General features: G+C 46.5%; 1 protein-coding gene and 1 non-coding gene across 2 annotated transcripts; one reads left to right on the forward strand and one right to left on the reverse strand.

The window, feature by feature from the left end:
• The first annotated feature begins 8,534 nt into the window (after window positions 1–8,534).
• LOC119924063 (olfactory receptor 14A16-like) lies at window positions 8,535–9,497 on the forward strand. The gene has a single exon (XM_038743137.1). It carries the CDS (start codon window positions 8,535–8,537, stop codon window positions 9,495–9,497), a length of 963 nt encoding a protein of 320 aa, XP_038599065.1.
• A 40,268-nt stretch (window positions 9,498–49,765) lies between these two features.
• Window positions 49,766–49,844, reverse strand: TRNAS-AGA. The gene has a single exon. It is a non-coding gene; the product is annotated as a tRNA-Ser (tRNA).
• Between the last annotated feature and the right edge of the window lie 22,245 nt (window positions 49,845–72,089).

A 72,089-nucleotide genomic window follows, 5' to 3' on the forward strand; every position in this document is an offset into this window, starting at 1 on the left:
ACAGCCTGAGGAACCGGGACATGAAGGCCACCCTGAAATGCCTCTAAAATGGCACAGTAGAACATCCTTCTCCATGAGGTCATGGGTCCTTCTAACCCGAATAATGCTGGGTCCCCCTCTCCCCACCTCCCGCCTTGGTATCTGTCCACGGGAGTCACAGGTGATGAGGGAGTCTCCTGTGGAGAAAGATGGCTGGCCTGGTTACTGAGACCTCAGGATCAAGGTCTTTCATGCCTGAATTGTTACAATGCCAGCTGTCTACAGACAGTGGTGGCTGTGGAGATTGATTATTTGTCTGTAATATTTGTAAAGATGCTTATTACCAATCAATTGTATTTATTGAGCACTTACTGTACTAAGCACTTGGGAGAGTACAGTATAATCATAAACACATGTTCCCTGTCCACAAAACGTTTACTGTCTACAGGTGGGGGCAGACATTAGTATAAATAAACAAAATACGGATATGAACATAAGTGCAGGAGGATGAGAGTGGAGTGAATAATGGGTGCAAATCCAAGTCCAAGGGCAACGAAGAAAGGAGTAGAAGAAGAAGAATGGGGCCTTAATCAGAGAAGGGCTCCTGAGGAAAGGTGCTCTTAATAAATCCCTAAAGGTGGAGAGAGTGAGAGCTCAGAGGAGGGTCGTATAACCAGTCAATTTGCCAGAGTCTTGGTCGTTATCAGAGTGTTTCTACATTATAAATTCATTGTGAGCGGTGACTATGTTTATTGTTGTATTCTACACCCCCAAGCACTTACTACAGTGCTTTTCATGTGCCGAACAAAGACAACTGAGTGAATTTGTTACCATGGACATTCTCGTGGGTGAGGAAGGTAACATTAGTGGGACCGACTGAGCCCTGCTGAACGTCGAGGATAAAATCACCTCTGGGACTCCTGAGTCTTCCAGGTAATGAGTCTCTCAAGTTGAGCCCGGGGCTGGTCCTCCCGGGGGAACCCCCTCCCCCCCATCCAGCCCAGAACAGCCACTGCTGTCTCCGAGGAGCCCGGAGCACTGGTTTTATGCCAGACCCTTTCCCGTCATGGCCAAAAATCCGTATGAGGAGGCGAGAAGAAGTAACTCAGCATCCCCGGACCTCCCCGGTGAGTCAAAGGCAATCTATCAACCCATCCATCGTAGTTATGGAGCACTTACTGGGTGCGGAGCACTGTACTGAGTACTTTGGAGAGCACACTACAACTGAGTTGATAGACAGGATCTGTGTCCACATGGAGCTTACAACTGACTGTGTGCAGAGTGCTGTACTAAGTGCTTGGGAGACTCCAATACAACAGAATGGGTAGACCCAATGTAAAGCCTCAGGAAGCTTGCAGTGTAGTGTGAGAAATAGATATTAAAATGAATTACAGATAGGGGAAGCATCAGAGTATAAGAATATGCCCATGTCTGAGAAGCAGCTGAAAAGTACTGTGGCCTTAGGGAAAGACCACAAGCCTGGAAGCCAGATGACATGGCTCTAATCATTTATTTGCTCCACCACTTATTTGTTTTGTGACCTTGAGCAAGTCACTTCACTTCTCTCTGCCTCAGTTACCTCATCTGTAACATCAGGATTAAGACTGTGACTCTAATGTGGAACATGGACTGTGTCCAACCTGATTAGCTTGTATCTACCCTAGCACTTAGGATAGTGCCTGGTACATAATAACCGCTTAACAAATACCACCAAAAAAAGGGTAGGTGGTGGGGCTGGGATTAGAAAGCAGGTCCCCTGCCTCCCATGCCTTCCATTTAGGTTATGATGCCTCCCAATCACAGACCGGAATGGAAGATATAGAATACAGGTCAAGATTGTAAGAAGGGCCAGATAAAAAGCCAGGAAGGCAGAGAAGACGGAACGGTAAGAATGGGTGTGAGATGAGCGGCGAGATGTGGGATGTGGATGGCAAACCAGTCGCTGTGGAAAAGATACTGACCGCCCGAAAAAGAAAGGTCTCTGCGTTGGGAGGTGTGGATTAATAATACATATGGTATTTCTTACACGCTTAATACGTGCCAAGCACTATTCTAAGCGCTGGGGTAGATGCAAGGTAATCAGATTGTCCCACGTGGGGCTCACAGTCTTAAGCCCCATTTTACAGATGAGGTCACTGATGCCCAGAGAAGTTAAGTGGCTTGCCTAAGGTCACCCAGCAGATAAGTGGCGGAGCCGGGATTAGAACTCACGTCCTCTGACTTCCATGCCCGGGCTCTTTCCACTAAGTCATACTGCTAACCTCTAGTTGAAACAAGTCGAGACCAAGCTGTAAAGATCCCGAGAGGAAGTCAAAGGACAACGAAGCAGAGGCTGGAATAGCCTGGTAACTCGCTGCTGGCAGGGATTGAGTCTACCAACTCTGCTCTATTGTACTCTCCCAAGCGCTTAGTACAGTGCTGTGCACACAGGAACCGCTCAATACTGATCAATTATTCAGCCCACCCTGAATCTCAGAGCACTTATATATATATTTCCATCACTTACTGATTGATATTAATGTCAGTCTCCCACTCTAGATGGATTGGTTCATTGTGGGCAGGAAATGAATCTACCGACTTTGTCCTATTGTACTCTCCCAAATGCTTAGTACCGTGCTTTGCAAACTGTAAGTGCTTAATAAATACCAGTGATTGATTGCCTACTAGACTGCCTTTTAGGCTATGAATAACAGAATCAATTTTCTATGTCTCCATGGGCAATACAGAGATATTCCATGAAAATCCCAGCACCACAATGGTGACGGAATTCCTCCTACTGGGATTCTTGGAGGTCTGGGAATTGCAGCTGGTCCATACTGCATTGTTCCTCCTGTTCTAACTGGCGGCCCTGATGGGGAATCTCCTTATCTTTGCCATCACTGCCCTCGACTGGCACCTCTACACACCCATGCACTTCTTCCTCAGGAACCTGTCCATCCATGACCTCTGCCTCATCTGTGTCAGAATCCCCACCTGTTCTGAAAAGCACGTTGTCACCGATGTCAGTATTGGATGGATGAATGGATAGATTCGGAGAAGCAGCGTGGCTCAGTGGAAAGACCCCGGGCTTTGGAGTCAGAGGTCATGGGTTCGAATCCCGGCTCTGCCACTTGTCAGCTGTGTGACTTTGGGCAAGTCACTTAACTTCTCTGAGCCCCAGTTTCCTCATCTGTAAAATGGGGATGAAGATTGTGAGCCCCCCGTGGGACAGCCTTATCACCTTGTACCCTCCCCAGCGCTTAGAACAGTGCTTTGCACATAGCAGGTGCTTAATAAATGTCATTATTATTATAAGCGCTTAGTGCAGTGCTCTGCACACAGTAAGCGTTCAATAAATACGATTGATTGATAGTAAGCTTTTGGGAGCATACGGCACAACAGTAAACAGACGTATTCACTGATCACAATGAATTTGTAATGTACAGCAATTCCAACAATGAACAAAACTCTGTCCGATTGACTAGTTTATGTGATCCTCCTCTGAGCTCTCACTCTCCCCACCTTCACAGTCTCATGCAAATCTCCTGCAAGAGGCCTTTCCTGACTAAGCCCTCATTTCCTCTTCTCCCACTCCCTTCTGTGTCACTCTTATACTTGGTTTTGCACCGTTTATTCACCCCTTCCTCAGCCCCATAGCACTTATGTCCATATCTATAATTTATTTATATCAACGTCTGTCTCTCCCACTAGATTGTAAGCTCACTGTGGGCAGGGAACGTGTCTACCAACTCTGCTGTATTATACTCTTCCCATTAAGCCACTTTGCTTCTCTAGTGGGTAAACACAATGCCTGCCCTCAAGAAGCTTAGATTCAAGTGTAAATAAGAGACATTAAAATGAATTACAGATAGGAAAAGTAGCAGAATATAAGGATATGTACGTGTGTGAGAAGCAGCGTGGCATAGTGTAAATATCACGAGCCTCAGAGCACCTGGGTTGTAATACCGGCTCTGTCACTTATCAGCTGTGTGACTTTAGGCAAGTCACTTCATTTCTCTCTGCCTCAGTTACCTCATCTGTAAAATGGGGATTAAAACTGTGACCCTCATGTGGAACCTGGACTGTGTCCAACCTTATTTGCTTGTATCTACCCCAGCAGTTATTATAGTACCTGGTACCTAGTAACCTCTTAACAAATATAACCCAAAAAAGTGTACGTGGTGGATCTGGGATTAGAACCCAGGTCCCCTGACTCCCAGACATTCCTCTAGGCCACGTTGCTTCCCAATCCCAGACCAGGATGGAAGATAAAGAATGCAAGGCCGGGTTGTAAAGAGGGGCCAGATAAAAAGCCAGGAATGCAGAGAAGATGGAACCGGAAGGATGGATTTGAGATGAGAGTCCAGGCGTGGGATATGGGTGGAAAAGATATTGACTGCCTGAAGAGGACAGTTAGGGGATAGAAATTAGGAGGCGTGGACTGCAAACATCTAGTTGAAACCAGTTGAGACCAATTAATTAATTAATCAATGATGGCATTTGTTAAGCGCTTACTATGTGCAAAGCACTGTTCTAAGCTCTGGGGAGGTTACAAGGTGATCAGGTTGTCCCACGTAGGGCTCACAGCTTTAATCCCCATTTTACAGATGAGGTAACTGAGGCCCAGAGAAGTGAAGTGACTTGCCCGAAATCACACAGCTGACAAGTGGCGGAGCCAAGATTTGAAACCGTGACCTCTGACTCTAAAGCCCGGGCTCTTTCCACTTGAGCCACGCTGCTTCTCGGACAATGAAGCTGAGACTAGACTAACCTTGAAGATCTCTGTGGACAGGGAACGAGTCTTCCAATTCTATTTTACTGTACTTCCCCCAAGACTTAGTACAGTATTCTGCACCCAGTAAATGCTCAATAAATACCATTGATTTATCGATTGCCTATTGGACTGCCTTTTAATCTATGAATAACATAATCTATCCAGCTCTATTTATTTCTCTCAGTCATTTTTGATTGGGTTGAAGAGAAGCTTACCTGCACAGCACACTTAAAATAAGGAGGGGAACATGTATTCATTTTCATAACATACCTATTTAAATTAATGTCCATCTCCTCCACTAGACTGTAAACTCGCTGTGGGCAGGGAACGTTTCCACTAATTCTGTTCTATTGTACTCTCCCGAGCACTTAGTACAGTGCCCTGCACACAGACAGCGCTCAGGAAACACTATTAATGTTGAAGAAATATTAGGCAATGTAGGTAATTCATTCATTTCTAGTCTGTGAGCTTAGTGTTGGCAGGGATTCTCTCTCTTTGTTGCTGAATTGTACTCTCCAAGTGCTTGAAACAGTGCTCTGCACACAGTAAGCGTTCATGGCTTCAACTAGCATCTCTAAGCTGATGACACCCAAATCTACATCTCCACCCCTGTTCTCTCTCCCTCCCTCCAGGAGAAGGTGTATCTCCTCCTGCCTTCAGGACAACTCCATCTGCATGTCTGCATGTCTATCCGTCCCCCTGTTCTCTCTCCCTCCCCCCAGGAGAAGGCGTATCTCTTTCTGCCTTCAGGAAATCTCCAACTGCATGTTTGCATGTCTCTCCGCCCCCCCTATTTATCCCCACCCCCGCCCAATCAGGCAAAAACTCCTCACTCTCCTCTTCAAGGCTCTCCATCACCTTGCCCCCTCCTACCTCACCTCCCTTCTTTCATTCTACAGCCCAGCCCACACCCTCCTCTCCTCTGCCGCTAACTTCCTCACTGTGCCTCGTTCTCGCCTGTCTCACCGTCGAACCCCGGCCGACCCCCCTGGCCTGGAATGCCTTCCCTCCGCACATCCGCCAAGCTAGCTCTCTTCCTCCCTTCAAAGCCCTACTGACAACTCCCCTCCTCCAGGAGGCCTTCCCACACTGAGCCCCTCCTTCCTCTTCCCCTCCTCCCCCTTCCCCTCCCCACAGCACCTGTATACATGTTTGTACATATTTATTACTCTATTTATTTTATTTTGTTAATATGTTTTGTTTTGTTGCCTGTCTCCCCCTTCTAGACTGTGAGCCCGTTGTTGGGTAGGTACCGTCTCTATATGTTGCCAGTTTGTATTTCCCAAGCGCTTAGTACAGTGCTCTGCACACAGTAAGTGCTCAATAAATACGATGAATGAATGCCTGCCGTCTAAAACTCAATATGTCCAATACTGAGCTCCTTATCTTCCCTCCCAAACCCTGTCTTCTCCCTGACTTTCCTGTCACTCTAGACGGCACTACCATCCTTCGAGTTTCACAAGCCCATAACCTTGGTGTTATCCTTGACTCCGCTCTTTCATTCACCCCACATATCAATCCTTCAGCAAAACCTGCCGGTCTCACCTCCACAACATCGCCAAGATCCGCCCTTTCCTCTCCATCCAAACCACTACCTTGCTGGATCAATCTCTCATCCTATCCTGACTGGATTATTGCATAGGCCTCCTTTCTGATCTCCCATCCACCTGTCACTCCCCGCTTCAGTGTATACTTCACTCTGCTGCCCAGATTATCTTTGTGCAGAAACTCTCTGGACATTTCACTCCCCTCCTCAAAAATCTCCACTAGTTGCCTGTCAACCTTCGAATCAAGCAACAACTCCTCACTCTCGGCTTCAAGACTCTCCATCACCTAGCCCCCTCTTACCTCACCTCCCTTCTCTCCCTCTACAGCCCAGCCCGCACCGTTCGCTCCTCTGCAGCTAACCTCCTCACTGTGCCTCGCTCTTGCCTGTCCTACCATCGACCCCTGGCCCACGCCCTTCCACTGGCCTGAAATGCCCTCCCCCCACGTTTCTGCCAAACTAGCTCTCTTCCTCCCTTCAAAGCCCTACTGAGTGCTCACCTCCACCACAAGGCCTTCCCAGTCTAAGCCCCCCCTTTTCATCTCCTCCTCCTCATCCCCTTCCTACCTCTGCCCTACCCCCTTCCCATCCCCACAGCACTTCTATATATCCGTACATATTTGTTACTCTCGCTCTCTCATTCACCCCTCATATCCAAGCCGTCTCCAAAACCTGCCGGTCTCAGCTCCGCAACGTTGCCAAGATCCGCCCTTTCCTCTCCATCCAAACCGCTACCCTGCTCGTTCAAGCTCTCATCCTATCCCGAGTGGACTACTGCATCAGCCTCCTCTCTGATCTCCCATCCTCGTGTCTCTCCCCACTTCAATCCATACTTCATGCTGCTGCCCGGATTGTCTTTGTCCAGAAACGCTCTGGGCATGTTACCCTCCTCCTCAAAAATCTCCAGTGGCTACCAATCAATCTGCGCATCAGGCAGAAACTCCTCACCCTCGGCTTCAAGGCTCTCCATCACCTCGCCCCCTCCTACCTCACCTCCCTTCTCTCCTTCTACAGTCCAGCCCGCACCCTCCGCTCCTCTGCCGCTAAGCTCCTCACCGTACCTCATTCTCGCCTGTCCCGTCGTCGACCCCGGCCCACGTCATCCCCTGGGCCTGGCATCCTCCGGGCCTGGAATGCCCTCCCTCCCCACATCCGCCAAGCTAGTTCCCTTACTCCCTTAAGGGCCCTACTTTGAGCTCACCTCCTCCAGGAGGCCTTCCCAGAGTGGGCCCCCTACTTCCTCTCCCCCTCGTCCTCCTCTCCATTCCCACCGTCATACCTCCTTCCCTTCCCCACAGCACCTGTATATATGTATATATGTTTGTACATATTTATTACTCTATTTATTTTACTTGTACATATCTATTCTATTTATTTTATTTTGTTAATATGTTTGGTTTTGTTCTCTGTCTCCCCCTTCTAGACTGTGAGCCCACTGTTGGGTAGGGACTGTCTCTATATGTTGCCAATTTGTACTTCCCAAGTGCTTAGTTCAGTGCTCTGCACACAATAAGTGCTCAATAAAAGCGATTGATTGATTGATTGATTTGTACATATTTACTACTCTTTATTTTATTAATGATGTGTATATAACTATAATTCTATTTATTCTGATGATATTGACACCTGTCTACGTGTTTTGTTTTGTTGTCTATCTCCCACTTCTAGACTGTGAGCCCATTGCTGGGTAGGGACTGTCTCTATACGTTGCCGATTTGTACTTCCCAAGCACTTAGTACAGTGCTCTGCACACAGTAAGCGCTCAATAAATACGAATGATTGAATGAATGAATGAATAAATAAAATTGAGTGATAGTATCAGGATGCCATTATGACACACATCAAAAAGGTGTTTGTGGAAATGAGCAATTAATCAGTGGTATTTATTGAGCACTTACTGGGTGCAGAGCACTGAACTATGTGCTTGGGAGAGTGAAATAGAAGAGAACTGGGAGAGTATAGTAGAACAGAGTTGGTAGACAATATGAAAATATCTTTGTAAAGTGTGTGTGTGTGTGTGTGTGTGTGTGTGTGTGTGTGTGAAAGAGAGAAAAGATAGGTGCGTGGGGTATTAGGATCCCAGACCCTTTGTCATTCCTCTAAAGCCATTGTCTTCCCAACCTGGGTCTCCGTGAAAGTGTAAATGCAGATGTAGATGCCAAAACGTAGGGAGCCTCTTAGTTGAAAATAAAAACGGAGATTTTGAGATTCTTTAGCTCCCTCTCCGTGCCTTTATGGAAAATCCACAGATAATCCATGAAAGTGGGAAACACCACCAAGGTGAGAGAATTCCTCTTGTTGGGATTCTCGGAGGTCCGGGAGCTGCAGCTGGTCCATGCTGCACTGTTCCTCCTGGTCTACCTGGCGGCCTTGACGGGGAATCTCCTCATTGTCACTGTCACCGCCCTCGACCGGCACTTCCACACCCCTATGTACTTCTTCCTCAGGAACCTATCCATCCTCGACCTCTGCCTCATCTCCGGCATCGTCCCAAAATCCATCCACAACTCTCTGACAGACCACAGAGAAATCTCTTTCCCGGATTGCATCTCTCAAGTCTTCTTAGTTGTCACCCCTGGGTGTGTCGAAGTGGCCCAGCTCACGGAGATGTCCTACGACCGTTACACTGCCATCTGCCTCCCCCTGCGCTACGAGGTCATCATGGACCGAGGTGCCTGTGGGAAGATAGCCGCTGCTTCGTGGCTCAGTGGGGGCCTGTTCAGGGTGATGTACACAGCCGGGACATTAACACTGATCTTATGTGACTCTAACCTGATCCAGCAATTTTTCTGCGACATCCCTTCCTTACTGAAGATCTCCTGTTCCGAAACGCATGTTGTCATCGATGTCACCGTGGCCACTGCGTTTATCTTGGCTTTCATATACTGCATTTTCATCATCATCTCGTACGTGCGCATCTTCCTGGCCGTGCTGAGGATGCCGGCCACCGAGGGCTTGGCCAAAGCCTTCTCCACCTGCATGCCTCACCTCATCGTTGTCACCATCTTCCTCTCGACTGGAGCCATTGTCTACCTCAAACCCGTGTCAGACTCCCCCTCGACCCTGGACCTGCTTATGTCCGTATTATACACTGTGGTGCACCCCGGCCTTAACCCCCTCATCTACAGCCTGAGGAACCGAGACATGAAGGCGGCCCTAGGGAGGGTCCTGCGGGGGCACCCATTCCTCCAGAATAAAGATCCCCTCTTTTTGACCTGACATTTGCCCTCAGAATGTTTCCAAATCCCCTGGTTATGAACTACAGTGTATTAATTGTTGTTGTTTCTCCTTCCCTGGTGATCGATCAATGGTATTTATTGAGTGCTTACCCTGTGCAGCGCACTGTACTAAGCATTTGGGAGAGTCCAACACAACAGAATTAGCAGACGTTCGTCTCCCACCAGGAGCATACAGTCTTGACCACTCTTCGCTACCATATCTCCCTTCCCTTGACTTTCCAGATTCCAAATCCTTCCCTGGCTAAATTGCTAATTATTCAGAATCATATGACATTCCGTTTACAGCAGATCCATCTCATGTCCACTACAGATCACTCTCCCCAACTTCACAACCTTATTGAAGGGAAATCTCCTCCAAGAGGTCTTTCCTGACCAAGCCCTCATTTCCTCTTTTCCCACTACCTTCCACATCACCCTTGCAGTTGGATTTGCTCCCTTTATTTACCCCTCCCTCAGCCCCACAGCATTTATGTCCATATCCATAATTTATTTATTTAAATTCATTTCTGTCTCCCCAGTAGTCTGTAAACTCACTGTGGGCAGGGAATGTGTATACCGACTCTATTATATTGTACTGTCCCAAGCGCTGTATACAGCGTTCTGCTCATGGTAAGCACTCAATACATACCACTGATTAATTGATTGGCTAATGTGGTCCCAGATGACTTTCCATGCAATATTTTAGCATTACGTGGCTGGCCTCCTTCTCTCTAGAATCCAGCTGCTCTCCCAGAAATGATTCCCAGTGCTTGGAAATATTATGATGTAGTTTTTGGGGTGGTTGGGGTATGTGGATTTCTCTGCCTCCACCCACCCTATTGATTCACCGTCCATTCTCGGTTGCCTGGACCCTAAGGTCATTATCCCCAAGGACTTGCATACTTACCCCACCTCACCCCATAGCACTTATGTCTAAATCCTTACACACCGTTGCTTCCTGTCTGTAATTCACTTGAATGTCTGCATCCCCCATAAGATTGCAAGCCCCTTGAGATAGGGATCCTGTTTAACAAACATAGTGTTTTCTCCAAGGGCTTAGAACAGAGCTCTGGTACTGCTCACCAAGTGGAGAAGCAGAATAGCCTAGCAGAAAGACCCCGAGCCTGGGAGTCAGAGGATCTGGCTCATAATCTCCTCTCCACGACTTGTCTGCTCTGTGACCTTGGTCAAGTCACTTCTCCGTGGTTCAGTTTCCTCATCTGTAAAATGGGGGTGAAGACTGTGAACCCCATGTGAGGTGGAGGCTATGTCCAACCTGAGTAGCTTGTATCTACCCCCAGTGCCTATACAATGCTTGGCACATAGTAAATGCTTAACAAATGCCACAATTACCATTATTATTATTATCTTCAATGAACAAGAGAACAAAAGCACATAAAAACGGAGAGAGGAAAGTGTTGGGTAAAGGGAGATTCCAGATCATAAAGAGGGAATCATAAAGAGGCCCTTGGTTACAAAAATGATTCCAGATGACAGAAAAGTAGCTTCTGAGAAGACATCTTAGACTTTATGAGGAGATGGTACTGGTGAAAAGAAATCATACCAGCCTCCTTCACTTGATGCCATCCATCATCAATCATCACCATCAATGGTGTTTATTAAGCGCTTAGTGTAGGGAACTGGACTAAGTGCTCGGGAGAATACAATGTAACAGAGAAGCAGCATGGCATTGTGGATAGAGCATGGGTCTGGGGTCATGGATTCTAATCCTGGCTCTTCCACCTGTCTGCTATGTAATCTTCAGCGTCACTTCAATTCTCTATGCCTCAGTTTCCTCCTATGCAAAATGGGGATCGAGACTGTGAGTCCCACTAGGACAGGGACTGGCTCCAACCTAATATGCTTCTATCCACCCCAGCATTTAGTACAGTTCTTGCACACAGTAACTGCTTAACAAATATTATTATTATTATTATTATTATTATTATTATTATTATCATTATCATTATCATTATCATTATTTTCATTGCAGTATAACAGAGTTGGTAGACACCTTTCTTACCCACAAGAAGCGAAAAGGCTAGAGGGGGAGACAGGCATAAATAAATAATTTATGATATGCAATTCTTAATTTATAAATATGGAGTGCTGTGGGGTTGAGAGTAGCTTGATTATCCTCATGGTGAAGCCAGGATGATTCATTCATTCAATCATATTCGACAGCACAGTAGATTCTGGGGGCTTTCAGTCATGAGGTCCCTCAGAACAAAAGAGGAATCCTGCTTTCTCCAAAGGTAACAAAGAGGCCACGTGAGAAGGATTATAAACTGCTGCTCAAGAGGAGCACAGAATGTGAAAGACACCATCTTTCGGGAACTCATCAACAAGAGAGTGATGTCTCCTCCTAGGTGCAACCAGGGGCCAATCAATGGTATTTATTGAGCGTTTACTGTGAGCGGGGCACTGGACCAAGCGCTCAAGATAGTATAGTGTAACAGAGTTGGGAGATACGTTCCCTTGACACAATAAGCATACAGTTAGAGGGGAGGACAGACTTTAATTTAACCATCAGAGGTATTTACTGAACGCTTCCAGTATGCAAAGCTCTGTACTAAGTACACGGGAGAATGCAATATAACAGAATTGGGAGACTAGTTCCCTGACCACTACGAGCTTGATGTCTAGAGACAGAGGGACTGAACAGCAAAAGGGGGAGGTTTTAAGTCTGGGAGAAATGTTATGAAAAATTGCCTGTTTCCATCCATTGGTAAGAGCCAACGTGCATCAGGAAATCCATTTCAGTGACCTTCAGCCGTTTCATTGTTCACGTGAGTTCCTGTCTGATCCTTGTCTTCCTTTAGCTTGATAAGTGCTTACTATATTACAAGCATAGGGCTAGGCTCTGGGGTAGATACAAGATTGGTGACCTCATTCGCTCCCACGGCTTCAACTATCATCTCTACCCTGATGACACCCAGATCTACATCTCTGCCCCTGCTCTCTCCCTCTCTCTCCAGGCTCGCATCTCCTCCTGCCTTCAGGATATCTCCATTTGGATGTCTGCCCGCCACCTAAAGCTCAACATGTCGAAGACTGAACTCCTTGTTTTCCTTCCCAAACCTTGCCCTCTCCCTGACTTTCCCATCTCTGTTGACGGCACTACCATCCTTCCCGTCTCACAAGCCCGCAACCTTGGTGTCATCCTCTACTCCGCTCTCTCATTCACCCCTCACATCCAAGCCGTCACCAAAACCTGCCGGTCTCAGCTCCACAACATTGCCAAGATCCGCCCTTTCCTCTCCATCCATACCGCTACCCTGCTCATTCAAGCTCTCATCCTATCCCGTCTGGAATACTGCATCAGCCTTCTCTCTGATCTCCCATCCTCGTGTCTCTCTCCACTTCAATCCATACTTCATGCTGCTGCCCGGATTATCTTTGTCCAGAAACGCTCTGGGCATATCACTCCCCTCCTCAAAAATCTCCAGTGGCTACCAATCAATCTGCGCATCAGACAGAAACTCCTCACCCTGGGCTTCAAGGCTCTCCATCACCTCGGCCCCTCCTACCTCACCTCCCTTCTCTCCTTCTACAGCCCAGTCCGCACCCTCCGCTCCTCCACGGCTGATCTCCTCACCGTACCTCGCTCTCGCCTGTCCCGCCATCGACCCCCGGCCCACGTCATCCCCCGGGCCTGGAATGCCCTCCCTCTGCCCATCCGCCAAGCTAGCTCTCTTCCTCCCTTCAAGGCCCTGCTGAGAGCTCACCTCCTACAGGAGGCCTTCCCAGACTGAGCCCCTTCCTTCCTCTCCCCCTCGTCCCCCTCTCCATCCCCCCATCTTACCTCCCTCCCTTCCCCACAGCACCTGTATATATGTATATATGTTTGTACATTTTTTTTACTCTATTTATTTATTTATTTAATTTATTTGTACATATCTATTCTATTTATTTTATTTTGTTAGTATGTTTGGTCTCTGTCTCCCCCTTTTAGACTGTGAGCCCACTGTTGGGTAGGGACTGTCTCTATATGTTGCCAATTTGTACTTCCCAAGCGCTTAGTACAGTGCTCTGCACATAGTAAGCGCTCAATAAATACGATTGATGATGATGATACAAGATTGAACAGAGTCCATGTCCCACAAGGGGATCACAGTCTAAATTGGAGGGAGAACAGGTATTTTTTATAAGAACTGTTAAGCACTTAGTGAGTGTCTTGTAATAATCATAAAAATAATAATAATTATGGTATTGGTTATGAGCTTACTATATTCCAGGAACTGTACTAAGCGCTGGAACTGTTCTAAGTGATGGAGTTGATAGAAGGTTGGACATAGCCCATATCCCACATGGGAATGGAGAACTGTTCCTTTCCTTTATTGATACTTGTTAAGCACTTAGTACATGCCTAGTATTGTTCTAAGTGTTGGGGAAGATACAAGATAATAATAATAATAATCATAGTATTTGGTAGGTGCTTACTGTATCCCAATCACTGTTCTAAGCACTGGAGTAGATACAAGGTAATCAGGTTTCCCCACGTGGGGCTCACAGTCTTAACCCCCATTTTACAGGTGATGTAACTGAGGCACAGAGAAGTTAATTGGATTGCCCAAGGTCACACAACAGACACGTGGCGGAGGCCGAATTAGAACCCACATCTTCTGACTCCCAAGCCCGTGCTCTTTCCACTAAGCCATGCTGCTTCTCTGATAATCAGATTGGACCTAGACCCTCTCCCACATGGAACTCGCAGTTTACGTAGTATGGTGAAAAGGTCATTAATCTCTATTTGCAAATGAAGGAACTGAGGCCAGAGACGTTATGTGACTGAGGCCAGAGACGTTATGAGTCCCAAGGTCTCACAGCAGGTTACATTGCAAGCTAGTGGCAGAGATATAATTAAATCTTTGTCTCGATCTAGGTATCTCCTTGAATTTTGTTTGATCTTTGTTTGATCTTGATAGTCCCCCATCTTTGTTTCTCTGCATCTGCTTGTCTTTAAGTCACCCTGCCACTTCGTGTTTACCTTTGTGTTTATTTGGGAGAGGAGAGTGGTGGTCTGTCAGATATGACTGGAGAGGCGTAGGGAGCGGGGGAAGGCGATGAGACAGGCAGTATGTGCACACAAACCGTACCCAACGGCTCAAGGCCAAACAGACTCAACAACAGGAGATAAAGAGACCAGGGCAAGAAAAGCAAGCTTGCACCTGCAAGGCTCGGAGGCAACCTCAAGGCCATATCCGCAGCCAGCGACGGTTGGCAACGGGTGGCTGGGGGCGAGCCAGAGCAAATGCTTCATGACTGGACAGAGCTGTTGTTAGGCTAGTGGCTGGAGGGCGGTCAAAGCCTCGATACGCCATCCCCCGAGAAAACCCTGCCCCCGGGCAACGGGGGGTATAATAGACGAACAAGACAAAGGGGGGGGCATGCGTGCGCTCTCTCCCTCTCTCTATCTCGCTCTCTCTCTCTCTTTCAACCATGTAACCGCTGATAGCAAATAAACGGCAACCAAGCTTTGAACCTCTGGCTGACTCTTCCTGGTATGAACGTGCGGTCCGCGTCCGGAGACATCCGAAGACCCGGAGAGGGTAAGAACCCGAGAGTTGCCCCCGAAACCACGGGGAGCAACGGAGAGGGCATTCCAGGACAGATAGGCTAGAGTGACTAGATAATAGAAGAGTTGCAGTATCTCAATCTTCACAAACATTTAAGAACAGGGAACGTTACCCAGGGAATAAATCGGTTTGAGTGTTTATCTTCATTGCAGGCCAAAGGCAGAAAAAGAGGAATTTGAGAGGTCCTACGCAACCTAACAATTTCATTTTTCCTATGTTCTTTCTTAGAGTGATACTCATTTGTTTTCTCAGTACCCTCAGACAATCTTCAGACCACGTGGCAAATCACACATTTGTGATGGAATTCCTCCTGCTGGGTTTCTCAGAGGTCCGAGAGCTGCAGCTGCTCCACGCCACACTGTTACTCCTGGTATACCTGGCAGCCCTGAAGGAGAATCTCCTCATCATTGCCATCATCTCCCTCGACCGGCGCCTCCACACCCTCATGTACTTCTTCCTCAGAAACCTGTCCATCCTCGGCCTCTGCTACATCTCTGTCACCATCCCGAAGTCCACCCACAACTCCCTGATCAACAACAGATCCATCTATTTCAGAAGCTCTGTGTCCCAGCTCTTTTTGGTGGTTCTGTTTAATTCTTCAAATCTGTTCATCCTCAAGGCGATGTCCTACGATTGCTACACTGCCATCTGCCACCCCCTGTGCTATGATGTCATCATGGACCGAGGGGCCTGTGGAAAGATGACCGTCATCTCCTGGCTCAACGGGGAGCTTTCTGGGGCGATGTACTCAGCTGGAACGTTCATATTAAGCTTCTATGAGTCCAACGTGATCCAGCAGTTCTTCTGCAACGTACCCTCCTTACTAAAGATCTCCTGTTCAGAAATGCAAATAGTTATTGACGTCAGTGTGCCTATGGGTATAGGCCTTCCCAGACTGAGTTCCCTTTTTCCTCTCCTCCTCCCCATCACCCCGTCCTACCTCCTTCCCCTCCCCACAGCACCTGTATATATGTTTGTACAGATTTATTACTCTATTTATTTTACTTGTACATATTTACTATTCCATTTATTTTGTTAATGCTGTGCATCTAGCTTTATTTCTATTTATTCTGATGAGTTGACACCTGTCCACATGTTTTGTTTTATTGTCTGTCTCCCCCTTCTAGACTGTGAGCCCGTTGTTGGGTAGGGACCATCTCTATACGTTGTCAACTTGTACTTCCCAAGCGCTTAGTATAGCGTTCTGCACACAGTAAGCGCTCAATAAATACGATTGAATGGATGAATGAATGGTTTCATCTCCTTCATCTCCATCGTCATCTTCTACATTGTCAACTGGAAGGTTCGCCTACCTCAAACCCATATCAGACTCCCCCTCGATGTTGGACCTGCTGGTGTCATTGTTCTACACTGTGGTTCCCCCACCTTGAACATCCTCTTCTACAGCCTGAGAAACAGAGATATGAAGGCCGCCTTGAGGATGGTTTTTGACTGAAACCCACTTCTCTTGTCCTCTCTCCTCTCTGCATCGACTTTGAAATTGGCTGTGTACCCCTTAAGCACTTTGTTACTCACCCGGGACTCAGGATACTCGTATAAATAGTCTCATGCTCTACTATTTCCCCTAACCCTTATCTACCTCAATGTCTGTCTCCTCCTGAAGACTATAAGCTACTTGTGGACAGGTCTTCTAGATTGTGAGCCTGCTGTTGGGTAGGGGCCGTCTCTATATGTTGCCAACTTGTACTTCCCAAGCGCTTAGTACAGTGCTGTGCACATAGTAAGTGCTCAATAAATATGATGGAATGAATGAATGAAAGTATCATGTCTCCCAAGTCCTTTGTGTTGTACTCTCTTAAGTGCTTAGGAGAGTTCTCTGTAAGCAGTAAGTGCTCAATAAAAATCTATTGTTTAATTGATTGATTGCCGTCCCGATCCCCAACATGGGGACAGGAAGCCACAAAGCTAAGAGTTCAGTCCAAGACTGAACTCCTACATCTTCCCTCCCAAACCCTGTACTCTTCCTGACTTTACCATCACTGTAGACGGCACTACCATCCTTCCCATCTCACAAGCCCACAACCTTGTTGTCATCCTCGACTCTGCTCTCTCCTTCACCCCGCACATCCAATCCGTCAGCAGAATCTGCCGCTCTCACCACCACAGCATCGCCAAGATCCTCCCTTTCCTCTCCATCCAAACCACTACCCTGCTAGTTCAATTTCTCATCCGATTCCTACTGGATTACTGCATCAGCCTCCTCTCTGATCTTCCATCCTCCTGTCTCTCCCCACTCCAATCTGTACTTCACGCTGCTGCCCAGATCATCTTTGTGCAGAAACGCTCTGGGCATGTTATTCCCCTCCTCAAAAATCTCCAGTGGCTACCAATCAACCTACGCATCAGGCAGAAACTCTTCAGTCCTGGCTTCACGGCTCTCCATCAGCTCGCCCCCTCCTACCTCAACTCCCTTCTTTCCTTCTACAGCCCAGCCCGCACCCTCCAATCCTCTGCCGCTAACCTCCTCACTGTGCCTCGCTCTCACCTGTCCCGCCATCGATCCCCGGCCCACGTCATCCCCCTGGCCTGGAATGCCCTCCCTCTGCACATCCGCCAAGCTAGCTCTCTTCCTCCCTTCAAAGCCCTACTGAGAGCTCACCTCCTCCAGGAGGCCTTCCCAGACCGAGCCCCCTTTTTCCTCTTCTCCTCCCCATTCCCCTGCCCTACGCTTCTCCTTCCCCTACCCACAACATCTGTATATATGTTTTTACAGATCTATTGCTCTATTCATTTTACTTGTACATAATTACTCTTCTATTTATTTTGTTAATGATGTGCATTTAGCTTCAATTCTATTTGTTCTGACGACTTAACACCTGTCCACATGTTTTGTTTTGTTGTCTGTCTCCCCCTTCTAGACTGTGAGCCCGTTGCTGGGTAGGGACTGCCTCTATATGTTGCCAACTTGTACTTCCCAAGGGCTTAGTACAGTGTTATGCACTCAGTAAGTGCTCAATAAATACGATTGAATGAATGAATGAATAAACAAGAGGGAACAATGGGAGAGACAAAGAAGGGGGAGAAGGACGATGGGCAGGGAGAAATTGGGCAGAACCTGGAAACCAAGGCTTGAGTGGTCAGAGGATGGTGAGAGGCTGCTGTAGGGCTGGTGGTGGTCCCACAAAGACAGGGCAGCCAGGACCAAAGTGTAGAGGAGCAGGATTACCCAGAAATCATTGCTACATAAAAAAAGAAGTTAAGTGACTTGCCCAAGGTCATCCAGCAGACAAGTGACAGAGCCAGGATTAGAACCCTGGTCTTCTGACTCCCAGGCCTGTGATCTTCCCACAAGACCACAATGCTTCTTTTTTTACCTCTCTCTCTGTCTCTCTACCTCTATCTCCCTTTCTTCCCTCTCTCCCATTCTGTTTGGTTTCTTTTCTTTGTGTCTCTCTTCCTATTTCTCCCTCTCCTAGTCTACCTCCCTTTCTATCTCTCCACCTGTCTCTATATTCACCTATCTGATGACCATCAACATATTGTATTGTTTCTGCCTTTGGTTCTGTCTCAAACTTCACTCTTCTTCTCTATTACTCTGTCTTAATGCCTCTAACCTTCTCAATTTCTCTGGGTTTCTATAGCTTTCAATTTATATTTCTTTGACTTTCTTTTCTTGTCTCGGACCTTTTGTTTCTATTTCTCCGTGGGTCCGTAGTCGTAGTAGCAGTACAGTAGTAATAGTAGCAGCAACAGCAGTAGTAGTAGTGGTAGTAACACTCATAGTAGTAATAGTGCTAGTAGTTATATTAACATCTGTCTTCCTTCTAGAATGTAAGCTGATTATGGGCAGGGACATATCTACTAATTTAATTGTAGTGTACTCTCTCAAGCACAAAGAACAGTGCTCTGTACATAATAAGCTCTCAGTAAATACCACTGATTGATTGAATGATGATAGTAGTAGTAATAATAACAATTTTGGTATTTGTAAAGTGCTTACTATGTGCCAGGCACTGTTCTAAGCACTGGGGTAGATACGGGGTAACCACGTTGTCCCATTTGGAGCTCGAAGTTTTAATCCCCATTTTACAGATGAGGTAGTTGAGAAACAGAGAATTTAAGTGGCTTGCCCAAGATCACACAACAGACAAGTGGTGGAGGCAGAATTATAATCCATGTCCTCTGATTTCCAAGCTCGTGCATTTTCCACTCTTCTACAAAGCCAAACTGCTTCTCACCACTACTTCTCATTATATTACTACTGTAGAGTAATTGTGATAGTAGTAATATAGTACTCATTATGGGTAGGAATTGTATCTGCTAATCTGTTGTATTGTAGTCTCTCAAGCACTTAGAACAGCGCTCTGTACATGGTAAATGCTCTATAAATACCATTGATTGATTTATTCATTGATAGTATAGTAGTACCAGTAGTAGTAGTAGTAGTACTAAAGGAAGTAGTGTAGACTGTTAGACTAGTACTACAGTACTAGGAGTACAAGTACTACAGTCTAGACTAGTACTAGACTGTGTAGTAATTAGTACTTCTAGACTGTAAGCTCGTTATAAGGTAGGGATTGTCTCTATCTGTTGCCGAATTTTACTTTCTAAGCACTTAGTAAGCGCTCAATAAATAGAATTGAATGAACGAATTAGTAATATGTTCCATATCCACAAGGAGATTTCAGTCAGTCAGACAATCATATTTATTGAGCACTTACTGTTTGGAACACTTTAAGAAGTACTCAGGAGAGTGCAATACAACAATAAACACACACATTCTCTGCCCACAATGAGTTTTCAGTCTAGGCAGGGAGGCAAACATAAAAAATATTTGCTACAGAAATGGTCAAAATAAATCAATCAAACAGACATCTACACTTAAATGTGAAGGAGGGCATCAGTCGTTCCTAAATAATAGAATTGGCAGAAGGGATGATATGGCTCGACATGCTGGGAAATCAATCCGGAAAAGCTTGTTGGAAGAGAAAGGATTTTAGGAGAAATTTGAATGTAACAACAATACTACTACTAATAATAATAACAGTACTTGTTAAGCACTATCTACGTGCCTAATACTGTTCTAAGCGCTGAGGTACATACAGGTTGATTAGGTTGGACACAGTCCCTGTCCCACATGAGGTTCATATTTTTAATCCCCATTTTACAAAATCCCCATTTTACAATTTAAGTCAAACTGTCATTGACATAACTGAGGTGCAAAAGTGAAGTGGGTTGGCGAACGTCACACAGCAGATAAGTGGCGAAGCCAGTATTAGAACCCAGGTATTTCTGACTGCCAGGCCCGGGTTTTTTTCTGCTATGTTATACTGCTTCTTACATCTGTGCTTTTCTCAGGATTATTCTTCTTCCCTCGAACATATCTCAAACAGCATGACCAATGCCACCAAGGTGGTGGGATTACTCCCGTATGGATGCTCGGCGATCCAGGAACTGCAGCTGGTCCATGTCACACTGTTCCTCCTGGTCTACCTGGAGGCCCTGATGGGGGCTGTCCTCTTCATCGCTGTCACCGTCCTCGACCAGCGCCTCCATTCCTCCATTTATTTCTTCCTTAAGCACCTGTCCTTATTTGATTGCTGCCTCATTTCTGTCACCGTCTCTAAGTCCATCATCAATCAATCAATCAATCAATCATATTTATTGAGCGCTTATTTTGTGCAGAGCACTGTACTTAGAGCTTGGGAAATACAAGTTTGCAACACATAGAGATGGTCCCTACCCAACAGTGGGGCTCACAGTCTAGAAGGGGGAGACAGAGAACAAAACAAAACATATTAACAAAATAAAATAAATAGAATAGATATGGACAAGTAAAATGTATAAATAAATAGAGGAATAAATACGTACAAACATATATACATATATACAGGTGCTGTGGGGAAGGGAAGGAGGTAAGGCGGGGGATGGAGAGTGGGAGGAGGGGGAGAGGAAAGAGGGGGCTCAGTCTGGGAAGGCCTCCTGGAGGAGGTGAGCTCTCAGTAGGGCCTTGAAGGGAGGAAGAGAGCTAGCTTGGCAGATGTGGGGACAGAGGGCATTCCAGGCCAGGGGGATGACATGGGCCGGGGGTCGACGGCGGGACAGGCGAGAACGAGGCACGGTGAGGAGATTAGCGGCAGAGGAGTGGAGGGTGCGGGCTGGGCTGTAGAAGGAGAGAAGGGAGGTGAGGTAGGAGGTGGCGAGGTGATGGAGAGCCTTGAAGCCCAGGGTGAGAAGTTTATGCCTGATGCATAGGTTGATTGGTAGCCACTGGAGATTTCTGAGGAACTCCAACTCCATGACCAGCTCATCATCAACTCCATGACCGACTGTAGTGAAGTCTGTTTTGAGGGCTGTGTAGCCCAGGTCTTTTTGGTTATTCTCTTCATAGCTTCAGAGCTGTTCAACCTCAAGGCGATGTTCTATGATAGCTATGCCGCCATCTGCTGCCCCCTGTGCTCTGGGGCCATCATGGACCGAGGGGCCTTTGGGAAAATGACCACGGCCTTTTGGCTCAGCCGGGGGCTCTTCAGGGCGATGTACTCAGCCGGGATGTTCACGGTAAATTTCTGCGAGTCCAACCTGATGCATCAGTTCTTCTACAACGTTCCCTCCTTACTGAACATGTCCTGCTCCAAAATGCACGTTGTCATCGACATCAGCGTGGTCATCGGCATTGGCTTTAGTTTTGTCTCCTTCGTCTCCATCGTTGTCTCCTTCGTCCAGATCTTCTCAGACGTGCTGAGGTTCCCGTCAATCGAGAGTCGGGCCAAAGCCTTCTCCACATGCCTACCCCACCTGGCAGTCATTGCCGTTTTTCTCTCGACCGGAGCCTTTGCTTACCTTAAGTCCGTGTCAGGCTCCCCCTCGACTCTGGAGCTGCTGGTGTCCCTGTTTTACTCGGTGTTGCCCCTCACCCTGAACCCACTCATCTACAGTATATGGAACAGGGACATGCAGGCTGCCTTGGGGAGGCTGCTGGGTGTGAGAGGATAATCCAGAGAAACAGGGATATGAAGTTCGCTCTGAGGAACGTTTTGAGCTAACGCCCATTTCACAGGAGTCAATCCTTTCTAAATCACCTTGCCCCTGTTTTCCTACCAAAACACAGCCCACACACTCTACTTCTCTAATTCCAGACTACTCACTATACCTCGACATAATCCATCTCCCCATCGACCCCTCGCCTAAGTCCTGCCTCTGGCCTGGAACGCCCTCTCTCTTTGTGTCCAACAGACAATGACTCTCCCCACCTTCAAAGCCATATTGAAGGTGGATCTCCTCCAGGAGGCCTTCCCTGATTAAGCCTTCTTCATCCACTCCCTTCTGCGTCGCCCTTGCAGTTGGATTTGCAGCCTTTATTCACCCCACCCTCTGCCCCACACCACTTATGCCCATATCTGTCATTTATTTATTGGTATTAATGTCTGTCTCTCTCTCTATACTGTAAACTCATTGTGGACAGGGAACATGTCTACCAAATCTGTTTTATTGCAGTCTCCCAAATTCTTAGTACATTGTCTGGCACATAGTAAGTGCTTAATAAATATGATTGATTGATTGCTACTACTCCCAAAATGGCCACCCCTTGTTGCATCCTAAAATGGGTGCTGCACCAGATCTTTCTAAAATTGCTTCTGGTCATGCTTGCCACCAGAGTTTGCAATAAAGTTCTTGAAGGTCATTCAGTGCCCATCCCCTGCCATACTGCCATTCCTTAGAACAAAGCTCATCAGGAGAGGAGCCCACTTAGATTTCATTCCTCCAGCCATTCTCTGCTTCCCTCCTCTACCCTCCCCCCATTTTTAAAAAATGGCATTTGTTAAGTGCTTACTATATGCCAAACAGTGAATTAAGCACTGGGGTAGACAAAAAGTAATCAGATCACACATGGTTTTCACAGTAAAAGGGAAAACAGGTATTGAATCCTTATTTTTCAGAAGAGGGAACTGAGGCACAGGGAAGTGAAGGTCACACAGCAGAGCAGAGGTGGAGCTGTAATTAGCAATCCGGTCCACTGACTTCCAGTCCCGATCTCTTTCCACAGGTTCTAGTGTGGCTCAGTGGAAAGAGCATGGGCTTGGGAGCCAGAGGTCATGTGTTCTAATCCTGGCTCTGCCACTTGTCAGCTGCGTGACTTTGGGCAAGTCACTTAACTTCTCTGGGCCTCAGTTACCTCATCTGTAAAATGGGGATTAAGACTGTGAGCTCCACGTGGGACAACCTGATCACCTTATATCCTCCCCAGTGCTGAGAACAGTGCTTCGTACATAGCAAGCACTTAACAAATACCATCATTATTATTTCCATTAGGCCATACTGCATCTGATGAGATATTCAGATGGTCCTAATTCCCGGAATGAAATGAGGTTTAAATTTCCAGTGTTTTTATTAATCCCAGAAAGGGAATGATGAATAGTCCATTGAAGTTGTTCTAGGAAGCAGTCCCAGAGATGAAACCACGTGGAACTGGGCAGATATTTAGGTTGTGTGGGCTGGGACAACAGGGAGCCCACGATCCCTGCCTTCTGATATCCCCGGACAGTCAGCTGTCTCAGCGGAGCCCTGGGCCTATTATTCCCATCGGGAATCCCCCAGGAAATAACCCAGTCTTCATCTGAGAGGACAGCACGGCCAACCGGAGAGCCAAGGAGGGGAGGGAGGATTCTGACAGCTCCCACCGCATACACAGACCTTCCTGTCACTGCCACCAGTGTCGAGGACCAACAAGATAAAAATAAATGTGCCACTTGCTAAGCGTTTAGTAGGTTCCAAGAACTGTTGGTACGTGTTGTGGCAGACACAAGACTGTATCTAGACTGTAAACTCGTTGTGGAAAAATAATCTGCCTGCTTATTTGTGTATTGTACTCTCCAAAGATCTCAGTATGTTGCTTTGCACCCAGTAAGTCCTCAGTAAATTCAATTGAATAATGAATGAATGAACAATCAGATCAGGAACAGTCTGAGATGAAGTGAGCCTCTTTCTCAGCAAAGATTGGTGCTCTCTAGCCCAGAACAGTCCTGTTGACCCCAGAGAGGAGCAGGGGAGAGGTGACGGGGAGAAAAGGGAAATTTCTTCTGATCCTGCACATTCTTTGGCTGATGTGAGTTAAATAAAGGTGACCCAGTTCCCAGTCCAGATCAGAAGAGGAATCTAAGAGAGGAAGAATTTCTCCATGTGCTAAGGGCAGGGAAATCGTCTGATAATTTTGTTATATTTTACTCTTCCAAAAGTTTATTCCGGTAGTATGCACATAGTAACTGCTCAACAAATCCTAATGACTGATTGACTGATTGTCTATTACTGGGTCCCTGAAGACATATGAAGGTTAGTATAGTTAGTAATAATATTAGTAGTATGAATCAATAATATATATGAAGATTAAGAATAGTTGCAACATTAGGAGTATCAATCAATCATTGTCTAGATCTATCGATCAATCATATTTATTGAGCATTTACTGTGTGCAGAACACTCTAAGATGCATTTAGGAGAGTAAAATATAACAGAGTTAAAAGACATGTTCTTTTCTCACAACAAGTTTGCAATCTAGAGGGGGAATTTATAGTCTACAGATATATATGTTCGTATTTTCATAGATATATGAAGATTAGTAATAATAATAATGGCAGTATCAATCAATCAATTGTATTTATTGAACACTTACTGATCTCAGAGCACTGTACTAAACCTGTGAGAATCTGGGTTGGTAGACCCAATTCCTGATCACAAAGACCTTACAGTCTAGTAATCGCTGTTTCACCCTCCTTGTGAGCAGGGAATATATCTACCAATATGTTGTATTGAATTCTCCCAAGTGCTTAAGACAGTGCTCTGTACATGGTAAGTGCTTAATAAATACCATTGATTTACTGATAAGGGAAGACAGATATTAAAGTAAATTAAAGATATGGGAAGCAGTAGAGAATAAGAATAGGGATATAATAATAATAATAATAACAATAATAGTAATGGAATTTCTCAAGTGCTTACTATGTGCCAATCACTGTTCTAAGAGCTGGGGGTAGATGCAAGGTAAGCAGGTTATCCCACATGGGGCTCACAGTCTAGATTCTCATTTTACAGATGAGGTAACTGATGTTAAGTGGCTTTCCCAAGGTCACACAGTGGACAAGAGGTGGAGGCAACATTGGAACCCACATCCTCTGACTCCCAAGCCCGTGCTCTTTCCGTGCTCTTATGCTGCTTCGCATGTAAGCCATCCTTCTCATATAAGTGCTGTGGGGCTGAGGTATCCAAGTGCTTATGAGGTACAGACCTCAGTTTGTAGGCGAACCAGGAGGGAGTGGAAGTAGAGTGATGGCATGAGAGTTTAGTCAGGGAGGGCTACTGAGAGGAGGTACGATTTTAATAAGGCTTTGAAGCCGGGGAGAATGATCACCCGTTGGCTATGAAGGAGGAGGGAATTCCAGGCCGTCTTGGGGCTGCCATTCCACTCCTGGAGTTCTCACTAGGGAAATTGCTCTGAGATTCCCAGTTCACCAAGTGTGGTTGCTGTGATCATCAGTACGTGATCTCACCGTGACTATGTGGGGATCACATTCCTAGGTGACCCTTTGGCAGGGTGACACACCCATAACCAACTCTAGCCCTTGGAGATGACTAGAGGGAAGCCATGATAGTTCAGGCCTCTCTCCACATGAACCCCTCTCTGAAAGAGCCAATCCCTACCTAACCCAGCCCAAGAGATGGCCAAGCAAAGACACCAGCAATTACCATCTCCCCTCCAGGACACCTGGGACCCAGCTTTCATGGTGATCTCTTCATGTCAGCAGAGCTCAACCCAGACCACGATTTGGCCAGAGAGGGAAAGGAACAATGAGGAAAACTACTTTTGGACTGGCCTCCATGTTAAAAGCAGCCTGGAGATGCCCCGAAGCAGCAAAGACTCTATGTTTGGGGCTCTGGGTTAGAGATCAGGTGGGGCTCACCTCTCTGACCCAGATCACAAGCCTGGGGAGGAGAAGGGTAACATCAACCTCCGAGCGCAAAATCCTACTGAAGAGGCAAAGGGCCGTACAGTCAATTGTTATGGGTAAAGTTCGGGTCACGGCTGAGGGCTCTGGGAAACAGAGGAGTCACAGGAAAGAGAACAATTCAGGGGATTGAAGGCAACTACCAGAATCAAATGGAGCCAAGCAACCTTCCGTAGGGAGACTGAGGGTCTGTCCTTGAGCATGATGGGAAATGCCCTGATCCTCTCTCCCAAGACATCAGTTAGGGAAAGTGCAGAGCCCAAGCCCTGGCCCTTAGTGTCCTTGAGCCAGAGGCCGGGCAGGAGAGGGAGCCTCAACCCCTCCTCCCTCAGGGCCCTGAACTCAGAGACCGAGTTACCCCAGATGGCAGCTCCTCTGTAGCCCACCTACAGAGAGGAGGGTGTGGGGAGCAGGTCTTGGCGCCTGTTTCTCTCCCACCTCCCCATTAGACTTTGAGGTAGAGTACTGCCCCTACCCCGGCTTCAAGCATCTGCTCACCTCAGGAACTTCTTTGAGTTTCTCCACTATATTTGCCAAACCCTGCTTTGCAATTTCATTTGCTCAAACCCACGGGGATGTGTGTCCAGAACAGCCACTCCACTGCATTGGGAATCATCTGGCCCCGGCCTGGGGTGTTCTCCCAGATAACAAGGCATGTGGCAGCAGCCATCATGGTAGGAATCCAGCCTAGAGGAAGCAAGAGTCCTGGAGGCCATGGGACAAACACCCCAGTGATCCACAGGAGCATCCAGGCCTGACATCTGATTCAGATCTGCCCCTGAATCCCTGTTGGTTGTCCCTGACAGGATTTCCTTCTCCTTTTATACTGCCATTGCAATAAAATTGGGGTTGAGAAAAATGTTGGATGATGAAAACAACAATCTTGAACTACTGTACCGGAGATCATTTCCTCTGCAACTGCTCTCAGATATTCCTGGCAGGCCACAGTCGAATCATGTAGCTCTTGGGGACAACGTTGCAGCCAAGATGACCGGTACCAGAGGCCATAATGTCTGTCTCCCTGCTTCTAGACTGTGAGCCCGTTGTTGGGCAGGGATTGTCTCTATTTGTTGCTGAATTGCACTTTCCAAGCGCTTAGTACAGTGCTCTGCATACAGTATGCATTCAGGAAATATGATTGAATGAATGAATGAAAGAAGAAAGATCTCTGTGGGCACCATGGTCTTCCTCTTGGTTCTCTGGTATACGGGGAGGAAGGAGGCCCAGGCACTATAGAATACCAGCATAATGAACATGATGAACTTGGCCTTGTTGAAGGTGTCAGTCAGCCTCCTCCTGCCTGGCCAGAAAAGCCACAGTGAAACTCACCAGAGTCAGTTCAAAGATATTCCTAGAATTACAGCTTCTTCTGACTTCCCCAGTTTCATTCATTCAGTTAGTCAGTCATATTTATTGAGTGCTTACTGGGCGCAGAGCACTGTACTAAGCACTTAGTAATAGATCCAAAAGGTATCCCCAGTCTGAGGCAAATCATTTCAGGTTCAGAACAGTTCTGGAGGACACTACGGCCAGACAGACTCATCTTCTCTGCCCCCAGAGCAAGGCCAACTCTTATCCCCTTATCCCTGCAGTCAATCAGTGGCATCTACTGAACAGCTTCTGTTCACAGAACACTCTTCTAAACCCTAGGGAGTGAACAATACAGTTGGTAGACACCCTCCCTGCCCACAAGCAGCCTACAGTCTAGTCAGTGAGATAATCAAGAAAAGCAATTACAAACAGGAGAAGCAACAGAAGATGCATATACGAGGGCTCTGGAGTGAATATCAAAGTGCTAGGGAGAAAGTACACAAGTGAAAAAGAGAGGCAGAAGGGAGTACTACAGTGGGGAGGTGAGAGGTTAGTCAAGGAAGGTTTCCTAGAGGAAATATGATTTTAATAGAGCTTTAAAGCTTGGGAGAGCTATAGGCTATTAGATATGAAAAGGGATGGAATTTCCAGTCGAGAGAGAGGACGTGAACAAAGAGCGAGCTGCGAGAGAAATAAGGTGGAATACAGTAAATAACTTCCCTTTAGAGGAGTAAAGTGTATGGACTAGGTTGCAGTGGGATATTAGAAAGGATAGGTAGGAGGGGGAGGGTTGATTGATTGTTTTAAAGCAGATAGCAAAAAGTTTCTGTTCGATGCAGAGAACGATGGGCAACCCCTGGGGTATTTTGAGGGGTTGGTGGCTCTTATCTCTCCGGCCGTTCATTCTCAGTCTCCTTTGCGGGCTCCTCCTCCCCCTCCCATCCCCTTACTGTAGGTGATCCTCAAGGGTCAGTTCTTGGTCCCCTTCTGTTCTCTATCTACACTCACTCACTTGGTGAACTCATTCGCTTCCATGGCTTCAACGATCTTCTCTACGCTGATGACACCCAAATCTACATCCCTGCCCCTGCTCTCTCTCCCTCCCTCCAGGCTCGCATCTCCTCCTGTCTTCAGGACATCTCCATCTGGATGTCTGCCCGCCACCTAAAACTCAACATGTCCGAGACTGAACTCCTTGTCTTCCCTCCCAAACCCTGCCCTCTCCCTGACTTTCCCATCACTGTTGACGGCACTACCATCCTTCCCATCTCACAAGCCCACAACCTTAGTGTCATCCTCGACTCCGCTTTCTCGTTCACCCCTCACATCCAAGCCATCACCAAAACCTGCCGGTCTCAGCTCCGCAACATTGCCAAGATCCGCCCTTTCCTCTACATCCAAACCGCTACCCTTCTCGTTCAAGCTCTCATCCTATCCTGTCTGGATTACTGTATCAGCCTCCTCTCCAATCTCTCATCCTCCTCTCTTCCCACTTCAATCCATACTTCACACTGCTGTCCGGATTGTCTTTGTCCAGAAATACTCTGGGCATGTTACTACCCTCTTCAAAAATCTCCAGTGGCTACCAATCAATGTACGCATCAGGTAGAAACTCCTCACACTCGGCTTCAAGACTCTCCATCACCTCGCCCCCTCCTACCTCACCTCCCTTCTCTCCTTCTACAGCCCAGCCCGCCACCCTCGGCTCCTATGCCGCTAACCTCCTCACTGTGCCTTATTCTCTCCTGCCCGCTGTCGACCCCCGGCCCACATCTTCCCCCTGGCCTGGAATGCCCTCCCTCCACATATCGGCCAAGCTAGCTCTCCTTCTCCCTTCAAAGCCTTATTGAGAGCTCACCTCCTCCAGGAGGCCTTCCCAGACTGAGCCCCCTCTTTTCTCTCCCTCTCCCCATCACCCGTCCTACCTCCTTTCCCTCGCCGCAGCACCTGTATATATTATTGCTGTATTTATTTTACTTGTACATATTTACTATTCTATTTAGTTTGTTAATGATGTGCATCTAGCTTTAATTCTATTTATTCTGATGACTTGACACCTGTCCACATGTTTTGTTTTGTTGTCTCTCTCCCCCCTCTAGACTGTGAGCCCGTTGTTGGGCAGGGATTGTCTCTGTTGCTGAATTGTACTTCCCAAGCGCTTAGTACAGTGGTCTGCACACAGTAAGCGCTCAATAAATACGATTGATTGAATGAATGAATGAATGAAAATGATCCGGACCGCCTTGTTGAGTATGGACTGGAGTGGGGAAAGCCTGGGGGCAGGGAGGTCAATGAGGAGGCTGAGCCTCCTTGGAGGATAAGACATATGCTTGGACCTTTATGGATGCAATTTGGCCAGAGATGAAGGGGCAGGTTACAGAGATGCTGTGAAGGGAGAACGGACAAGAGTTAGTGAATGATTGGAGATGCACACTGAAAGGCAAATAATGAGTTTTGGGAGCCCCAGAACTTCCTTCACCAACAGACACCACCCAGTGATCGCCTCCTGGGAAAGCTGCCAACATGACAGGCTTCAGGAACTTCTATGAACTGAGCAGGCGCTCAAAGTGTATAGGATCCATTCATTCATTCATTCCTTCAATCAAAGTTATTGAGCACTTACTGCGTGCAAACCACTGTACTAAGCACTTGGGAGAGTAAAATGTAACAGTAAACAGACGTTCCCTGCTCACAGTGAGCTCACAGTCTAAAAGGGGGATACTAATAATTGCACTTTCTAAGCACTTACAATGTGTCAAGCACTGTACTAAGTGCACTAAATACAAGGTAATCAAATGGGACGAAGACCATGTTTCTCATGGGACTCATAGTCTTAATCCCCATTTTACAGTTGTGGTGACTGAAGCACAGAGAAGTTTAGAGACTTACCCAAGTGTTAGAGCTGGGATTAGAACCCAGTTCCCTCTGACTTCAAGGCCAGTGCTCTATCCACTAGGCCATGTTGCTTTCCCAATCCAGACTCCCTTCCCTTTACCTGCTCCTACAGAAAGATTCCCAGGCTGTGTCCTAATAGTAATTAATCACTATGGAATTTGTTGTTTGCTTATTATGTTCTCAGCACTGGACTAAGCACTGGAAGAGATAAAAGATGATTATTCTGGAAAAGTCTCTGTCCCACATAGGTCTCACAGCCCATCTCCCTGAGTCTAACCACAGTTCTAGGGCCCATCTCTAAAGCAACCAATTGAGTTGGGGATTGGCAGTGTCTCAGCCTGAAGTATTCTGGGAAAAGCAGTGGAGGTGTGGACATGGGATGAAGCTGGTGTCATCCTTCTGCACATGCATAAAAGGGATAAGGGGCAATGTCCCCAGAGTCTGGTACTGGTTGTAAATATTGTTATCTTTTTCTTTCCAATAAAGTGGAAGCACCCTGTGGTCCAGGAATGTATCATTTCATTACTCTGCATTTCCCAACATCCTTGTGTAGTACACCTCTCATTCACTTACTAGTAATTATAATTGGGGTATTCATTCATCACAATGTATGAAAAACACTGTAGCAATCACTGGGGTAGATACAAGATAATCAGATGGGGCACAGCCCCAGTACCACATGGGGGCTCATGGCTAAAAGTGGAAGGGAGAATAGGTAATTAATCTTCAATCAGTGCTACTTATTGAGCACTTAATTTGGGTAACATACTATACTAAGCATTTGGGAAACTACAGTACAGGTGGTAGGCACAATCCATGATCCTCAATCCTATTTCACAGCTAAGGATCCAGAAAATCAGAGAAGTTAAGCAACTTGTCTAAGGTCAAGCCATAAGCAAGAGAGAGAGACAAATTTAGAATCCAGGTCCCCTGACTGCCAGGCATGCGCTCTTTCCAAAGGCCACACTGCTTCTTGATAAGAGATCTGGCACCCATCATCAAGGTGATTCACTGTCTGAGAAATCAGGAGGGGCAGGGAACCGGAGTCTAGCCTGGCTCGGAAAGAATGAGCACAACTCTGGATGGCCACGCTCCAACTCGGGAAGACCCAAGCCCCTGCTGTAGTTGAGAGGAAGAACCACAGATGATAAAAATCCATCCAGTCCTACCTGTTTCTGTCCAATTTTCCCACAGGTCTGTGGTCTGGAGCTCATGGCCCAGAGTGCATGCCACACTCAAGTTTGCTTTGTGAGTGCAGGTGGCCTCCCCCTTAGCCCATGGTGGGAATGTGCCCTGAGACTCTGTCTAGCCCCTCGCCTCAGCTACGCAAGACGTTCTCCTTGCCTGGAGGTGCAGGATGAGGCTGTGGATGAGCGAGAGTTGGGGACTGGGTTGACCAGGCCGAGTGGGGGATTGGCTGGCTAGGGTGAAGGGCAGGACTGGGATGAATAATAATAATAATAATGATAAAGGTACTGGTTAAGCACTTATTTTGTGCAAAGCACTGTTCTATCGAATCCGGTTCTGCAGCACACAGTTAGGCACCAGTAACTGGCTCTTCCTGAGAAACATTTTGGACTTTTAACTGGGTTGTGTCTGAACAGAAAATCTGCTACTGTACAATTCTTTCCTGATGCTGGACCAGCCTCATCCAGAGCTGGTCCCAGGAAAGTCTTAGTAGCAATTATTATAATTAAGGTATTTGGTAAGCAGTTACTGTGTACCAAGCACTGTTCTAAGCTCTGGGGTAGGTACAAGATAATCAGATGGCCCCAAGTGGGGTTCACAGTCTTGATCCCCATTTTACAGTTAAGGTAACTGAGGCACTGAGAAGTTAAGTGGCTTGCCCAAGGTCACACAGCAGAAAAGTGGCAGAGCCAGTATTAGAACCCACGTCCTCTGACTCCCAAACCCGGGCTCCTTCCACTAAGCTGCTCTGCTTCTCTTAATTATGGTATTTGTTAAGCTCTAACTATGGACCAAGCCCTGTGCTAAGCGCTGGAGTAGATACAAGGTAATCGGCTTGTCCCAAATGGGGCCCACAGTCTTAATCCCCATTTGACAGATGAGGTTACTGAGGTACTGAGAAGAGAAGTGGCTTGCCCATGGTCACAAAGCAGACAAGTAGCAGAGCTGGAAAAAGAACCCACGTCCTCTAACTCCTAAGCCCGTGCATGCTCTTTCCTAAGAACCCACGTACTCTAACTCCTAAGCCATGCTGTCTTGGTTCATCATTATAGCTGAGGCAGCCCAGATCTGAGAGGTGCAGTTTGGGAGGGCAATTTAGGGGTGAGAAGTTCAGGCTCACGTCACAATTGGACTCTGTGCTATGTTGTTAGAGAAAACATAAGAGAGATGGAGCTGCTATCTCAGGCAGTGACGTTGAGGCATTGTCTGTTTTGGTGCCAGGTACACTCAATGTAGGAAGCAGGGTGACCTCACAGCTTAGGTCAGGATGTGGGGAGTGGCCTCCTCCCAGAGGGCTGTCTTTCCTGGCTACAGTAGCCTCTGCTTTGGGGTACCAGGGAAGGGAGTCTGGGAGGCTCAGGCTCAGTACCTGACACTTAATGACCTTATCACTCTTCCAGCCTCCTGCCTGATGCCCCCTACTGACCTCGCTGTGACAGACGAGATAGAAACCGGTGACAAGGGAAATATTCCTGAGAGGCCCCACCCCCACCCCCACCACCACAACCACCTCTAACTCTATCCTTGAGCCTGGAGCAGAACTAAACCAAGTTTAGTTGTTTTCTGAGGAAGGACCCAGTCTCCCTCTCTCCTTCCCATTTTATCGGGTCCCAGCCTGAGCCCGTGGCCTTCGTAGAGCCGGAGAGCTCTGAGGACTGTTTCTGCCCGGGAGCTCCACACCTGCGTCTGTGCAACTTCTACCAAAACACAGACTGGAAATAAACTTGTCATCTTCTCTGCCGACGCTGGCTCATCAGGAGGATGAAGACAGGAGTGGGAGGGAGTTGTTTCACTAGTCAACAGTGTCAGTCCCATGCTTGATGATGGGGTTGGCAGCGATTGCATCAGGCAGGAAGCTGGGAGAGGTGACAAGTTCAGAAAGTTTCAGGGCGAATGATGAGTTGAGAATTTACCGATTCCCATCCCCAGTCCTCCCCAGCAGAGGACCCTATAGCCAGTTTGGGCAACCCCACAACACGCAGGGCGAGGTGGGGAGAGGAAGATTCTTGGTTTGGCCTGAGCTATGGGGGGTTACCCTGATTCCCTCATCCCCGACTCTCCCAGCACTAATACAGACAGCATTTTCTGATTCTTACAGTCTAGCCCTATAGACTATATGCACCTTGTAGGCAGAGAACATGTCGAATAACTCTGTACATTGTACCAATTGCTTAGTTCACTGCTCTACACACAGTAAGTTTTCAATAAATAAAACTGATGGATTCACTGAATGATTGATTCGTTCTAACCTGCTCATGCTTCCCCTATCCTAAACAAACCCTACCTTGCTCCCATGACTCCCTCCAGTTATCTTCCTCTTACCATCCCTCTCCAAACTCCTTGAAGAAGCTGTTTACATCTGCTGCCTCCACCTCCTCTCCTCCAATTCTCTCCTTGCCCCCATCCAATCTGGCTTTCACTAGCTGTGTTCATAGCAATTGTCTTCTTAAAGGTAGACAATGATCTCCGTCTTGCCAAATCCAATGGCTTCTACTCCATCCTAATATTCCTCCACCTTTCATCTGCCTTCGACACTGTCAACCACCACCTTCTCCTGAAAATATTATCGAACCTTGGCTTCACTGACACTGTCCTCTCCTGGGCCTCCTCCTATCCCCTTGGTCGCTCTTTCTCAGTTTCTTTCATGGGCTACTCCTGTCCCTACCACCCCCTAAATGTGGGAGTTCCTCAAGGTTCAGGTCGGGGTCCTCTTCTATTCTCCATCTAAGTTCACTCTCTTGAATTACTCATTCATTCCCTTGACTTCAACAACCATCGCTATGTGGATGTTTCCCAAATCTACTTCTCCAGCCCTGTTCTCTCTCCATCTCTGCAGTTCCACATTTCCTTCTTCTTTTAAGACATCTCTTCTTGGATATCCCACCAGCACCTGAAATTAAACGGATCCAAAACAGAACTCCTTTTCTTTAAAATGGTTTTTATTCAGCACTTATGTGCCTGACACTGTACTAGCACTAGAGTAGATACAAGATAATAAGTTCGGGAAAAAGTCTTAGCTCCAGATGAAGCTCAAATCTTCATCCCGATTTAAAAAGATGAGGTAACTGAAGTGACTTGCCTAGGCTCACACAGCAGAGAAATGGCATAACTGGGTTTAGAACTCAGATCCTTCTGATTCCCAGCCCTGTCCTCTATCCATTAAGCTGCACTGCTACTCAGTGGTTTTTCTACAGAACCAATCAGTCCATGTTTCCCCACTCCTCAAGAACCTCCAATGGTTGTCCATCCAACTCTTCATCAAACAGAAACTCCTTAGCAATGGTTTTGAAACACTCAATTACCTTGTCCCCTCCTGTCCCACCTCTGCAATTTTCTACTGCAACTCAACCTGCATATTTCTCTCCTCTAATGCCAACTTACTCTCTGTACCTTGGCATCAATTATCTCACAACAGACCCCCCTCGCCCATGGCCTACCTCCATCCTGGAATGTTCTTCTTCTTTATATCTGTCAACAATTAACCTTTTATACTTAAAAACATTATTAAAGGCAAATCTCCTCCAAGACCCCTTCTCTGACTGATCCCTCCCTTCCTGTTCTCCCATTCCCTTCTGTGTCACCCTGATTTATTCCCTTTTTTCCCTGCTCCCAACCCCACCGTACTTTTGTACATTTTTGTAATTTCTTCATTTATATTAATGTCTTTCTCTCCTTCTAGAATGTGAGGTTGTCATGGGCAGGGAATGTGTCTGTATATTGTTGTACTATACTCTCCCAAGTGCTTAGTACACTGCACACAGTAAATGCTCAATAAATCTGTTGAATGACTGATCACTATCTCTGTCCTCAAAGCCGTTATTACAAGCAGATCTCCTCCTAGAGGCCTTCCCTGCCTAGGCGTTCATTTCCTCTTCTCACTCTCCCTTCTGTGTCTCCTTTGTATTTGGATTTACAATCTTCACGAACACAACAGCACTTATGCATATATCCACAATTTATTCATCTGTGTTAATGTCTATCTCTCCCTGAAGACTGTAATCTTGTTGTGGGCAGGGAACATTTCTGCTAACTCTGATATACTGTATTCTCCCAATCACTTAGTACAGTGCTCAGCACACAGTAAACAATGCATTTGATCGATCGTTTGATCAATTGATCAGACTTTATAATGTTCTGTATAGAGGGGCCAGTCTTGGCAGCTGGATCTCAGACTTTGAATATGCTTTGTATAGGCTTCCTGAGATTTGCTGTTTTGGGGTCTGAATGGGCAGAAGGGGGAGGTTAGTAATAGTAAAGCATTTGATGAGAAGCAGAAACGGGACTGAAATTCAACTTGGGCTATTGTTACTTAATAAGTGAGTAAAACATACTGGCATCTGACATTCATTCATTCATTCATTCATTCATTCAATCGTATTTATTGAGCACGTACTGTGTGCAGAGCACTGTACTAAGCGCTTAGGAAGTACACGTCTGCAGCATATAGAGACGGTCCCTACCCAAAAAGAGGCTGATATCTACCCCAGTGCTTCAGTACAGTGCCTAAAAGTGTATAAACAGTGCCTGGAAAATAGTAAGGCCATTACACAAAGAAGAGTGGTAGCCCACATTGGGTCTCCAACAGTGCTCGGCACACACTAATAATAATAATAATGGCATTTGTTAAGCGCTTACTATGCACAAAACAATGTTCTAAGCGCAGGGGGGATAAAAGGTGATCAGGTTGTCCCACGTATTGAGCACAGTCTTAATCTCTTAGACTTCTCCTAGAGAAGCAGCGTGGCTCAGTGGAAAGAGCATGAGCTTTGGAGTCAGAGGTCATGGGTTCAAATCCAGGCTCTGCCAATTGTCAGCTACATGACTTTGGGCAAGTCATTTAACTTCTCTGTGCTTCAATTACCTCATCTGTATAATGGGAATGAAGACTGTGAGCCCCCCGTGGGACAACCCGATCACCTTATAACCTCCCCAGAGTTTAGAACAGTGCTTTGCACATAGTAAGTGCTTAATAAATGCTATTATTATTATTATTATTATTATTATTATTATTAATCCCCATTTTACAGATGTGGTAACTGAGGCTCAGAGAAGTTAAGTGACATTCCCAAGGTCACACAGCAGACATGTGGCAGAGCCGGGATTAGAACCCATGACCTCTGACTCCCAAGCCCGTGCTGTTTCCACTAAGACATGCTGCTTCTCTATAGGCTCTCAACAAATACTACTGTGTGTCCTAGTGGAAAGATCATCGGGCAGATTCAGGATTTTGTTTATCAATGAAAATGCATCTTTACAGAAAGCAATCCTGCTCTCAGGCAAATTTCCCCAAGTTAATACCAGTGCTCAGAGCTGATTTTGCCCTGGTTCATCAGGGATTTCTAGGACAGACCAGTCGGGAGGTGGGGCAGGGTTGTGCTTAGGACCCTGAAACAAGAGAAAGGGTAACTGGAGTGGGGAGTGGGAATTATGATTTGTGGAGTCAGTGGCAGTGTGGTGTTGGGTCCCCATAAGTGATGTTAGAGTTTATGGACTCAGTGGTGAGGTGGAGTGGGGCTGGATGGAAGGAAGGTGTTATAGTTTATGGAGTCAGTGGTAGGATGAGGAGGGGAAAGGGTGAGGGGTGGAAGTCATGGTTTATGGAGTCAGTTGTGGGGTGGAGTGGGCAGTCATGACATGAGTCAGTGAGTCAGTCTGTCATATTTATTGACTGCTTACTTTGCGCAGAGCACTCTACCAAGTACTTGGGAGAGTACAGCATAACAATATAATAGACCACCCACAATGCGCTTAGAGAGTAGAATGGGAGACAGGCAGTAATATGAATGAATAAAATTACAGATATGAACATAAGTATGGGATGGGGGGGATGAGTAAAAGGAAAAAGTCAAGGGGATGAAGAGAGAAGTGAGAGAAGAGGAAAGGAGGGCTTAGTCAGGGAAGGCCTCTTGGCAGAAGGTGAGGAGAGTAATTGTCTGTCTGATAAAAAGAGGGAGGGCATTCCTAGCCAGAGACAGAATGTGAGCAAGAGGTCGGCAGTGAGTTGGATGAGATCGAGGTACAGTGAGAAGGTTAGCGTTAGAGAAGCAAAGTGTGTGGGCTGGGTTGTAGTAGGAGAGTAGTGAAGTGAGGTGGGAGGGGACAAGGTAACTGAGTGCTTTAAAGATGATGGTAAGGAGTTTTTGTTTGATGCAGGGGTATCACATCAGCAATCATGAAGCACAACATAGGAACATAGCAGAAGCATTCTAGGCCCATATCCATAAGGAAAATGTTTCATCCGACTCTCACTGCTCTTTGCCTAGCACTCACTGCCCATATCTTCTCCTTCTCAATGGTCTTAGGACCCAAACCCGAAGGAAGTGATACAAATATCCCATCCTCCACCTGACTGCTTCTTTGTATAATTGGGTGCACCTCTCAGAAAGGTGGGCCAATCAGATGGTGTTCTGAAAGAGAAATGGTGTCATTCAGTAGGTCAAGACCCCTCCCATGTCTGAGAGGAGGTTGACTCTCATTACTGCGGGGAAGAAGACCCGCCCCTCCCTATGAGGTCAGAACCTCTGAAGCTGGGCTGCTCATGAACAGGACTGTGCTGTTTGGGTATAGGAAGGAGCAAAGAGACAGGGCTGGGGCAGGGCGCAGATGGGAAGACATGAGTCTGAGAAAAATGGTAGGACAGAGGGAGTAGTGGTGATTTCTCAGGCATTGTTCAAGACGTTTCATCTATTTCATATGTAGTTGTGGTGGAGTGGTTAAGGTGATGGACATGAAATCCAATAACAATAATAATAATTGCGGTATTTTGGAAATTGTGGTAGAGAAGCAGCATGGCTTAGTGGCAAGAATGAGGGCTTGAGAGTCAGAGGACCTGGGTTCTAATCCCGACGCTGCCACATGTCTGCTGTGTAACCTTGGGCAAGCCACTTAACTTCTCTGGGCCTCAGTTACCTCATTTGTAAAATGGGGATCAAGACTGTGAGCCCGAAGTGGAACAACCTGATTACCTCCAGATTACCTCCAGATTACCTCCAATCTGGATTCTGTCCCCTACATTCCTCGGACAGTGCCCTATCAAAGGTCACCAATGACCTCCTGCTTGCCGAATCCAACGGTTTATACGCTATCCTAATCCTCTTCGACCTCTCAGCTGCCTTCGACACTGTGGACCACCCCCTTCTCCTCAACATGCTATCCAAACTTGGCTTCACAGATTCCGTCCTCTCCTGGTTCTCCTCTTACTTCTCCGGTCGTTCAATCTCAGTCTCTTTTGCAGGCTCCTCCTCCCCCTCCCATCCACTTACTGTAGGGGTTCCTCAAGGTTCAGTTCTTGGTCCCCTTCTGTCCTCGATTTAAACTCACTCCCTTGGTGAACTCATTCGTTCCCACGGCTTTAACTATCATCTCTACGCTGATGACACCCAAATCTACATCTCTTCCCCTGCTCTCTCTCCCTCCCTCCAGACTCGCATCTGCTCCTGTCTTCAGGACATCTCCATCTGGATGTCTGCCCGCCACCTAAAACTCAACGTGTCCAAGACTGAACTCCTTGTCTTCCCTCCCAAACCCTGCCCTCTCCCTGACTTTCCCATCACTGTTGACGGCACTACCATCCTTCCCATCTCACAAGCCCGCAACCTTAGTGTCATACTCGACTCCGCTTTCTCGTTCACCCCTCACATCCAAGCCGTCACCAAAACCTGCCGGTCTCAGCTCCGCAACATTGCCAAGAACCGCCCTTTCCTCTACATCCAAACCGCTATCCTTCTCGTTCAAGCTCTCATCCTATCCTGTCTGGATTACTGTATCAGCCTCCTCTCCAATCTCATCCTCCTGTATCTTCCCACTTCAATCCATACTTCACACCGCTGCCCGGATTATCTTTGTCCAGAAACACTCTGGGCATGTTACTACCCTCTTCAAAAATCTCCAGTGGCTACCAATCAACGTACACATCAGGTAGAAACTCCTCACACTCGGCTTCAAGGCTCTCCATTACCTCGCCCCCTCCTACCTCACCTCCCTTCTCTCCTTCTACAGCCCAGCCCGCACCCTCCACTCCTCTGCTGCTAATCTCCTCACCGTGCCTCGTCGACCCCCGGTCCACGTCATCCCCCTGGATGCCCTCCCTCCCCACATCCACCAAGCTACCTCTCTTCCTCCATTCAGGGTCCTACTGAGAGCTCACCTCCTCCAGGAGGCCTTCTGAGATTGAGCCCTCTCCTTCTTCTCCCCCTCCTCTCTGTCACCATCCTCCCGCCTTACCTCCTTCCCTTCCCCACAGCACCTGTATATATGTATATATGTTTGTACGTATTTATTACTCTATTTATTTATCTATTTTACTTGTACATATTTATTCTATTTATTTTATTTTGTTAATATGCTTTGTTTTATTCTCTGTCTCCCCCTTCTAGACTGTGAGCCCAGTGTTCAGTAGGGACCTTTTCTATATGTTGCCAACTTCTACTTCCCAAGCACTTAGTACAGTGCTCTGCACATAGTAAGTGCTCAATAAATACGATTGAATGAATCAATGAATGAATGAATTACCTTTTATCTACCGCAGCACTTAGAAAAGTGCTTGGCATATAGTAAGCACTTAACAGATACCATGATTATTATTATCATTATTTGCTAAGTGCTTACTGTGAGTCAAGCATTGTTCTAAATCCTGGGGAAGGTACAAGATAATCATGGTAAAAACAATCCCTGTCCCATACAAGGCTCACCATCTAAGTAAGAAGGAGAATGGGTATTGAATCTCCATTTTACAGAAGAGTTCACTGACGAATGGAGAAGTTAAGTGATTCGCCCAAGGTCACACAACAGGTACATAGCAGAGTCGGAGTTAGAATCCATGTCCCCTGATTCCCATTCCCAGGCTCATTAATTGATTCATTCATTCAGTGGTATTTATTTATTTATTTATTCATTCATTCATTCAATGTGTAGGGACCGTCTCTAGATGTTGCCAGCTTGTACTTCCCAAGCGCTTAGTACTGTGCTCTGCACACAGTAAGCACTCAATAAATACGATTGAATGAATTAATGAATGAAATAAATAGAATTATAGATATGTACATATAATTAATGAAGAAAAATATATTTATAAATGTGTACATATATACAAAGTGCTGTGGGGCAGAGAGGGGGGCGTAGAGCAAAGGGCAACGGAGCAAAGGTCGGGACAATGGGGAGGGGAGGGGGAGAAGAGGAAAAGAGGGGGGTCTGGTTTGAGAAGGCCTCCTGGAGGAAGTGAGCTTTCAGTAGGGCTTTGAAGGGGGGAAGTGTGCTCATTTGGCAGGTTTGAGGAGGGAGAGAATTCCAGGCCAGAGGTAGGACATGGGCCAGGGGTCGATGGCAGGAGATGCAAGAAAGAGGCACAGTGAGAAGGTTCGTACTAGAGGAGTGGAGCATGCAGGCTGCGATGTAGGAGAGAAGGGAAGTGAGTAATGAAGGGGCAAGGTGATGGAGTGCTTTGAAACCAACAGTGAGAAGTTTTTCCTTGATATGGAGTTGATAGGCCACCACTGGAGATTTCTGAGGAGGAGGGGATTCTTTCCATTTGGAAACAATGCTCCATCGTCGAATCCACTGTGGCTTTGAACCCTCCCCAAAGCAAGTGGTTTTTCTTGCTTCTTCAAAATTGTTTGTAGTTGGTTCAGCTCCCAATTTCTGGAAGACATTGCAAGATCTTCTATACACAGCTTTATGAATTTGGCTTGGTGACCTTTGGACATTCGAAATTTGACTCAACATCTAACCCACAGCATTTATCTACATATCTTTAAATTACATAGTATACATCATTTATTCATAGTAGTGTCTGTCTTCTCCTCTATACTGTATGCTCACTGTGGGCAAGGGAACTGCATGTCAATTTTGTTGTATTGTACTTTCCCAAACAGTACAGTGCTCTACAAACTACTGATTGATACCATTCTGAAAATAGAACTGAGAGCACCCATTGCTAGATAACTTCCTGGGCTCCAAGGATAATGACAGGGTAGGATCAGGATCCCAAACCTGTCCCCTTTGCAGCTCTCTACCTCTAGTCTACCAAGAAAGGAAAGAGGATGGACAGGGATAGAGTTTGGGGGGGCGCTGTGGACAAGTCCTGTTCTAAGATGTTACTTTTTTATATAGTATTTATTAAGGTTTTACTGTGTGTCAAGCACTGTTCTAAGTGCAGGGGTAAATATAAGTTAATTAGGATCAGATACAGTCCCTGTCCCATAGAGGGCTCACAGTCTAAGATGGAAGGAGGAGGATTCAACCCCCACTTCAGAGATGAGGAAACTGAGGCACAGAGAAATGAAGTGATTTGCCCAAGGTCACATAGTAAACAAGTGGTGGAGCCAGGATTTGAACACAGGTCCTCTGACTCCCAGCCCCAGACCCTTTCCACTAAGCCATGATGTTTCTCTGCCCATTTCTTGCCCACAGCCTGAACCCACACATCCTGTCCTCAATCTGAGTCTCCCACCTAGGCCCTGATCACTGAGGTCATCGTAGCCCTACCCTACTCCTCACCATGGGCAGCCCCCTCCTACTCCTTGCCATGACCCTCTCACAAGATTGGGAAAACTGATAGGAGTGAGCATGAGGATGAAGGTGAAGATGAAGAAATAGGACCCAGGGAGTTGAGAGTAAGCTGTAAGCTAGGCTGGAATGTAAGCTTGTAGGCAAGGAATGTATTTACTAACTCTGCTGTATTGTACCCTCCCAGGTCCTTAGTACAGTGTCCTGCAAACCGTAAGCCACTCAATATATAAATGCCATTGATTGATTGAGAGGGATCGAGGGAGAAAAATTTGGGTGATTGCAGCTAAGCCCTGGTGTTGGGAGAGAGTCCTGGTGGATGAAGGAGGAGGGGAAAATCTGGGGGAAAGGAGTGAGGCCTGAAGAACAGAGAGCAGGAGAGGACAGAATAAGAAATGAGAGAGAGAGACTGAGAACTTATTCAGTTAATGAATAAATCAATGGTATTTATTGAGAGCTTATTATGTGCAGAGTACCATAGAAAGCACTTGGTAGTGTACAATAAAACAGAGTTTGTAGACACATTTTCAGACAATAATTAGCTTGAAGTCTAGAGGAGGAGGCAGGTGTTTATACAAATAAATGCATTACAAATAAGTACATAAGAGCTACCGAGGGGAGGATGGAGTGAATATAAAGTGCTTAAAGAATACTGATTGAAGTGCCTAAGTGATGCAGCGGTAGAGAGAGTAAGGGGAAATAGGGTGTAGTTGGGGCAGTCCTCTTGGAGGAGGTGTGGGGAGAGTGGTGGTCTGTCAGATATGGACAGAAAGGGAGCTCCAGTTAATGGGAGAAGGGGGGCAAGGTGTAGGCAGCGAGACAGATAGGACTGAGCTATAGTGAGATCATGCTAAAGATGGAGCAAGATGGTTAGGTTGTAGTAGAAAATCAGTGAGGGAGGGTACGAGGGGGCAAGCTGAAAGGTGCTTTTGTTTGATGCAGAGGTGAATAGGCAACCACTGGAGGTTCTTGGGGAGTGGGAAAACATGGACTGAACGTTTTTGTAGAAAGCTGATATGGGTATGAGTGACGTATGGACTGGGCTGGGGAGATAGGAGGCTAGGAGGTCAGCAAGGAAGCTGAAGGCAGTAGTCAAAACAGGATAATAATAATAATAATAATAATGGTATTTGTTAAGCACTTATTGTGTGTGAAGCACTGTTCTAAGTGAAGGTGTAGATAAAAGGTAATCAGGTTGGACACAGTCCCTATCCCATATGGGGCTCACAGTCTTAATCCCCATTTTAAAGATGAGGTAATTTAGGCATAAAAAAGTGAAGCGCCCAAGGTAACAGAGCATACAAGTGATGGAGTCAGGATTAGAACACAGGTCCTTCTGACTCCCAGGCCTGTGTTTTATCCATGAAACCAAGATAAATAATTGGTTCTGCTTAGTAGCAGTTTGGATGGAGAGGAAAAGGAATATTTTAGCAATGTTGTGAAGGTGAAAGACAAGACTTGGTGACAGAACGAATACATAGGTTGAGTGACTGTAGATTTTACACTGTCAGTTTGATGCAGGAAGGGAATGAGTGTGTTTATTGTTATAATGTACTTTCTCAAGTGCTTAGTACAGTGTTCTGAACTAATGGTTCGGTGCTCAATAAATATGACCAGATGCATGAATGAATGTAATGAGTAAGATGAGTCAAGGATAATACCAAGGTTACAGACTTCAAAGACTGGGAGGATGGTGGTACTGTCTCCTGGAATGTGAAAGTCATCATCATCATCATCATCAATCGTATTTATTGAGCACTTACTATGTGCAGAGCACTGTACTAAGTGCTTGGGAAGTACAAATTGGCAACATATAGAGACAGTCCCTACCCAACAGTGGGCTCACAGTCTAAAAGGGGGGAGACAGAGAACAAAACCAAACATACTAACAAAATAAAATAAATAGAATAGATATGTACAAGTAAAATAAACAAATAAATAGAGTAATAAATATGTACAAACGTATATACATATATACAGGTGCTGTGGGGAAGGAAAGGAGGTAAGATGGGGGGATGGAGAGGGGGACGAGGGGGAGAGGAAGGAAGGGGCTCAGTCTGGGAAGGCCTCCTGGAGGAGGTGAGCTCTCAGTAGGGCCTTGAAGGGAGGAAGAGAGCTAGCTTGGCGGATGGGCAGAGGGAGGGCATTCCAGGCCCGGGGGATGACGTGGGCCGGGGGTCGATGGCGGGACAGGCGAGAACGAGGTACGGTGAGGAGATTAGTGGCGGAGTAGCAGAGGGTGTGGGCTGGGCTGTAGAAGGAGAGAAGGGAGGTGAGGTAGGAGGGGGCGAGGTGATGGACAGCCTTGAAGCCCAGGGTGAGGAGTTTCTGCCTGATGCACAGATTGATTGGTAGCCACTGGAGATTTTTGAGGAGGGGAGTAATATGCCCAGAGCGTTTCTGGACAAAGATAATCCGGGCAGCAGCATGAAGTATGGATTGACGTGGAGAGAGACACGAGGATGGGAGATCAGAGAGAAGGCTGATGCAGTAGTCCAGACGGGATAGGATGAGAGCTTGAATGAGCTGGGTAGCGGTATGGATGGAGAGGAAATGGCGGATCTTGGCAATGTTGCGGAGCTGACACCAGCAGGTTTTGGTGATGGCTTGGATGTGAGGGGTGAATGAGAGGGCGGAGTCGAGGATGCTTCCTTCCAATGCTCAGTACAGTACCTGACACATAGTAAAAAGTTTAACAAATACTATCAATCAATCATTCAATCAATCATATTGCTATTATACAAAATAACAATATAACAGGCACATCCTCTGTCCAAAAAGAGCTTACAGTCTAGAGGATTTAATAACGAAAGGCACACCTATGGAAATGTTTTAAACCATGCTACGTACACTTTCATCTGGACTCTTTCTTTGAGTTTTAGGAAGGACATAGTAGAGCTGGAAGAAATGAAGCATGGGGAAGGGGCAGCTACTTTAGAGGACGAATAGGACAGTCAGCCTGAAAAGATGCAGCCAGAGGCCTAAGAAATCAAGGAGGGTGTGAAGTGGGCATACACAAAATTTTTGGAATAATCAAAACCCGCATCATTCAGAGGAGGGGACAAACAATGAATTCTGAACAATGAAAAAACAAAGGGTGCACAAGGAGTCACTTTTCTATATGACAGGATTAGGCAAATGGAAAATGCTTGCCTTTATGGGTTTCCCATTGGGTACATATTAATTGATATACTTAAGAGGGGATGAGCTCAATTAGGACCATAAAGAACATGGATGGTCCACTGAGGTTAATCATCTCTCTGATAGTGGTGACAGGATGTTCAGAGACAGAAATTGGTGGTTGCCATTTTTCATATCCATGCTAATGATTCTGAGGAAACTTCTAACATCCTGATATTTCCTTTCTATATTCCAAAACCATTCCTCTAAAAACTCTTTGAGAATTCACCTTCTACTTTCTTCTCCTGCAGAGCAGGAATGGAAAGAAAAGACTCCTCAGGGGTGCTGGAGTCCACTTGAAGGCCTGGATTGTGTCCAATCACTCAATCCATCAATCAGTGATACGTGTTTATTGAGTGCTTACTATGTGCAGATCACTGTACTAAACACTTGGGAGAATATAATACAGCATCCAGGAGAGCCGGTAGACATATTCCTTGCCCACAAGGATTTCATGGTTTACAGTGATGTGAATGAGCCTCCTGGGTTCTATCTCAAAGCAGACTTAGTCAACGAGAATGCCGGTTTAGCATTAGAGTCTGAAGGAAGGAAGGACTTTTTGTTACCTAGGTTTTCTTTTCTCTCTGCCCAGTTTCCTCTTGAAGAGAGCCCCTGGGGTCCTGGTGGAGCAAAAAAAGGGAGACTGGATCTTGGTTGTAAATAATAATAAAAATGGTATTTGTTAAAAGTGCTTACTAGTTTCAGGCAGTCTTCCGAGCACTGGGGTAGATACAAGGTAATCAGGTTGTCCCACATGGGGTTCGCCATCTTAATCCCCATTTTACAGACACGTTAATTGAGGCACGAGAAGTTAAATGGCTTGCCCAAGGTCACACAGAGGACGGGTGGTGGAAGGGGGATTAGAACCTGTGACCTCTGACACCCAATCCTGTGCTTTTGCCACTAAGCCACACTGCTTCTCACTAAAGGAGGAATTTGAGAGTTCACTGTTTTCTTGAGTACAAATCAACTGTTCAATTGAAAATCACAGTTGTGACTAAATCATCCTTTGGAAGAGAGGAATTCTGTGAAACTTCAACAATTTTTTTAAAAGCACCAGACATAATGTGTCAGGTTCTGAACTAAAGACTGGGGTAGACACAAGCTAATCAGGTTGGACAGTTCATGTCCCACATAGGGCTCATAGTATCAATCTCCATTTTACAGATGAGGTACCTGAGGCATACAGAAGTTAAGGGACTTTCCCAGGGACATAAAGCAGACATGTGGCAGAGTTGTGGTTAGAATCTGGATCCTCTGACTCCCAGGCCCATGCTCTCTCTACTGGACCACACTGCTTCTCAAAAGTGCAAGTGTTCTCAAAAGTGTAAGTGTTCTCAGAAGAGTAAGGCTATAATTATGTGTGCTTGTAGGAACTAGAAATGACCGCACTCTCTGAAAAGATCTCCTTGTGGGTGGTTGTCTTATTGAGCATGGAAATACGAATTCGAAGGAATAGTCAGTTACCTGGGGCTTCAACTGTGGAGTGGATACATCCCCTCCTCTTACACTGGAAGTCGGTCAAGAACTCTCAATTACTCACAGCCTGTCCACTGAAAATATACAGAGTATAGGAACCAGAAATATCCTCCCCTAGACCTAACTCTAGTGCCATTCCTTGCATGTACTGCACATCCTGCCTGGAGTCACTATGTGAACACAGAGAGAGGGGCTGAAACCAATTTAAGTCATTCATAGATCCAAAGCTAAGGAACAATGAGGATGGGATCATTATAATGTAGGATTTACGTAAATTTTAGAAATGAATAAATAAATACATAAATAAAGGTGAGTTTATTATCAAATCCATTAAGGATTGAGATGTGCCCTTCAAGGACCTGGAATACCCCTGAATGTTAGAAGTAGCTGGGAACTCAAAGGGGCTTCAAGAGGAAACCAGCATAATCTAGTAATAGAGCACGGACCTACAAGTCAGGAAGACCTGGGTTCTAATTCAGGTTCCACCACCTGTTTGCTATGTAACCTTGGACAAGCCTTTTAACTTCTTTGCACCTCAGTTACCTCACCTGTAAAATGGGGATTAAGACTGTGAAACCTATGTGGGACAGGGACTGTGTCCAACCTGAGTATCTTGTATCGACCCATTACTTAGTATAGTGCCTGGTACAGAGTAAATGCTTAACAAATACCATTAAAAAGGAAATGGGGGTCGCAGGGTGCCCAATGGGGCACAATTCCACACTGGATAGATGAGGTGGTCACGCAGAGTATAAAGGCATATTAGGGTAAAAACAAAGGCAGTTATATTGTAGGCCTTGTTGAAGTGGGTCAGGGACCTTTAGGAGGAAAAGGAGGTCATGTCCCATTATACCAATATCCAACAGATGATCACTAATCCATCGGTTCGTGAGAGTCGTAAATCGAATTACTTTGCAGTTACAGGAAAAGATGGAGGCGATTCAGAGGCTCAATCGACAACTTTGGGGGGCAGAGGAAAAAGTTAGGGATTCCTGGGGAACTCAATCTCAGCAAGGGGGAAGGCCCTCCAAGATCCAACCCTCAGTGAATTTAGAAAAACAGGGGGTGGAGGTGATATCTAGATCTCAGTTGCTCTGAGCCTAACACCACTCCCCTCCTGGGAATGCCAAGACGATTGTCCTCAAAGAGCAGGAGTGGATAAAGGCTAGCCCCACCCGCCATGAACAAGCCAGAAAGTATCTTGTGAATTTGCAGACATAGACATATGGTTTGGGGACAATCCCTGAGCCCCTGGCTTCGGTTTCCAGGTGCATGGACCTGCAGCAGAATCCCCTGGACCGGGAACTGGCATCATCACCAAAGAAACAATCACATTCCCCTTTCTGAACTGAGGTGTGGTGTGAGCTCTGGGACAAGCTCAGCTCCTAGCCCCGGTATCAGGAAGCTCAATCCGGGAAAACTTGGTAAATAAGCCTCTGGGAGCTTGGGGACCAATCAATCAATCAATCAATCGTATTTATTAAGCGCATACTGTGTGCAGAGCACTGTACTAAGCGCTTGGGAAGTACAAGTTGGCAACATAGAGAGACAGTCCCTACCCAACAGTGGGCTCGCAGTCTAGAAGGGGGAGACAGAGAACAAAACCAAACATATTAACAAAATCAAATAAATAGAATAGACATGTACAAGTAAAATCAATCAATAAATAAATAGAGTAATAAATATGTACAAACATGTATACATATATACAGGTGCTGTGGGGAAGGGAAGGAGGTAAGACGGTGGGGGATGGAGAGGGGAACGAAGGGGAGAGTAAGGACGGGGCTCAGTCTGGGAAGGCCTCCTGGAGGAGGTGAGCTCTCAGTAGGGCCTTGACGGGATGAAGAGAGCTAGCTTGGCAGATGTGGGGAGGGAGGGCATTCCAGTCCCGGGAGATGACATGGGCCGGGGGTCTACGGCGGGACAGGTGAGGACGAGGCACAGTGAAGAGATTAGCAGCAGAGGAGTGGAGGGTGCGGGCTGGGCTGTAGAAGGAGAGAAGGGAGGTGAGGCAGGAGGGGGCGAGGTGATGGAGAGCCTTGAAGCCGAGGGTGACAAGTTTCTGCCTGATGTGCAGATTGATTGGTAGCCACTGGCGATTTTTGAGGAGGGGAGTAACATGCCCAGAGCGTTTCTAGACAAAGACAATCCGGGAAGTGGCGTGAAGAATGTATTGAAGTGGGGAGAGACACGAGGATGGGAGATCAGAGAGGAGGCTGATGCAGTAGTCCAGACGGGATAGGATGAGAGCTTGAACGAGCAGGGTAGCGTTTGGATGGAGAGGAAACGTCGGATCTTCCAATGCTGCAGAGCTGAGACCGGCAGGTTTTGGTGATGGCTTGGATGTTAGGGGTGAATGAGAGAGCAGAGTCGAGGATGACACAAAGGTTGTGGGCTTGTGAGACGGGAAAGATGGTAGTGCCATCAACAGTGATGGGAAAGTCAGGGAGAGGGCAGGGTTTGGGAGGGAAGACAAGGAGTTCAATCTTGGACATGTTGAGTTTTGCGTGGAGGGCAGACATCCAGATGGAGATGTCCTGAAGGCAGGAGGAGATGCGAGCCTGGAAGGAGAGGGAGAGAGCAGGTGCAGAGATGTAGATTTGGGTGTCATCAGCGTAGAGATGATAGTTGAAGCGGTGGGAGCGAATGAGGTCACCAAGGGAGTGAGTGTAGATCGAGAACAGAAGGGATCCGGGAACTGAACCTTGGGGAACCCCCACAGTAAGGGGATGGGAGGAGGAGGGGGAGACTGCCAAAGAGACTGAGAATGAACGATCGGAGAGATAAGAGGAGAACCAGGAGAGGACAGAGTCTGTGAAGCCAAGGTTGGATAGCTTGTTGTGAAGAAGGGGGTAGTCCACAGTGTCGAAGGCAGATGAGGTCGAGGAGGATTAGGATAGAGTATGAGCCGTTGGATTTGGCAAGCAGGAGGTCATTGGTGACCTTTGAGAGGGCAGTTTCCGTGGAATGTAGGGGACGGAAGCCAGACTGGAGGGGGTCGATGAGAGAGTTGGCGTTGAGGAATTCGAGGCAGCGCGTGTAGACAACTCGTTCAAGGAGTTTGGAAAGGAATGGTAGGAGGGAGATGGGGTGATAACTGAAAGGTGTGGTGGGGTCAAGAGAGGGTTTTTTTTAGGATGGGAGAGACATGGGCATGTTAAAAACTGGAAATCCGTAGTCGGCAGGATTCGAACCTGCGCGGGAAACCCCAATGGATTTCTAGTCCATTGCCTTAACCACTTGGCCACGACCAGAACAATTGGTCCAGGAATAATCAAACTCAAGAAGGGACAAGGTTTTTCCAAGATGAGTGGGGCCCCTTCTCTGTCTCCATGGGAGTAAGTTACTTGGCAAGAACCCAGCAAGAGGAGAAGGAATAATTCTTTAGATGGGAGGAAAAGCTGTAGGATAGAATCCTTGGGACTGCTAGGATTACTGGAGCATAAGGAGTTCAGGATGCAGAAATTGGCTACTTCTGGGAGAGAGACCACCACAGGAACTAAAGCCTGCATTGAAATTGCCATTTTATCAAGTGTGTTAAATTGCAGGCCCCAAGAGCAGCTGTTCATGACAGATCAGCCAACTTAAGCCAAATGTGACTTGTGGAACCTCATTCCATCATGTGGAAATTTCCTTTCATCCTTGACGTGTTTCTGACTCAGTCATTCCTCCTCCTCGGCATCACTGAAACCTGGATCTCCCCAAATGATACACACTTTCCTGCTGCTGTCTCCCACTGGGAGACTCACTGGGAAAGGAGGAGGTGTTGATTTCCTTCTTGTACCCCAATTCCACTTTCGCACCATTCCACTTCCTGCATCCCTTTCTTTCCCTTCCTTGGAAATCCATATCATCTGCCTCTACCACCCACTCCAGATTCTAGTACCTATCTACCACCCCCGGTACCACCTTCAACTTCTTTAACCATTTTTATCCCTTTTACATATTACATCTTTCATTCGTCATGCCCGCATTGACATGTGGGGCCTTCAGTATCCACATATAAGTTCCTGATGACTCTTCTGATGACTGCCTTCTAACACTGCAATTCCACTGAATGCTAGCTTCAGCCCACCTTGCCCACTCACCAGTTTGGACATACACTCGATTTCATCATTTCTAACGACTGCGCAAACCTTACCCTCACTAAATCTGAAATTCCTCTCTCTGAGCACAACCTTCTCACTTGCCTCCTTTCCCACACATCTACTACCCATAAATCTATTCTATTTCCTCCGCAGAGACCTGCAATCCCTGGACCCCATCCAATTTTCTCAACTCAGCATGCCTCACTCGCCTCTACACCCAATCTATCTCCCCTTGATGACCAAATATGCACTCTCAATTCCAGCCTCTGTACTGAACTCAACTCATTCATTCATTCATTCTATTTATTTATTTTACTTGTACATATCTATTCTATTTATTTATCTATTTATTTTATTTTGTTAGTATGTTTGGTTTTGTTCTCTGTCTCCCCCTTTAAGACTGTGAGCCCACTGTTGGGTAGGGACTGTCTCCATATGTTGCCAACTTGTACTTCCCAAGCGCTTAGTACAGTGCTCTGCACATAGTAAGTGCTCAATAAATACGATTGATTGATTGATTGATTGATTCATTCATTCATTCAATTGTATTTATTAAGCGCTTACTGTGTGTAGAGCACTGTACTAAGCTCTTGGGAAGTACAAGTTGGCAACATACAGAGACGGTCCCTAACCAACAGCGGGCTCACAGTCTAGAAGGGGGAGACAGACAACAAAACAAAACATATTAACAAAATAAAATAAATAGAATAAAAATGTACAAGAAAAATAAATACAGTAATAAATATGTACAAACATATATACATACATACAGGTGCTGTGGGGAGGGGAAGGAGGTAAGGCGGGGGAATGGGAAGGGGGAGGAGGGGGAGAGGAAGGAGGGGGCTAAGTCTGGGAAGGCCTCCCGGAGGAAGTGAGCTCTCAGTAGGGATTTTAAGGGATAAAGAGAGCTGGCTTGGTGTATATATACATATATACAGGTGCTGTGGGGAGGGGAAGGAGGTAAGGCAGGGGGAGGGGGGGGGAGAGGAATGAGGGGAAGTCTGGGAAGGCCACCTGGAGGAGGTGAGCTCTCAGTAGGGCTTTGAAGGGAGGAAGAGGGCTAGCTCACTTACCCCGCCATTCCTTTGTCAATCTTGTACCATTAATCTACATCCCTGGATCACGTGCTAAGTTAGCCTTCTTCATTCCTGGGCTCGAGCCACAGAGCACTACTGGTGGAAATCTAAATATCAGGCCGAATTCATCCACATCCATTCTTATAGCTTAGGAATGCCCATGGGAGCGGGATATGATTATTATTATTAATAATACTAAATAATAATACTAAATAATCGTATTTGTAAGCAATTACTGTGTGCCAAACCTCGTACTAAGCACTGCAGTCGATACAAGACAATCAGGTCCCTCCTGGGGTCCACACTCTATAGGTAGGAGGGAGAACAGGCATTGAACTCCCATTCTGCAAATTAGGGAACTAAGGCACAGAGCAGTGACAGGTCATAGAGCAAGTAAATGGCAGAGCAGGGATAGAGCCCAATAATAATAATAATAATAATGGTATTTGTTAAGCGCTTACTATGTGCAAAGCACTGTTCTAAGAGCTGGGGGGATAACAAGGTGATCAGGTTGTCGCACATGGGGCTCACTGTCTTCATCCCCATTTTAGAGTAGAGGGAACTGAGGCCCAGAGAAGTTAAGTGACTTGTCCAAAGTCACACAGCTGACAATTGGCAGAGCTGAGATTTGAACCCATGACTTCTGACTCCAAAGCCCGTACTCTTTCCATTGAGCCATGCTATGTGCCAGGCACTGTTCTAAGCACTGGGGAAATAATAATGATCATGGCAGTATTTGTTAATAGTAGCAATGTTGGTATTTGTTAAGCACTTACTCTGTGCCAAGCACCATTCTAAACACTGGGGTAGATACAAGGTAATCAGGTTGTCTCACATGGGGCTCACAGTCTTCATCCCCATTTTACAGTTGAGGGAACTGAGGCCCAGAGAAGTTAAATGACTTGCCCAAGGTCACACAGCTGACAAGTTCTGAAGCCAGGATTATAACCCACAACCTCTGGCTCCCCAGACTAGGCTCTTTCCACTGAGCCATGCTGCTTCTCTGTTAAGCACTTAGTATGTGCAAAACACTGTTCAAAGTGCCGGGGAAATAATAATAATCATAATAATAATGATGATGGTATTTAAGCACTTACTACGTGCCAACCTCTGTTCTAAGTGCCTGAATAATAATAATGATGATGATGATATTTGTTAAGTGCCTACTATGTGCCAAGCACTGTTCTAAGCACCGAGGTAATAATAATCATAATGACGATGGTATTTGTTAAGCACTTGCTATATGCCAAGCACTGTTCTAAGTACCAGGATAATAATGATAATAATAATAATAATGATAATGGTATTTGTTGAGGGCTTACTATGTGCAAAGCATTGTTCTAAGCGCTGGGAGGGATACAAGGTGATCAGGTTGTCCCTCGTGGGGCTCACGGTCTTAATCCCCATTTTACAGATGAGGGAACTGAGGCACAGAGAAGTGAAGTGACTTCCCCAAAGCCACACAATTAACAATTGGCAGAATGGGGATTAGAACCCATGACCTCTGTCTCGCAAGCCTGGGCTCTTTCCACTGAGCCACGCTGCTTTTTCTAAGCGCTGGGCTAGATACAAGGTTATCAGCTTGTCCCACTTGGGGCTCACAGTCTTCATCCCCATTTGACAGATGAGGTCAGTGAAGCACAAAGACGTGAAGTAGACTTCCAACTCCCAGGCCTATCTACAGTGAGGGGAAAGTCAAAGGGAGGACAGGGTATGGGTGGGAAGATAACTTAGTACAATGCTCTGCTCACAGTAAGTGCTCAATAAATACGATTGAATGAAAGAAAATAAGGAGTTCTGTTTTGGACATCTTAGGTTTGAGTTGATGGGAAGACATCCAACTAAGAGACGTCTAGAAGGCAAGAGGAAATGCGAAGCTGCAGAGAGGCAGCGAGATCAGGGGAGGAGATGTAGATTTTAGTATCATCTGAACAGAGGTGGTAGTTGAAGCCCCGGGAGTGAATGAGTTCTCCAAGGAAGTGGGTGTAGATGAACAATGGAAGGGGACCCAGAACTGAACCTTGAGGTACCCCAACAGTTAGAGGGTGGGAGGCAGAGGAGAAGCCCGCAAAACAAACCGAGAATGAGTGGCCAGAGATATAGGTGGTGAACCAGGGGAAGACAGTGTCATTGAAGCCGAGGTTGGTTAGTATTACCAGGAGAAGGGGGTGGTAGACCATGTCGAGGGCAGCTGAGAGTTTGAGGAGGATTATGATGGAGTAGAGGTCATTGATTTGGCAAGAAGGAGATCATTGGTGACCTTTGAGAGGACGGTTTCTGTGGAGTAAAGGGGACAGAAACCAGATTGGAAGGGTTTAAGAAACATTTGGAGGAGAGGAACTTAAGAAATCGGGTGTAAACAGCTTGCTCTAGGAGTTTGGAGAGGATTGGTAAGAGGGATTACAGGGCAGTAACTGGAGGAAGCCGGGAGAGGTTTTTTTTAGCACAGAGGAGATATGGGCATGTTTGAAAGCAGTGGGGAAAACGCCATTGGAGAGCAAACAGCTGAAGATAGCAGTTATGGAGGGAAGAAGTGATGGGGCAAGTGTTTTGTTAAGATCAGAAGAAACGGGGTGACAAACCCAGGTGGAGGGTGTGGATTTTGAGAGAAGGCAGGAGAAGTCCCTAGAGATACTGCTGGAAAAGTTGGGGGAGTTAAAGAAGGGGCAGGAGTGGGGAGGGACTGGAGGGGGTCAGGGGAGATTTTAGGGAGCTCACACCTGGTAGTGTCACTTTCCTTAACGAAGTATATTGCCAAGTCACTGGGGGCAAGAGATGGGGAGGGTAGGGGAGAGGGGTTTGAGGAGGGAGTTAAATGTCTGGATCAACTGGTGAGGGTGATAGGCATGGGTGTTAATAAAGATGGAGAAATCATTTTGCCTGTCAGTGGAGAGTGCTGAATTAAAGCACTCAAGGATAAACTTGAAGTGGACAAGGTCAGCCTGATACCTGGATTTCTGCCAGCAGCGCTCTATGGTTCATGCACAAGAGCAAATGAGGTGGCCTGTGGAGGAGATTCAGGACTGTAGGTTCGTTATAACAAGATCAATAAAGGGATAGGGAAGTGAGTGAGTTAAATTCAGTAGACAGGGTGCTGTTAAGAGTGTCAATGTGGTTGTCAAGGGAAGGTATTTTGGATCTGGAAGTTAAAGGGGGCAGGATGAGTTGATAAAATGGGATGGGATCAAAGGATCGGAGGTCTCTGTGAGGGAACAGCACAGATTTGTGTGGAGGAGGTGTGCAGGAAAGAACAGGTCAGGAGGTTGTGATCAGTTAGAGGGATTTCAGAGTTGGTGAGGGTAGACATGTGCAGTGGCTAGAGATGATGAAATCGAGTGTGTGTCCAAATTGGTGAGTGGGTGAAGTGGGTGGAGCAGGAGGTCAGTGGAGTTGAGGAATGATAGAATGTGGGCAGCAGAGGGGTCATCAGGAATATCTATGTGGTTATTGAAGTCCCCAAGAATCAATGTGGGCATGGAGAAAGAGAGAAGGAATGTAAGAAAGATATCAAACTCCTTGTCAGATCCAATGGACGTTATCCCATCCTTGACCTCCTGACTGCCTTTGAAATAGCTGATCACCTCCTTTTCCTGGAAACATTACCCAACTTCAGCTTCACTGACACTTTCCTCTCCTGTCTCTCCTCCTATTCCTCTGCCTGATCATTATGCATCTCCTTTATAGACTCCCCCTCTGCCTCCCATCCCAGTGTTCAGGTCTGGATCCCCTCTATTCTCTATATAAACGTACTCCCTTAGAGGAATCATTCACTCACCTGGATTCAACTACCACCTCTATGCAGAGGATTCCCAAATTTAAATCTCCAACCCTGATCTCTCTCCCTCTCTGAAGTCTCACATTTCCTCCTGCCTTCAAGACATCTCTACTTGGATGTCTTGCCATCATCTCAAACCTAACATGCCAAAAACAGAACTCCTTATCTTCCCAGCCAAGCCCTGCCCTTCCCCTGGCTTTCCCATCACTGTTGATTGCACCACCATCCTTCCTGTCCCACAAGCCCATAACCTTGACGTTTTCCATAGGCTCTATCATTCAGCCCACATATTTAATTCATCACTAAATCCTATCGGTTTGACCTTCACAATATCACTAAAATCCACCCTTTCCTCATTCCTCCTCCAAGCCCCACAGCACTTTTGTACATATCTGTAATTTTATTAATTTAAAGTCTGTCTTCTCCTCTAGACTGCAAGCTCACTCTGGGCAGGGAATGTGTCAATTATATTGACATATTGTACTCTCCCAAGCACTTCTTATAGTGCTCTGAACACAGTAAGCAGTCAGTAAATACGATTGACTGACTGAGAGGGTGAGAGTTCTCTGAGACAGGTGTGTAAATAGAGCAGAACTGTTGCTTGAGGGACTCCTAGAGTTAGAGGTGGGCATAAGAAGTGATAGAAAATGAGAAGAAGAATCCAGAGCCAGGGGAAAACAATGTCAGTGAAGCCAAAGTCAGTAATTCCAGGAAAAGGGAGCACTGAAGGCAGAGGTTGTGGAGGATTAGTATGGAGTAGAGGCTATTGTATTTGGCAAGAACGAACTCTTTGGTGACCTTAAAAAAGGACGTTTCCAAAGGGTGGAGCAGAATCCAGACCGAAGGAATTGAAGGAGAAAATGTGAGGAGAGGAGGAGGTAGTGGGCGCATCAACTCACTTGAGGAATTTAGGAAAGATGATTTAATAACTGGAGGGTGATGTGAGGCCTGAGGAGAGCTTTTTAGGCTGGAGGATTTTTGAGCTTGTTTGAAAGTTTGGCTTATTAAAGATGCCATCATAATGCATAGGACATGAGGGTTCTGAGTGTGCCTCTGTGATTGGCTGGCAGGGAAATGTCATCATAATATCAATCAATCAATCGTATTTATTGAGCGCTTACTATGTGCAGAGCACTGTACTAAGCGCTTGGGAAGTACAAATTGACAACACATAGAGACAGTCCCAACCCAACAGTGGGCTCACAGTCTAAAAGGGGGAGACAGAGAACAGAACCAAACATACCAACAAAATAAAATAAATAGGATAGAAATGTACAAGTAAAATAAATAAATAAATAAATAGAGTAATAAATATGTACAACCATATATACATATATACAGGTGCTGTGGGGAAGGGAAGGAGGTAAGATGGGGGGATGGAGAGGGGGACGAGGGGGAGAGGAAGGAACGGGCTCAGTCTGGGAAGGCCTCCTGGAGGAGGTGAGCTCTCAGCAGGGCCTTGAAGGGAGGAAGAGAGCTAGCTTGGCGGAGGGGCAGAGGGAGGGCATTCCAGGCCCGGGGGATGACGTGGGCCGGGGGTCGACGGCGGAACAGGCGAGAACGAGGTACAGTGAGGAGATTAGCGGTGGAGGAGCAGAGGTTGCGGGCTGGGCAGTAGAAGGAGAGAAGGGAGGTGAGGTAGGAGGGGGCGAGGTGATGGAGAGCCTTGAAGCCCAAGGTGAGGAGTTTCTGCCTGATGCGCAGATTGATTGGTAGCCACTGGAGATTTTTGAGGAGGGGAGTAATATGCCCAGAGCGTTTCTGGACAAAGATAATCCGGGCAGCAGCATGAAGTATGGATTGAAGTGGAGAGAGACACGAGGATGGGAGATCAGAGAGAAGGCTGATGCAGTAGTCCAGACGGGATAGGATGAGAGCTTGAATGAGCAGGGTAGCAGTTTGGATGGAGAGGAAAGGGCGGATCTTGGCAATGTTGCGGAGCTGAGACCGGCAGGTTTTGGTGACGGCTTGGATGTGAGGGGTGAATGAGAGAGTGGAGTCGAGGATGACACCAAGGTTGCGGGCTTGTGAGACGGGAAGGATGGTAGTGTCGTCAACAGAGATGGGAAAGTCAGGGAGAGGACAAGGTTTGGGAGGGAAGACAAGGAGCTCAGTCTTCGACATGTTGAGCTTTAGGTGGCGGGCAGACATCCAGATGGAGATGTCCTGAAGGCAGGAGGAGATGCGAGCCTGGAGGGAGGGGGAGAGAGCAGGGGCAGAGATGTAGATCTGGGTGTCATCAGCGTAGAGATGATAGTTGAAGCCGTGGGAGCGAATGAGATCACCAAGGGAGTGAGTGTAGATTGAGAACAGAAGGGGACCAAGCACTGAACCTTGGGGAACCCCCACAGTAAGAGGATGGGAGGGGGAGGAGGAGCCTGCAAAAGAGACTGAGAAAGAACGACCGGAGAGATAAGAGGAGAACCAGGAGAGGACGGAGTCTGTGAAGCCAAGGTCAGATAGCGTGTTGAGGAGAAGGGGGTGGTCCACAGTGTCAAAGGCAGCTGAGAGGTCGAGGAGGATTAGGACAGAATATGAGCCGTTGGATTTGGCAAGCAGGAGGTCATTGGTGACCTTTGAGAGGGCAGTTTCCGTGGAATGTAGGGGACGGAAGCCAGACTGGAGGGGGTCGAGGAGAGAGTTGTTGTTGAGGAATTCTAGGCAGCGCGTGTAGACAACTCGTTCAAGGAGTTTGGAAAGGAATGGTAGGAGGGATATGGGACGATAACTAGAAGGTGAGGTGGGGTCAAGAGAGGGTTTTTTTAGGATGGGAGAGACATGGGCATGTTTGAAGGCAGAGGGGAAGGAACCAGTGGAGGGTTCAATACCCAGGTTGAGGAGGGTGGGGAAGGAAACTTCTATCTCTCTCTGGCGTCTCTCTGGTCTGCAACCTGAGGCTGCAGTGTGGGAGGAAAATTGTCCCAATATCTGAGACTTCACACTCCCTCCAGCTCCTGCTTCCAGTCCAAACCCCAGCTCATCTTCCTCCCTTCCTCAGAACTCCCAACTAGGTTCAGTTTCAGCCCCATTCCAGCTCTGCTACACATGCTTTATTGCACCCATAAAATAATAATAATAATAATAATAATGGTATTTGTTAAGCAGTTACTACGTGCCAAGCACTGTTCCATTCACTTGGAATAATAATGATGGTGTCTGTTAAGCGTTAACTATGTGCCAAGCACTGTTCTAAGCGTTGGGGTAGAAAAAAGGTAATCAGGTTGTCCCACTTGGCGATCACCGTCTCAATCCCCATTTTACCGATGAGGTAACTGAGGTACAGAGAAGTTAAGTGACTTGCCCAAAGTCACACAGCTAATACTGCCCCCATTGCCAAATAGTCTGACCAGTGTCTGAGGTCCAGTTCTCTGTCCTGGAACCTAGATGGGGAATGATCTGTTATTAGTCAGTAGTTGCCTCTCTTCCTCAACCCTGAATCTGGCCTGCTGCTTTTCTCATGAGAAATCTGGGTTCCTTCACTGCCCAGGATGATGTAACCTCTCAATGCTAACTCGTGTCCATATCCCTTTCCCTTCTACCTTCTGTTCATGATTTATGGTAACCCCCTAGATTGTGAGGTCTTTGGATTACAAATCAGTGTGGGCAGTAGGTGCACTATGCATTTCGGTTGTTGTCCCTGATACCTGGCCAAATCAGTAAAGTTAGGCCTGTCAGTTATAGTCTGACCTAAAATGAAATCTGATTGCATTGGATAAAAATCAAACCCGGACCTCCATCTTGTCCAGACATGAATTCTACCACCGAGCCTCTGCTCCTGCATGCTGCAAATCTTTATGTTCACCACGAATTACCCTATGTCCAGCAAAAGTTTTCGGATTGACACAAAGGGATGAATTACATTTTAATTTTCTCCACTTGGCAGCCAATTGAAACAGATGAAAGATTTTTCACATGCTCTTGGGAACTTTCCCACAGTTGGAGTGATGGCAAAGGGTGAAGATAGTACCTTTGCATGGCCCCACTCAACCTCACCCTCTTTGCTGATGATCCCTACAAAAGCCAGATTGACCTGAAAAGTTCTTGCCAAGGGTGAAAACCTGATTCCTCTTAGTCAAAGGTGGGACGAAGTGTCGAGCTGTGCAAATGATAATAATGATAACAATAATAATAACAACATTTACAAAACACTTACTACGTGAAAAGCACTGTTCTAAGCGCTGGGGAGGTTACGAGGTGATCAGGTTGTCCAACGGGGGGTTCACTGTCTTAATCCCCATTTTACAGATGAAGTAACTGAGGCACAGATAAGTTAAGTTACTTGCCCAAAGTTACACAGCTGACAATTGGCAGAGCCGGGATTTGAACCCATGACCTCTGACTCCAAAGCCCGTGTTCTTTCCACTGAGCCACTCTGCTTCTCATGGAAACTCCTGCCTCCAGGGTAATGGCCAGAAGGTTTGTATGGTGTCTGTTGTGGCAGTCATGGCAGTGGAGAAGGAAGAGGGTCCTGAGGAAGGAGCACTATAAAAAGCCAGGCAACTCCCTCTCACAGAAGCTTAATAAGAGACCTGCACATGGCAGGTACTCAATACCTAGCATTAATTGATTGAAGCACAAGGTGAAGGCAGCATTCACTCGTGCTGAGCTAGCTGAGAGGAATTACAGATCTCTGTACACCAGAGGGAATCAGCATACACCAGACAGCAAGACTGGAAGTCCCTGGTTGGCCAATGGCAAGGAGACACAGCCTTCTGGCAGTCCAGAGAGATACTGACAGTCTGACAGAGGCCACTCTCAGCTGGTTCTCTTTTAATAGTCTCAAAGGTGGAATCTTTTCCTTGGGCCTACAAACTCATGAAGGCAAAGAGGCAGTGAAGAAGAAATTATGGACTGTGGACAATAAGTACATATCGAGCAGCCTTCCAAACATTTCTTACAGGAGAGAAGCCTTATCCAGCCGGCACCGACCTCCCACTTCCAAGTACACAGCAGAGACTGAGTGACAGACTTGACAGGAGTGGGGCTTCTTACTAGTACCGAGGTTCACTCAAAACTGGATTGGGCCACTGAAAAACATCTTCCCTTCGGCTGGAGAACAGATTGGCCAGGGGCTCTCGGCTCGAGCTCAAAAGATCTGAACCCCAAGTCTGCTTTTTTCAAGGCAGAGTGATAGGGAGCAGGGCTGTGGATAAGGAAAGAGAGGGCCAGCCCTGTGGAAGAAAAAAAGACTTAGAGAAGTGTCCTCTGGGTCAGACACTTATTCATTCATTCATTCAATCCTATTTATTGGGTGCTTACTGTGTGCAGATCACTGTACTAAGCGCTTGGGAATTACAAGTTGGCAACATACAAAGGCGGTCCCTACCCAGCAGTGGGCTCACAGTCTGGAAGGGGGAGACAGAGAACAAAACAAAACATATTAACAAAATAAAATAAATAGAAGCAATATGTACAAATCAAATAAAAAAATAAATAGAGTAATAAATATGTACAAACATATATGCATATATACAGGTGGTGTGGGGAGGGGAAGGAGGTAAGGCGGAGGGGATGGGGAGGGGAAGAGGGGGAGAGGAAGGAGGGGGCTCAGTTGCCTACAGTAATCTGAGGAAAGGCAATGAACCTGGAGGTTTAGTCAAGAGAACTAGCTGTACTAACCATTTTAATGCAATGTTTTGTGATGAAAAGAGTGAGTACGTTTTCCATTTCTAATTTTACATACCTGTAGTTTGGTTAGTACACTTAGTCAGGACCTCTGGGGCACTGAATCCTGGTGTTCCTGCCCTCGGGACAACTTGCTGCTTTCTTGAAAGGCAAACACTGACAAGTGGCAGAGGCGGGATGCTCTAGCCACTGGGCCACACTCCTTTTCGTGGCTAACCTAGCAAATTTCGATCTTGCCAGGATTGTGTCCCTCAGAACAGATCCTTTTACCAACTCAATCTTCTATCGGTGACATCAAACACAATAGTGCATTGAACACCAGCTGTACTACTTACTCTGAACCCCTGCCCCTTATAAAGATACTGAGACACAGACCGAAGCAGGATACTCTCCCAAGCACTTAGTGCAGTGCTTGATTGATTAATTAATTACTTGATGACTTCCTGGCTAGATTCTAAAATTTGGGTGAGTATGGATCATGTTAACTAGTTCTTCTATATTCTCTCAAGTACCTAGAATAATTTTCTGTATGCATAGAAAGTTCTCAAACAAGTAGTAGGTGGCCTAGTGGATGAAGTACGGGCCTGGGAATCAGAGGAACTGGGTTCTAATCCCTACTACACCACTTGCCCGCAGTGTGACTTAATTTCTCTGTAACTCAGTTTTCTCAACCCCAAAATGGGGATTCATTGCCTATTTGCCCTCCTACCTAGACTGTGAGACCTATGTGGTACAGGAACTGTAAACAGCCTGAATAGATTGTATCTACCCCAATCACTTATTCCTCAGTTCCCTCATCTGTAAAATGGGGAATAAGACTATGAGCCCCACGTGGGACAACCTGATTACCTTATATGCCCCCCAGCGCTACAAACAGTGCTTGTCACATAGTAAGCCCTTAGCAAATACCATCATCATCATCATCATCATTACCAAATACCATAAAAATGAAAAAAAAACCCAATATGATGGATTAATTGATTTATTGCAGTCTGCCCACCTCAAGTCTTCGTAATGAGGGCATTTCCTGCTTACCAAATGTATTGTATGTCTCTCCTCTCTAGTCCTCAGAGTTCCAAACCCTCCTATGACTGTGATACAAATATCTCTGCCAGCATTGGTGTTCAGTAGGAGAATGTTCATCTGCCATATGCAGGTGCCTGTGTGGGGCTTCCACCCAATTTTCCAGTAGTTCTAAGTCCTGTTGGAATACAAATTTCGGTAATTTTTGGTGATTCCAATTGCACCATCCAGGGGAGCCCCATTGCTAGTGTCTAGTCTGACAGTGACCCAGTGGGTAGTGGAGATCACACAGCAATAAATGGTGAAACAGGGATTAGAACCTAGGTCCTACCCGTTTCCAGGCCCATGCTCTTTCTAGTAGTCTACACAGCATATTCCCTCTTGATCTGCATAGCAAACACTGGGAACATGAGGTGCTGGTAGTATTTGTCGAAGTACCTGTAATGGGAAGGACGGGAGACAGCACAGATCACTATCTTAGGGCAGCAGTGGCACAGGGGCAGAGAGGGGAAAGCCCCCAGTGACTGTGGAGGGAAGTGAAAAGTGAGGAAAAATATTCTCTGCATCTTTGGCAGGAAATGGCAGGGAAAAAGAGCTGACTTAGAACCTGACGGGAGAGGAAGCGGTCCCAATCTTGGCATTCCAAAAGAGAGATACAGGGACAGAGGGAAAAACTAGGGAGAATTGACAAAAATCATCACTATTCCTTTGTCTGGGGCCACAATCCATGAATGGAGCTTTAAGTGGTAAATGATCCATGTAAAAGTATCAGCAAAGTTTAGATGAGGATTATGGGATAGTTCCTTTTTTTGAGTAATGTCCCAAATCAGAGGAAAGAGTTCGAATGGGGAGAAAATGCTGAAGAAGAGTGAGAAGAAGGGATAGGGAATTAGACAGAGACACAGAGAGACACAGACAGAGACAGAGAAAGTCTCATTGTTTTGGCTGATCCAGAACAGGTCATGAAAGTATTCCAATATATTACTGTCATGGTGAAGTTTTACCTACAAAATCCAGTAATTCATTATTACAGTGCATTTTTGTTTTTCATGTTTTATGTTTTACTGGAGGAAAAACATACGAGATACTTTATCCCATGATTTTTATCAGCTATCTCCTATTTCCACCAATAAATTTTCCCTATCAATTCTTCTTAGCCACAGTGGAAAACAACAACCTCATTTGCATCTAGTCAGCCCACTGTTGCTATTTGTCTGTTTACGCCTTTTCCAAGGCATCTCTCCTCCCATGACCCCCCTTAACAGTTCCACCGTACTCCAGAACAGTCATCCATGGGATGACATCCTCCACCACCTCTGAGACATGTCTGCCAAGGGCCCCTGGACTCTCCTTGCCATTAGCCGTTTTCATTTGATTTGACTGACCCATGGACAATTCATCCTTCTGCTTTGGGCATCATCTGCCTATTTAATGGTTGCTTCTGCATGTTAATTGTGAACTGCTCTCTGTGATGTCATCATCCGCTCATTTTATTATTACCATCGAAAGTTAATTGTTAACAGCTATTAATAGCGTTTTACCATCAGCTTATTTTATTGCCATCGTATGTTAATTGTTAACTGATCTCTGTGACGTCATCATCTGCTTATTTTATTGCCATCACCTGTTGATTGTTAACTACCCGCTCTACTGTCATTTACCTTGCTGATTTCACCATAACCTGTCAATTCCCCTGCTCCCAGCTGCCCTTCCCATTCCTCACCTTCCCCTTCCCCTCTCCAACCCAGCTCTTTCCTCCCCTTTTCCCCGCCCCCAACCCTCCATCTCACCCTTTCCCTAGAATGCCTCTGTATGAGCGCAAACCCTCTACCCCTCCATTCCAGCCCCCCCTCCTCCCCACCCCCACCACATCCCAGTTCTCCTTTCTCATCGCCACCCCCTCATCCCCCTCTCCCCGCCCAGGTCCCCTGCCAACTCATTCCAATCCAAATCCTCCCCACCACTCGCACCCTTTCCCCTCCTTACCCTCCTTCCACAACTGCTTCCTAGTGTGGTCTTTTGAACCCTCGCCCCATAATAGGTAAGCTCCCTTTCATCACTGACCTGTTCTTTCCCATCTCTCTCCTCCTGGCCCTAAACGAATAATGGCTCACTCCGGATGAAATGGTCTCTTCTGGTGCTCTTTTCTATTTTTTTAAAGGCATTTATTAAGCGTTTACTATGTGCAAAGCACAGTTCCTAAGCTCTTCTGCTCCCACTCCCCCAGACTCACCTGAAAAGGAGGAGGTGCCGGCTTCCTTTTTGCACCCCAATGTGGCTTTTGCACTACCCTCCTACCCCTTCCCTTTCCTTTCCCTCCTTTGAAGCCCATATTATTCGCTTTTACCACCCCCTCCAGATTCTTGTAGCCGTCATCTACCGCCCCCCTGGCCCCACCTCCTACTTTTTTAATGACTTTGACCCCGTTATCACCTTCCTTTTCTCCTTTTTCATGCCCTCTCTGATCCTCGAAGAATTCAACATCCACATGGATGTCCCTGGTGATTACTCTGCCAAACGCCTTCTATCTCTCCTTGACACTTCCAACCTCCTGCTCCACTCCACCTCGCCCACTCACCAACTTGGTCACAGCCTTGACCTCATCATCTCCTACCGCTGCACTATCTCCACCCTCACCAACTCTGAAATCCCACTCTCTGATAATAAACTTCTCATTTGCCTCTTCACTCACACTCCTCTCCCCTGCTAATCCATATAACTACCTCACAGAGACCTCTGCTCTCTCGCCCCAACCATGTTTCTGAGCGCCTCACACCCCACTTCGCCTCCCTTTCCTCTCTACCCAATCTTGATGACCAGATTATTGCTCTCAACTCTACCCTCTCTACTCAGCTCAGCTCGCTCATTCCCCTTTCACTTCGCTGCTCTTAAACCACTACCCCACAGCCTAGGATCCCTGCCACTGTCCACCTCCTTCGCTCTTATGCTCGAACTGCTGAAGGCTGCTGGGGAAAGTCTAAAAACCAGGACAACCTTGTTCACTTTAAGTTTATCCTTTCCTGCCTTAGCTTTGAACTCTCCTCTGCCAGGCAAAACTATTTCTCCTCCCTTATTAACATCCATGTCCATCATCCCCATCAGCTCTTCCATATATTTAACTCCCTTCTCAGGCCCCCTGTTCCTCCCCCTCCTCTATCCCTAACCCCCAACGATCTGGCCTCCTACTTCATTAGTAAAATTAACTCCATCAGGTCTGATCTCCCAGAGGTCACCCCTTCCCCTTCTCCAACCTCCCTGCTCTAAACCCTCTCCGCTACTCTCCCATCCTACCCAGCAGTATTTTCAGATGAGATCTTCTCCCTCCTCTCAAGTGTTACTCCAGAAACCTGTGATTCTGACCCCATTCCCTCTATTCTTATGAAATCCCTCGCCCCTTCCCTCTTCCCCTCCTTAACTTTCATTTTCAACCGCTCACTGTCCACTGGTTCCTTCCCCTCTGCCTACAAAGATGCCCATGTCTCCCCCATCTTAAAAAAACCCTCTCTTGACCCCACCTCCCCTTCTAGCTATCGCCCTATCTCCTACCATTCCTTTCCAAACTCCTAGAACGAGTCATCTACACTCGCTGCCTTGAATTCCTCAACACCAACTCTCTTCTTGACCTCCTCCAATCTGGCTTCCATACCCTACACTCCACCGAAACTACCCCCTCAAAGGTCACCAATGACCTCCTTGTTGCCAGATCCAATGGCTCCTACTCTATCTTAAACCTCCTCGACCTCTCAGCTGCCTTCAACACTGTGGATCATCCCCTTCTCCACAACACGCTATCCAACCTTGGCTGCACAGACTCAGTCCTCTCCTAGTTCTCCTCTTATCTCTCCGGCCATTCATTCTCAGTCTCCTTTGTGGGCTCCTCCTGCCCCTCCCATCCCCTTACGGTAGGGATTCCTCAGTTCTAGGTCCCCTTCTGTTCTCTATCTACACTCACTCCCTTGGTGAACACATTCACTCCCACGGCTTCAACTATCATTTCTACGCTGATGACATCCAAATCTGCATCTCTGCCCCTGCTCTCTCTCCCTCCCTACAGGCTCGTATCTCCTCCTGCCATCAGGGCATCTCCATCTGAATGTGTGCCCGCCATCTAAAACTCAATATGTCCAAGACTGAACTTCTTATCTTCCCTGACAAACCCTGCCCTCTCCCTGACTTTTCCGTCACTGTAGGCATCACTACCATCCTTCCCGTCTCACAAGCCCACAACCTTGGTGTCATCCTCGACTCCGCTCTCTCGTTCACCCCACATATCCAGTCAGTCACCAAACCCTGCCATTCTCATCGCCACAACATCGCTAAGATGTGCCCTTTTCTCTCTTACCCAACATTTATCTGAGCTTCTACCTCTTCAACATCCACTTCCTTAACCATATTGACCATAGGGAATTCTATGACTTTGCTCTCGGGAAGAACTGCTGCAGTGGTCCCAACTACAGCTGTGAGCAGGAGCGGCAGGACAAGCTGGTGGCTATTATAGGAACTCAATCGCCCCCACGGCTTCAACTACCATCTCTACGCTGATGACACCCAAATCTACATCTCTGCCCCTGCTCTTTCTCCCTCCCTTCAGGCTCGGGTCTCCTCCTGCCTTCAAGACATCTCCATCTAGATGTCTGCCCGCCATCTAAAACTCAGTATGTCCAAGACTGAACTCCTTATTTTTTCTCCTAAATCCTGCCCTCTCTCTGACTTTCCCATCACTGTTGATGGCACTACTATCCTTCCCATCTCACAAGCCCGCAACCTTGGTGTAATCCTTGATTCCACTCTCTCGTTCACCCCTCACATCCAATCTGTCACCAAAACCTGCCGCTCTCACCTCCACAACATTGCCAGGATCCACCCTTTCCTCTCCATCCAAACCGCTACCCTGCTGGTTCAATCTCTCATCCTATCCCGACTGGAGTACTGCATCAGCCTCCTCTCTGATCTCCCATCCTCCTGGTTCTCCCCACTTCAATCTATACTTCACGGTGCTGTCCGGGTCATCTTTGTGCAGAAACGCTCTGGCCATGTTAATCCCCTCGTCAAAAATCTCCAGTGGCTGCCAATCAACCTATGCATCAGGCAAAAACTCCTCACTCTCGGCTTCAAGGCTCTCCATCACCTCGACCCCTCCTACCTCACCTCCCTTCTTTCCTTCTACAGCCCAGATGGCACCCTCCACTCCTCTGCCACTAGCCTCCTCAGTGGGCCTCGTTCTCTCCTTTCCCGCCACTGACCCCCACCCCACGTCCTCCCCTTAGCCTGGAATGCGCTCCCTCCGCACATCCGCCAAGCTAGCTCTCTTCTTCCCTTCAAAGTCCTACTGAGAGCTCACCTTCTCCAGGAGGCCTTCCAAGACTGAGCCCCCTCCTTCCCCTCCCCCTCCTCTCCCTCCTCATCTCCCCTGCCTTACCTCCTTCCCCTCCCCACAGCACCCGTATATATGTTTGTACATATTTATTACTCTATTTTACTTGTACATATTTACTATTCTATTAATTTTATTTTGTTAATATGTTTTGTTTTGTTGTCTGTCTCCCCTTCTAGACTGTGAGCCCGCTGTTGAGTAGGGACCGTCTCTATATTTTGCCAACTTGTACTTCCCAAGCGCTTAGTACAGTGCTCTGCACACAGTAAGCGCTCAATAAATGCGATTGATTGAAAGAATGAATGAATGAATAGGAGTGATGTCGTTAGCAGTATCCATGACCAGCTCCTGTGTGCTGGGTCTTTACAAGTTCCCAAGCATAAAGGATCCAGGCTCAAACCTATTCCCATGGCAATAGAAAGAACAGCATTAGGGTACCAGATCGCAGTTAAGTTTGCTATGAGGGCTCTTGTGCATATATCAGTTCAATCTCCCTTTATACAGGACCAGTTGATTCTGTGATTTGATTAAGTTGGAAAATATTTCTTCAATTTGTATCTATCCTGTATAGACACGTGCATGACAGTCAGTCTGCCAATAGAAATATGCTCTTGTCTCATAACTCTACAGACTACCTCACTACTTTTGCATCAGTGACTATTGATTACTGTGGACATTAATCCATAATGCTTATGTACATATCTTCAAACTCTGTTGTGACACGTACCTGTAATTTACTTTAGTGCCTGATTCCCCCACTAGATTATAAGGTCTCTGAGGGCAGTGATAATGTCTACTAACTTTATCATACTCGTCCAAGCCCTCAGTACGAGGGTCTGCACATAGTAGGTGCACATAAACACTAGTAATAATATTTATTATGTTCTTACTCTATGTAGGACACTGTACTAAATTACTTGGAATCATCATATGGATGTTGACCCTTGAGGAACTCAAAAACTGTGGCTAATAATTGTGGTATTTGTTGAGTGATTACTTTGTGCTAAGGACTGTATTAAGCTCTGAGCTAGATACAAGATCATCAGATACAACATGGAGCTCACAGTCTACGTAGAAAGGGGAACGAGTATTGAATCTCCATTTTGTAAATGAGAGAACTGAAGCAGAGAGAAGTGAAATGTCTTGTCGAAGACCACATACCAGGCAAGTGGCAGAACTAGGGTAAGAACCCAGGTCATCTGACTCTCAGGCCTGTTCTCTTTCCACTGGATCACACAGATTCTAATTGATTGATGTGCTCTAGGTGAATATTCATATTGATTTCACTGGGAAGGTTACAGATATATGTCTCTCAACATTTCTGTGGGATTGCTGATCAGCATCAGAAATTCCCCACTCCACGTGCTTCAGAGATGGGACTCTCATATCCTGCAGATGGGAAGTTGAATGGCAGGAGAAATGTCAGCAGGACCAATAGAGGGAATAAAACCTGGGGTTTCAAATCAGAGATCAGCAGGGATTCTGAGTCTGTCGGGGGTGTTGTGCAATCCAAGAAGATGACAGAAATGGATGGGATATGGGACAATGGTGAGGTGTCTTCATGGCATAGGGGGAGAGCAGAATGCAGTGGGTCTCCAGAAGAAGTGACTGATGGAATAAATTTAAACCGTGGGTAGTTGAACGTGGAGAAGCTCACGGAAACTACAAACTGAGTCTATGGGGTGACAGACGGCTTGGGATCTCAGGTGTGGGACAAAGTGATAGTAAAAAAGTTCAGAATGGGGATCCGGCCCCTCATGCCCCAACTTGGAACTTCTCCCTCTTCACATCAGACATACCACAGTTCTTCACATCACACATTCAAATCCCTGCTTATATCCCTCCTCCTCCTCCAACAAGACTTCCCCAATTGCTTGCCAGTACTCTGAGCCATACCATCCTTTCAGCCAACTGTAGTACTTACGAGTGTATCTATTACCAACGTCAGCACTGATGTGTATAAGCCCTTAGTCATTTTTTGAAGAACTTGGGTTGTAAATGCTTCCAATTTGTTTCCCCCACTAGAGTGTGAGGGAAGGACATGTGTCACTTAATCATTCTATACTTTCCAAGTGCCAATTACAATGAATTGCTCCATATAGGTGCTCAATGAATATTGCTACTACTACTATTATTATCACTTCTGACTGTGATGGAAAACTGGAGGGTGGAGGGAATTCAGGGATTGGCTGTGAAGATTATCCATAAAGGCCCTTCATAACTCCAGCTACTAGTATTCCTGTTTCTTCCCAACACAATTTCCCCATACTACCCACTTAGTTGTACCAGTCCCTCCAGAATCCTCCATCTCCCCATTCCTCCCCAAAATCTTAAGTCACACAGTGGAATGAAGAGGGGAAATTGGGCACAGCTAGGTGAAGTGGATTTGCTCTCAGTCCACCCCAAGACTTATCTCCCAAACTAACCCTCCCCCTCCCCCACCCTGCAAAAGCTGAGAGTTTTCCTCTCTCCAGGCTTAATACTTCCAGGGGTTTAAATGACATAGCCCTGCTCAGCACTTCTATAACTATCCCATTCCATGTCCTTCCTCCCCTCTAACCTAGCCCTCCCCTGACCTAATACTGGCTCCCTCAGCTGCTGCTGTGTTTCTGGTGGGCTAGAATTAGCATGAACTTACTTTTAAGGTCTTTAGTTTTTAAAGTGAGCCTGATTATCGGGTATACATCATCTCCTGCATCCGGTGAATGCTAAAATCCTGGACAGGTACAGTGACATCATGACCCAAGCATGAGGTTACAGGAAGTCTATTTATCAAGCACCAGCATGCTTAACACTGACCAAGAGGAGCCTAAGAAGCTCTAGGCAGCCATCTGTCTCAGGTAGCTCTAGGTAGCTCTAGGAAGCCATCTGTCTTTGGGCCAGGGAGCTACCTCTGAGGAGTGGGTCATCCTGATGAAGAGGATAAATGTGCTCAGTTCTGTTTCTGCCTTGGAGAGATTCCAAAACTCCAGCTGAAGGGAATTCTTAGGAGCAGAAATTGCAAAGAAAATGATGCTATCTGATTCAGCTCATTTTCTGCTTTCCCAAACCATATGGGACATTTCTAATCAGGGAATTGTTTTGAGGGAGCCAAGGTAAATGCAATGAACTTCTCCAGTCTTTGATCACAATGGGAGAGGCAGTCTTTGGGAAAACGGAACTTCCTTGTATGCTTTGTATATGTGTGTCACTGTTTTCCCTAGTCCACCCCACCTCTTAACCCACTCTGTCTCCATGTAGATCTGCTATGGCTCAGTGCACCCCATTCTCAAGGAAAAAGCTCAGTTCCCATTTCTCTATCAAAACTCTGTGATGTCTCCAGATCTGCACTTGGGAATGATCCGTCCAATGAAACATTTTCAGTGGGTCTGGTTCTGCCTCCCGGTCACCAGTGACATTAGATGGGAGACGTTCACCAAGACCATGACAGAGAAAATGTCCAGGAATGGAAGCTATGTGGCTTACACTGAGAGAATCCTGGAATACTTTACTTAAAGTAAATTTGAGTTTACTCAAATTACTCAAAGTAATTTGAGTCTTATTACACAAGCATTATTAAATCATCATCCAATGTGGTTATTGTCTAAGGGGATAAATTATCTTTATTGTTTTTTGTACTTAATATGAATATTGTTCCTGTTGTTGGTATAGTTTGGGTCAGAATCTCTGATTGGGATTTTACCATAAATTTCTTACACATAAGTAACAACGTTTTTCAAGGTGCCGTGTTATTTTCAGGCCACAGGAATGACATTCTGGGTTTCAAGGATTTTGAGCTGACCCTGAACCCTGAGAAATAGCCACAGGATGTGTTTATACAGTCGTTCTGGGGATGGACCTTTGACTATCCACCTGTAGAAGAACAGGACAGATTGCCAGTGCCAGGGCTTTGTAATAAAAATGGTTCTTTGGAGAGGAGTCCCATGTCCTTCTGGGACAGGAAACTGTCTTTTCAGAGTTACAGTGTGTGCAATGCAGTGTATGCCATAGCTCATGCCCTCCAACAGAAACCCTTGGCCAGGAAGGAGATGGACATGCTGGGGGATGGATAAAGTCAATTTCCTCATCCATGGCAGGTAATGCTTCCCTTCTCCCCTGAAGTCCAGCTCCCTAGGTAGACTACTGTCAGCCTGTAGCCATTGACAATATGAACCCAGGTACTCTGGGTCTTGAGTGTCTTTTACTTAGGTCCTGGCTAGTCTGGCCATCGCTGGGTGAGAGGATCATTTACTGAGGTGCCAGAGATGTTCAGAGATACTAAAATCCACCTCCTTCCTGGAAACAGTTCCTGAATACACCAGTTAACACCTACCTTGTCTTTAAAGATCTCCAGCTGATCTGTCCAGTCCCCTCAGCTCCTTTGGCTCTGGTTATCATGGGAACATCAAGGGGTGAGCAGATGGTGATGGGCTGGAATCCAGTCACTGATGTTAATCTCTCCCTCCAGCTCAACTCGCTCCTAAAAGAACACTCGATTCCACACCAAGGCTGGTGACCAGGTCGATTTGGATGGCCTCCACAGGGTAATGAGTAGAA

The sequence above is a fragment of the Tachyglossus aculeatus genome, unplaced genomic scaffold, assembly GCF_015852505.1.
Source record: "Tachyglossus aculeatus isolate mTacAcu1 unplaced genomic scaffold, mTacAcu1.pri scaffold_78_arrow_ctg1, whole genome shotgun sequence".
NCBI classification, from domain to species: domain Eukaryota; kingdom Metazoa; phylum Chordata; class Mammalia; order Monotremata; family Tachyglossidae; genus Tachyglossus; species Tachyglossus aculeatus.

Excerpts from the sequence above, each read along its gene's own strand:
- LOC119924063 (XM_038743137.1), top strand. The coding sequence starts at position 8,535 with ATGAAAGTGGGAAACACCACCAAGGTGAGAGAATTCCTCTTGTTGGGA.